Here is a 60,948-nt window from a genome sequence, read left to right on the forward strand (position 1 = left end):
ATATGTGTCATATAATAATACATAGATACACAGTGTATAATTTATAAATATATACAAAGATCATAATGATATAATAACAATAAGGGCAGCAGGGAGAGCCAGCATTTTCTGAGTGTCTACTTTCTCTTGGGAGCTCTCCCTGCAGTATCCCACAAGACCTCTTTAGAGGCCCATTTATGTCCCTTACATTGTAGATAAAGGCGTTGTAGAGAAATTGAATAATCTACTAGGCCAAGATCACACAGCAAAACCCAGTGATGTGGTTGAGATTCAATGGAGCTATCTTAGAAATGGACGCATTTAAATGCTACATTTTCCTAGCATTCTAAGGTCTTCAGGCTGTCTTTGTAGACTAGCTAGGAATAGAGCTATATCCTATCTCAATAAAGCCTTTGACTTAATGCACGTAAGGCTTCGGTAGAGGGCTCAGTGGTAGCTCATCACTAGGGTGTATACATAGCATGCACAAAACCCTGGGTTTAGTCCTCAGCACCCCAAAACAAAAACAAAAATAGCACACTTTAAAATATAAGAACTTGGGCTGGAGAGATGGCTCAGCAGTTAAGAACACCGGTTGTTCTTCCAGAAAACGAGGTTTAAGTCTCATCAAGCCTCATGTTGACTCAGAACTATCTGTAACTCCAGTCTCAGGGGATCTGACACCCCCTTCTAGATTCTGGCTTCTGTGGGTACCAGACTCTGATACCCCCTTCTAGATTCTGGCTTCTATGGCTACCAGACATATATATATATATATATATATATATATATATATATATATATATTGCCCAGGCATACTTGAAATTTAAATAATTAAACTGTAGATACTATGTAAGCTGACAGTGGTGTCACATGCCAGTGATTCCAGCCATTGGGAATGGAGACAAGAAGATCGTACATTCAAGGCCATGCTCAGCTATGGCTGTCAAAACTTTGCTTTGCCTTTTAGTTGTTGTTGTTGTTGTTGTTGTTATTCTCATGGGGCTGTGATTCCAACCCAGGGCCTGACACGTGCTAGGTAAGCACTCTCCCACTAATCTTCACCCTCACAGCCCTGTCAAACCTTTACTGTGAAATGTATTCCCCAGGGCTCATGCACTCAGCAGTGTGCTTTCCTTGCAAGCATGAGGACCTGAGTTCCGTTCTCACAGTCCATCTGAAACACCAGGTATGGCGGAACTTAAATGTACTCTCAGAACTGGGGAGGTGGAGACAGGCAGATCATGGGGATGCACTGGCTAGCCAGCATATCCTACTTCACGAGTTCCAGGCCAGTAAGAGACCCTGCTCAAAAAAAAAAAAAAATCAAGATAAACATCAATCAAACAAAAATAATAAGGTAGGCAGGGCAGCCAAAAGTTATCCTTTGCACACCCACAGATGCATGGACCTGCATACATACACATACACACACACACACACACACACACACACAAGAAATATAATTCCTGTATTACTAGCAGAAGGTGGTTAATGGCTTTATGATGAAGAAACCAAGTGCAGGCCTTAGACAGCTGCTTCAGATTTGAAGGGAATGCTGACGAAGGAAGGCATTAGCTTCAGGGCTGGGTTTCCAGGTCTGTGGCCTGTGTGTTAGACTGGGCTCTGCAATCATCATGACCTCATGCATAGTGCTATACTGCCTCCATCTTGACATTCTTCATGACCTTCCACAGAGGTCCCACATGTTCCTTCTTCACAGAGTCTCCTACATTATGAAGCCAATTCTACTCTTTCAGATTACAGATTCCTATGTGTCTCCAGTGCCGCTGCCTTGCCCTGTATCTAGAATGGGCCCATGTGCTCCTTTGACCCTTTTTTTTGCCTCTAGTGACCTGGCCACAGCCTCCAGTGTTGAGCAGCTGCAGAAACATCCTGTTCTTGCTGGTTCTGTTAAACAAGTAGTGGTGATTTGCAAAAGGATGACTTAGGAAAGGCAAAGAAATCACATTTGAAAGCACAAGAGAAAAAATGGGCTTCTTAAACACAGTGAAGAGCAACACACACTGAATTGGTCGCCACAGCTTTAGAGGTTACATGGTGTTGATGTCCTTACTCAACGTCCAGTCTACTTGGGAGGAGTGTGGGACTGAAGCTCTTTAGAGCTGGTGGCACCAATGCCACCACTGGGGGAATTCTTCGTCCTTTTCACCTTTTGATTTTCCTCTCCTATTGAAGAACAGCTTTGCTCGCCTAGGGCTGAACCACACTTGTGCATCACATACAGCACACGTGCAGGCACATGTACAAACACACACACACAAAAACGTACATGAATGCTCTCTCTCTCTCTCTCTCTCTCTCTCTCTCTCTCTCTCTCCCCCCCCCCCCATACACACACACACACACACACACACACACACACACACACAGCCCACTCTGGAAAATCCTGGTCTTTTGATGTCTATGAGAAAGGAACTTCTCTATATGACTTCCAGGGGTTCTTCTGGGAGGTCCTTGGGCTGCCTCACCATGCTCTGCAATTCAGATCGTTAGCTTCCGAAGGTTCCTGGGACACCGCACCTTTCACCCATTCTCTGATATTGATTGTAACAGGCAGGCTGTGCGCACAAGATGGCTCAGCCTTTCGCCTCTAGTCAAACCTTCAGTCTAGCGTCATTACCCTTGAAGCTAGAGGCGTAAGGCAGTCCTTACTTGTCCCCAGGGTTTGTAAAGTGCGCACATAAAGCTCCCTTCCTTTCTGCTGTGTTATACTTTTCCTGTCTAAGGGTGACGTGCAATTCTCAGCTTCCCTGTGCATGGACATTGACTGCCTTGTATGGCTAATGAGAGAGGAAACCTTTTCTAGCATCTGGATCCCCATCTCTGATTCTCTCTGATATCGGCTCTTCCTTCCCATGGGAGGTAATGGTACCTTACAGTAATTCATGGTGGCATTTGACTTTGCATCTAAAGTAGAGAGTATAAACCTGAATCTTACCCACTATAAGGGAAACCACCAGGAAAATACCACTTGAGTGTCTGTACCATAATGTACAAATGCGAGCCTGGTCTATATAATCTGTGAAATCAACAGAAATAATAATCCCCAGATTTCACCCTAATAGGTTCAACTAAAGGTTTAAGATGAATCTTCGTCTTCAAATGTTAAACACTGAATTGCCATATGACGCCAGGATTGCTGGCATATACCTATGATCCCAGTAGTCAGAAGGCAATGATAGGAGTGTGAAGGCATCCTTAATTACATACGGATTTCAAAGGGCCAGTGTGAGTTGCATAGTGAAACTCTGTCTCAATAAATGAAGAGCTGGTGATACAGCTCTTTATAGTAGCAAGGCCCTGGGTTCTATTTTCATTGTCACAAAAAAGGATTCAGTATTAAACCACACTACAGCATAGAAGAACCTTGACGATATTGTACAATGTGAAAAGTTAGTTACAAAGACCCCATATTGTATGGTTCTATTTAAATTAAACACTCAGAGTAGACAAGGCCAGAGACAATATGTGTGACAGTGGTTGCCAGGAGCTAAGGGTTGAGAAGGATGGGGAATGACCTTGTAGTAGATACAGGGCTCACTTTGGGAGCAATAAAAATGGTTTAGAACTAGGCAGAGGTAGGGATTATCCAGCATTGAAAGTCTACTTAGCAACAGCTGTGCATTTCAAAATGGTTTCCTGTTACATAATGCCACATATAAAAAGGCTATGTACAAAAACTTTACATAGAGTTTTCCAAAGTAACAACAAGAGTACCAAAAAGCTGGCAACCCAAAAGGACCTTTAGGATAAAGGTTTCTTTGGCCGCCACTTCCACACAGAGAAACGACCACTGGGTATGGAGTTGGTAAAGATCATTATGCTGCACCCACTGGGCACTGGATGGGAATCAGTTGGATGGAAGAGACTTAGACTGTGTAGTGAGGGGGAAATTGAAGAAAACACACTGGACTCTCACTCTTGTGCACAAAACACAGAAACTGCCAGAAAAACGAGAGCTAGCCCATGGAAATGGCTAGGAAGCACTTTGTGTCCAGAGAGAACCGATGCTTGGGTGTGTGCACACAAGCACACCAGCACATCTGTGGAGAATCAGCTATCTCCTTCTATCACTTGGCTCTCAGGCTTGGTGGCCATCTTGCTTGCCCCTCTATCCCTTGGTATTTTTCACCTTCAGTGTCTGTGGGTTTTTTTTAGTCTGGCTTTTGTTGGTTTGTTGTTTGTTTGCAACATAAACCATGATTGGAATTAACAGACTAGGTGCAAAATCATCTGGAATAATTTCAAGCAGCTTCAAAAATAATTAATGACTACACATTCTTCGCCCAGGACCTCCAATTTTAATATTTTACTGCTTGGCTTTACCGTTCATTTTATCTACTACCTGCCTGTGGATGTTTAAAAAGCCATTTGCGAGTAAGCTGTGACTATGAAACTTTTTGTCACCCCACCTCCCACCCTTAGATGTGTGTTTACTAACAATAAAAGGACTACACAACATAGCCATTGGTACAATGCTGTGATCTAATCTATAGACATATTCAAATTTTGTCTGATTTTGTCCTTCTAACAATTTTTGTCTGGTCCAGATTCCAATCCAGGATCCTGCATAACATTTAATTGCCATATCCTGTTGGCATCGTTTTATTTAGAACTTCCTTGGTCTTATTGGTTTTCTATGATACTAATATTTTTGATAATAGGGCAGCTGCTTTGCAGAATTCCTTTTGAGTTAGATTTAATAGTTGTTTCTTCATGATTAAATTTGTGTGCTTTCTTTTGGGGACAGGAATACTGTATGAGGAATGTTGTGACCTTCTTAGTGTCTAGTATCAGGAGCAGAGTGATGTTGGTTTATGTAGTTACTTGGAATGCTAAAAAAAACATTGATCACTTGATGAAGGTGTTTGTTATATGCCAAATTCCTCACCAGAAAGCTAAATGATAAATAATTTGAGATATGCTTTTTTAATTTTATTTTTGTAAAGATTTATCTATTTTTATTTTATGAATTTGGGTGTTTTGCCTATTTTATGTATTGTATCCCATGGGTGCCTGGTGCCTGAAGAGGTCCAAAAAGGGCATCTGATTCCCTGAAACTGGAGGTAAAGATGATAGTGAGCCACCATTTACTGGGAACTGACTCTGGCATGATGGAGGAGGGTCATCTGTTTATGTGTTACTTTCATTGGTTAATAAAGAAACTTCCTTGGCCCTTTGATTAGGACAGAACAGGATGCTGGGTAGAAGACAGTGAGGCAGTCGCCATGCCTCTCCTCTCTGAGACAGATGCAGGTTAGGATCTTTCCCGGTAAGCCACCACCTTGTGGTGCTACACAGATTACTAAATATGGGTTAAAGAAAGATGTGAGAATTAGCCAATAAGAGGCTGAAACAAATGGGCCAGGCAGTGTTTAAATGAATACAGTTTGTGTGTTGTTATTTCGTGTATAAAGCTAGCAGTGCGGGAGCTGGGCAGGAAGGCAGCCCGCCCACAGCTCCTTCTACACTGGCCCCCTGCAAGAGCAACAAATGGATCATTTTAACCCATGATTCATCTCTCCAGCCCCAAGATGTGCACTCTTTTTCCCATATGATGCTTTTCACTTCCAGCAGGATTCGTTATAACCTTCACAATGGTGATGTATTCTCCCCCACCAAGCACCAATATCAGCAAGATGGTTTGTGGGAGCAAAGGCACCTCCATGATAGCACCTTATGAGGGGACTCAGCTACAGTCTGACAGCACACCAGTATTCCCAGCGAGGGAAAAATCTTCAAAGGTGAAATGTGGCACAATTCACTCTGAAAATCTTAGTTTACAAAGTATACCCATGGTAACCACCCTCATGAGCCTTTTGTTTCTAAGGAAACACTAGAGTAAATAGGGCTGTTGAAGAACTTTTCAGAAGACACTAAAAGCAACAGCTGGATCAACAACCTGTTTGCTGGGCAAAAAGGATCTCATTTATCTTAAAAGTAGACCATAAGGTCTGTGGATACAGCTCAGTAGTAGAGGGCTTCTCAGCATAGCATGCCACAAGGCCCTAGGCTCTTTCCAGTTACAATGCAACTATATGAAGGAGGAGGAGGGAGAGGAGAAGGAGGAAGAGAAGGGGGAGGAAGAAGGACAGAAAGAGGAGGAGGAAGAAGAGGAGGGAGTCACAGGAAGAGGAGGAGGGACAGGAAGAGGAGGAAGAGGTTGGAAGATGCTCTTCCTTTGTTTTGTTCCCACCTTCAGTGTTTATATATTTAAAGGGTTTTCCAGTAACCTCGCATCTAATTGGTCTTCAGAAACATCAGTTTTAGCTGGGGAGACACCACTTGAAATTTTCCCTCTCTTCTTCTAGGGAAAGTAGACACAATAGTTTGGGAAATCTTGGCTGAAAAGAACTAGGACCATTTAGAAAAACTGGTGGGAGCCAGGCCTTTTGAATTTACCCTATGACTACTTGAGGGTAGGTGATGGGGTGGAGACAGGAAGCTTCCTGGAATCAGTCTAGTCAGTAAGGCAGCTCCAGGTTCAGAGAGAGACCAGCCTGGAGGATTAAAGTAGAGAGGAATTGAGGACGTGACCCTCAACCATCAACCTCTGGCTTCCATGTGCTCATGCATCCCATGCCCTCAACCCCCACAAGGATACAGGTGTGTGTGTCTCAAGCACATGCACCACCTGTGGAGGCTCAAGGACAAATTACTTGTAGGAGTCGGTTCTCCCCTTCCATGATGTTAGTTCTGGGGTTCCAAACTCAGGTGGTCAGGCTTTGGCACCAACCACTTTTGCTCACTGAGTTCCCTCACTGGCTCTGGACAAGAGACGCTCAAGAACTATTAACAACTTGCTTCTGGGCAAAGGGAGTCGAGGTTCCATTTATAAAGCAACATTTGTACCAGTAACATATAGTATTACTTTTATGCTGATTTAAAAATATTAGTTTTACATATTACCTTTCAGGCATTTAAGAAATATTACTTTTTTTTTCCTAATCAAGAAACTTTCCACAAAACCCACCCAAAAGTAGTTGATAGGCCCTGTGAAAGCAACAGAATGTGACCCTGGTTCTTGGGGTGTAATAAGAAAACACCTTTGGAAGGAAGTGAAAGGCACCGCCCAGAGGCTCAACCCAAGGAGGGGGACTTCCTGCTTTTTTTTTTTTTTTTTTTTTTTTTTTTTTTTTTTTTTGCAAGTAAAGGAACTTGTGTTCTTAAAGGAAAGGAAGACAGCTCTTGTCATATCTGTGTCTCTGAACAATCCTAAAGTAAATGAACCCTTGGGCCACTGCGCATCTGACTCCATTCTAGAACATACCTTTGGTACCCACGATTTAAGCCATCTAGACCCCAATAACAACATCCTGATTTCAGCAGTTACTCCTCTGATGGCTTCCTATAAAATGGAGCCGAGTGCTATGTTTGCTGAACTGCTTCCTATTTTCAATGAGGTGGGAAAACTGTTCCTGGGGTCCCCTAGTGTGTGTGTGTGTGTGTGTGTGTGTGTGTGTGTCCAAATACTCTGTGAAGGCTTTCTTGAAGTGGAGGTCCCAGCTACCAGGCTGCACTATTGCACAAGGTCACACTCATCGAAGTGTTTGGTTTTGTTCATTTTTCATTAGTGTGTTTCTGTTAACTCATCCGTGCCCCGTGGCCCAGAAAGCCATGGAAGGGTGTCACTAGACAGCCAGCATCTTACCTGTAAGGGAGGAAATGTGGCACATGGTAAGTGATTTGTACGAGGACTTTAGGCAAACAGTGAGGCAAGAAATAGGTCCCAAGCTCAGCAGAAGGGTTCTGGGTTGGTGGCCCCCGCAGGCGAGGGGCTGCGGTTTCCATGGTTTCGTCACCTCTCAGCCAGCCCTCTCAGCTAGCCGTTTATGTAGAAGGAAGTTTCCACAGACTTCTTCTACGCCTGCCCCAAGTGAATGCCAGTGAGGTGCTGAAGAAGGGTGCTGTAAGGGAGGGACTCACGTGGAAGGGGGGGGGGCTGCACAAACAAGTGAAGCCCCAGGGAAGGGGTGCTGTTTCCCCTCCCTTCCTCTGACCCAAGCCTTCCTGCTTCCCCGCCTTGTACAGCTGGATGGAATGGAGGATGAGAGGAAGCCCATGGGTTCCAAGCGTGAAGCACAATCATAGCCTCGCCCGCCTTCGGAACTCCTCGTGGTCTCATTCAGCAAAGCATTCCCAAGAGCCCTCTCTGGACCAGGCAATGTGCTAACAGGCCAACTTGCGGAACTCTGCTAGTAAATTGGACTGAGGTTAAATAACATAAAACAAAACCATCCTTCTGTACGTGTTCAATGAGCATTGAAAACCCTGGGGCAGTCCTCACACTCCATCTAACACCTTGGAAAGTCTTCTGTGGTGATAGCTGTCCGTTCTTGTGGCCATGTGCTGTTGATTAGCTCATCCTCTCCCTGTTGGGCCAGGTTTCCTAAGCGGTAGGCTAAGTCTTAACACTGGTTGGTGTCTCTAGGCAACAGCAACATCCACCCACCATCAATGATGCTTGTTGACAATGAAGCACTAACTGAACTGAGACTGCAGGGCTTGAACCCTAAAATGGGAAGGGTAGACTTGATAGTTTAGAGAGATCATTTTAAACAAGGTGTAGACATGGGTCTGCTGCTCTTTTTGAGTGGCCTCGGGCTTCCCACATTCTGCCAGAGATCTTCTTGGTGCTATCGGCAGAGACATGGAAGGCCTGTGAGCCCTTCTTTCTAGGCTTCTAGGGAAGTCATGATGCTTGGACCCAAACTGACATTTATGGTGTCTTCCATCCACCTTGGAAAGAGATAAATATGATAATAATGGGATAGTTGTATACTGAAGGTCAATGTAGTAAACCCAGAGAACAGGATAATGGCTGATGTTTGCAGTATGCTTACTGTCCTCTGGAGGCTAGTTAAAGCATCCTTGTCTCACCTCCAGAAGCAGATCGCATGATGATTGCCCATGCTTTATGAAGGAAACTTTACTACCTACATGCCCCAAATCCTGGACATGTTAGTAACCAGGAGCTGGGACTTGGAACCTGGCTGCTGGGTTTGTGATATTCTGCACCCTTGTCTCCTATCTAGCTTGAGAAAAGAGTCTTGGAGCTATTTGCAAAGTTAATTTGCTTTCTGATTTTGTTTTGCTTAATTGCACTGTTTGTTTCTGTCAGCATTTCCCATTGTTATTGTTATTATGTGATATAATTATATGCAAGGAACAGAGGCAGAGAACTGATTATGCCTCTGAAAATCAAAAGGGGATATTTGGGGGAAAAACCAAATTGAGAAATGTCTGAGTTTATGGCTACTAACATCTGTTCTTTTAAGGAACTTCAATTGGTATTGTATGTGTGTGTGCGGGGGTGGTGGTGGGGGGAGTTGGTGTTTTTTTTTCATTGTTTTTTCCTTTTTTTCTTTTGTGTTTGTTTTCTTTCCAAAGACTTTTTATTTCCAGAAGATTGTGACTGCCATTGCCATGTGAAAGACATAGCCTGTATGTCATGGATGATACCCCTAGACAGGTTTTATCTTCTCCCAGACAAAGATGCAAGCCAGCAGTGTGTATGATAATATTCCTTCCTCCCCCATCCACTATATCCAGAGCAGAGGTCAAACTCATTTTCACTGGCTCCAGTGTGTGCCCATGTGTCCGTTTTCCCATCTCTTTTCCACCAGCTTTCTTCATCCACCCCTGGGAAGCTCTCCTAACAACTGATTCCAAGGGGCCCTTGCTATAACCAGCTCTGATCCACACTGCCCCCTAGGGCTTCCTCCCTGACTTGTGTCTAGGCCACACCTTGCTTCTGAATTTAGCAGCACTTCTTGCCCCAAGAAGCAGGACAAAGAAGGACTTCTGGGGACACTGGTTGCAGGCAGTACTATGTGATGATAGCACTTCTACTTCCTCTAAGTAAGCAACACTTTTAGCCAGGAGGGGTTAGAGACTCCATTTCCACAGTGCTCTCTAGTCTAGGGCTGCATTACCCCACTTTCAACTTCCCCAACGTTTACCAAGCAGCCAAAGGGTATTCCTATAAAAGTCTGGAGCCAGACTGCTAAAATACATACGCTCATTCTGCCCAGGAGTGGCTTCCTAAGTGTGTCACATGGTGACTTAGCGCCCAAGCTTAGGAGGGCCCTGGGCTTGGTAAAATATTAAACTGCCACTATTCTGATATTCTTTTTTTTTAAAATGATAGTATGTATTATTTGTACTATTTTCAGGAAATCCAAGGTATATAGATATTCATAAACTAGATCCATATCCTATACTATATATAAAAACAATAAACTCAAGCAGTGAACATCAAGGAAGAGGCAGCAGACAGACTGTACGAGGTAAGAAGATGGGGAGGAGCGCGGTGACACACAGTCCTCTGGACTTGACGACCGTGTGGTCATGAACTTGCACAGCTGTGGTTACCTTCACGGTCCTGCCACAGGTGGGGCAGACAACCTCCAGGCTCCACTTCGTACTATTGACAGTAGATAGTTGTTAGGGGACGAAGACTCATTCCTTTTTAGGATGTGGCTACAAGCAGATTTCCACCGCTCTAGTGGATTCCCCGCACTCATACAGATGGGCAGCACTGACTGCACTTGGTAAATTATTTTTTTAAAAAAGATATGTAGCTGGTAGGGGAGCAATTGAGGAGGATACGGGGGAGTTTGGAGGGGGAAATGGGCCTAAATGAGATATTTCATTGTATATGCATATAACATTCTTAAGAATAAAGACAATTTACAAGCGAATACATTGCACACATAAACACAACATCACAAAACTTGTAGAAGTAAACCTAACAGAATCTTTTCGACTACACACTAGACTAATAGTTCTGTCTTTGTTTGGGTGTGGAGTAGTATCGTTTATTTGTTTTTGACATAGGGTTACTCTCTGTCGCCTAAGTTACCCTGGAATTTGTGATCTCCCTGCCCCAGCCTCCCCCCTCTCCCCCAAAAAACTGAGACTATAGGAATATACCATCACATGCAGCTAGCAAATTGTAACTGAAGTCACATCCCATAAAAGAAAACATTTAAAAGTTCAGTTTCAAAATCAAATACTTCTGCTCCTGAAAAAGGCGTTGGTGAAAAAATATAAAAGTATGGAATAAGGAATATTTTAAATGTATATCTGATATAGAATTTACCTAAAATGTGATCAAAATGACAGTGTCTAGCCATCACTAGACAAGGTGGTGCGTGGCTATAATTTTAGCACTTGTGAGGCCGGGACAGGAAGGAATATTATGGGATAACTACCTAAGGAGATACTCTAAGGAAAAATAATGTAGGTCCAGTAATACAAACAAATAAATTTTTGAGAAGGTAATTCACAAAAAAATAATTCAAAAGAGGTATGCACACAAGCACAGCAAAGATGCTCGGCGCCGTCCAATGCAAATCAAGCTGCTTCTGCCATCTTGAAGTCCCGGGGTTTTGGGGGAAAGAACGCTGCTAGAACACTGGAGATGGTTACTAAATAAAACCTCTTATCACCCCCCTTTCTGCTGTTTTCTTTTATTTGACAGGGTCTTGGTTTATAGTTCAGGCAGGCTTCGGCCCTCCAGTTGGTGGAATTTATAGGTAGGAGCCACCACCTGGCTCCAGGAAGCTGCCGCTCAGTGAGTTGATGGTGTCCCACAGCTGTCACATGACAGAAACAGCGACGTGCTTCACTTTCACTTCCCATGAGAATGTGAACTTTCCCAGTGGCCCTGCCCCTTCGTAGCACGTGGGCACATCTGCTGGCCATGTATTATGTGGCAGGACTCAAAAAAGCCTGCTCACACACCTATTGTTCCTTCCCCCAAAGGTCTTAGTAGTAAGCCGAGCGCAAGGCTTCTCACACTTGATAAATGAGAAGAGTAAGCAAGCAACTGGTCTAAGGGTCCAAATCCAGTTAGGAGCTTGACTGAAACCAGGATGCCTGCAGCAGTCTGTGCTTCCTAGGACTCAACACATCACCTGTTTCCTTACCAAAGAAAATGCTAACAGAGGCACAGCTGGTCTCTGAGGGGAGGGCTGCTTCTGCCAGCCAGACGTGGTTTCCGCTTCAGATCCCAGGATGCCTTGCTCTTGGGGCTGGGTAGCCCCTACGCTACCAAAAGAAAAAAAAAGCTGCTTTACATTGCTCTGCGGCGTTAAGGGGTTGGCACCTCATTCCTGGTGGCGAGGCACTGCCTTACTGTTGCTAAGGGCAGCTTCCAATCACACCTTCATTTATTCTCACAGGCATACATTCCAAATCTAGTAATTTTGCTGTGATCTCGAGAAGAAGGAAGTACGGGGGTGGAGAGAGATAAAAAAAAAAAAAAAAGTGACCGAGGTATTCATTTTATCCTTAGGGATTAGGGGAAAGGCGGAAAGCTTTTCAGAGAGTCACAATCATAGGGGAAGTGCTAAGAGCCAGGTGTGGGAGCCAAGGAAGAGAGCAAAAGCCTGGATAGGGCAAGAAAGAGACTGGCCCTCCAGGAGAGGGCAAGGGAAACTGGCAAGAGCTACCAAACAGGGCTTCTCCTCACCCCACCATTTCTCCGCAGGTTTAGCCCTCCATTAGGAAAAACCATCCGGGAATGTTTTATTTTCCTCGATAGATAGCAGAGGCGAGCAAAGAAGCTCACCCCGCTCAAAAGCGGGTGACCACCCGGTGTGGTCTGCTCTGTGTACCCTCAACTAGCTTTGGGCTTTCTACCACACCCTCACAACCATTCCCTCCTCTTGGAACGCTGACTACCTCTGAAGGCTCTAGCTAGTTTAACTACCCAGGGAGACCCTGGGACGCAGCAGCGAATTCAACTGCAGCCGCTACACTATCCCAGGTGGAGGGGAAATGGCACTATCAGTGCGGCCCGGGGAAATGGCACTTCACCAGGCTCGCCTGGGGCACTGCTGACCGGTTCGAAAAGCAAGTGTGAAGCGCCAGCTGCGCGTGAAACCTCTGAATTCTTCCCCCTCAGCTGTGGAGGTTTAAAGGGATTAAGCGTAAACAATGGCCAGGTCCTACAAAAGTTAAAAAAAAAAAAAAAAAAAAAAAGAGCCACAGAACTTCCTCTTAAACGACCTGCAGGTCTTTGAAGACAATCAGACACAAATGCTTCTTTCAGAAAGGGACAAAGCAAATATCAAGCTGACCTTTTGGGAACAATGTAAATCGTGGCAGTTTGGGGCAGCGGTGGAGGTGGCCTGGAGACAAAACGACTTTGCTTGCCGCTGTGCAGCAATCAGGCTTCTATTCTTCTCGCCCTTGCCCAAGGCTCCCTTGTTAAGGTTTGCAGTTTATTTTAAGCGTGCCCGAGGTGTAAGGAATCTAAAATGGTTAGTGGGTGAGGGGGATTTAATGAACCCAGGAGTCAAGACAGAATGCCTGGAACCTCTCGGGTTTCTCAGAACCAGCCCAGGACCTGGCCACCAGAACCTGCGGGGGCAGAACCGGTATCAAGAGAGTGGCTTAAAGCTACCTCGGGGTTGAGTCCCAAGAAGCCAAGGTGGAGACCCTTTACTGGACAGTGAATTTTTCCTAACCCTGCTTTGCACTCACATTTCATAGGCCTTCTGGGTGTGCTGGGACAAAGCAGTGTACTGTGTTTGGTTACCGTGGAGGCCCTGGCTTCCCAGAGAGGCCCCGGGGTCCAGGTGGGTGTTGCAGAGAACAAAGGTTCCCCACACCTAGAAAACCAGTTCTCCCAGCCTTCCAGCCACAGCAAGTGACATCACCAGGAGCCAATCGAAAATTCGCACTTGAGTTTACTTGTTAAGGTCTGACTTGATGCCACGTAGAGTGCATATCTGACCCTGTAGAGCCAGGTTCCCAAACAGCGCTCTGTTTGGGAGCTTGCTGATTCCCGGGGAATTTGGCTTTTACGCAGATTTCTTAGGCAGGTGAGGGGCCAGGTTTCAGATTCAACACTGAAGATACCACACCCTGAGCTCCGGGCTAGCCCGAAGCCGGAGCGCCAGACGGACCTGTACTGCCATCTTCTGGTAGTGCTTGGTATTGATTAGTGAGAGTGGCAAGGTCTCTCTGGGAAACAAAGCCTGAATATCCCTAGGTTGTTGCTCCATTTTACCAAAGTCTCCGTAGGCAAAAGGACCCCTTCCAATATATCAAATAAGGTAGCCACGAGAGGGAGACACTCTGATCTGATGGTAGTGTACCTTGATTTTCGTCCATATTTATCTGAATCTGTTCGTTTGGAGACTAGTGTTTCATATAGTTCAGGATGGCCTCTACCTCACTCTGAAGATGACCTTGAGCTTCCTACCCTCCTGCTTCCACCTCCCAAGTGCTAGGATGACTGGCCTGTGCCAGCATATCTAGTCTACGTGATACTGGGGATGGAACGTTTGTGCATAGCCTTTGTGCATTTTAGGAAGGCCTTTACTGACTGAGCTATGACCCCAACCCCCTATCAGTTTTGTAAAGCCCTATCTATTGTCCATGGGAAGAGGCCGGTATGTGATGAACTTGAGGATGCCCTTGACGGAGTCCTGAGTCTGAGAGGTTTATTGTCCCACACTTTTCACTGTAGATGTGATCTTTACAAAGGCCTTCATGATGTTTTAGAGAGTTTTCAGTTTATGTATAGTAACCTGTGCGTACAAACAGGCTTCCCTGTTTGCCTGGATGTGAAAACAGCAGCTCACTAGGTCGAGCCAGACTAGTAGAAATTGCATCTGCAGAAGCGTCCACAGGGCATCTCCAGTGACTTTCTCCTTCTCTCTTCTAGTGAATGTAGCTAGTGAATGCATAGCCCCCTCTTGTAGTTTCGACATGTTTTAAGGCAAAAGGAGGCAACTCTCATAACATATAGCCATCAGATACAGACGTCCATGCTAAGCATTTAGTATTTGTTTTTCTTCTATATATTACACACAAGGGAGGGGCCTACTGGCCATGCAGCAGCAAGGTTCAAATGCCGTGGAACACCTTAAAATGCATAGGACAGTTCTTTCCAATCCCCAACAAAGAAAAATGGCATCCAAGAGGTCAACAGTGCCATGGTAACAAAGTTACCCTAAAATAGCTCACCAACACCTCAAAGCCAACATGTCAATGCTTATGACTCTGGACTTGTCGACTTCTACAACTGACGATGTCCTCTGGCTCCCACATTCATATGCACACACTCGTGAACATTCAAGTGCACACACAACCAAAACATTTGTGTAGAAATAGACTATTGCTACCCCATACTCTTATTTCATTTTTTACATTTATTTTTACTACTATTATTTAGTTTTATGCATATAGGTTTTGCCTGCATGTATGTCTGTGCACACCTTTTGTGCCTGGTGCCCACAGAGACCAGAAAAGGGCATCAGATCCACTGGAACTGGAATTACAGATATCTGAAAGCTGCCGTATGCATACTGGTAATTGAACCCTTGGCCTCTTCAAGAGCAGCAAGTACTCTTAACCAGTGAGCCATCTCTCCAGCTTCTTGTATTTAATTCTTTTAAATATTATTCCTTCCGTTTATACTTACCAGGCAGTTAACGATGGCCATCTTCATCTACAGGTGGACACTTGTCCATATGAATAGTTGCTACATTCATATACATGTTTCATGTTATTTTTCCAATATAAATAGCATCTCCAGAACGTCCAACTTTAGTTGGATCCGATTTACTGTTTCAAAGGGGGAAATTCTTTCAAGATCAGAAACAAATTGCTTCAGCTATTCCCACAGAATTCAACGACTTTGAAAGTACAATATTCCCCAGTAAGTCACCTGATACCTTCTTCAGTTCCAGCAAAGGTTAGCTAGCCCGTGGAAGGGAGTATTAGGATTTTCTTTCAGTCTATGTTAAGTGTTGGATTTATCCAGTCTATGACTAATGGTGTTAATGTTATTTGATATGAATGCTAGCCTCTTCACCCTATACCAAAAAATAATCTGTCATGGTTAATCTTTTATTATTCTTGATTTCTGAAGTATGGCCCACCTTACTGTCATCTGCCTCTTTGGAATCATGGTCCCCCTGGAAAGCTAGTATGTTCGGATCAAGTAACATATCAATGGAATATAAACACCTCGAGGAATATGGCCTAAGGTCGTCCCCCTGTTTTAAAAACACAAGCATGCATGGTTTAATAGTGACCATCTCCATATGCCTGGGACCATTTTCAAGAACTTACCAGGCTAAGGGGCTCTCCATCGGGTCTTTAAATGAACATTTTGGAAGAGAACCCCTTGGTTTCAGTACATACCTTGTAAGCCTGCCCCCCATTTTTTTTTTTAATCCGCAGACAAATGTTTAGGAAAGCTGTGTAATTTCCTTTTCTGCTGTGGGAGCTCCTTTAGCCAATAGCCTTTAAGAGACCAGCCCACTTGGGCGTGGTCTCTTAAAGGCTATCTTAAAGGCTATTGGCCAAAGGGGTTCCCGCAGCAGTTCTCTTTGGGGGTTCACAGTGCAAACTAGAACCATGTGATAACCAAGTGCTTCCCAAGCCTATTGCCCTGAAGAAGAGTTTTCTTTATCACACTCATTCCACGTACGAACGAGACTACGGAAACTTGCCATCTTCTGCCCTGTTATTCTTGACTCTCTCTTTAGATCCCCTTCTTTCTCCACACATTTCCTCTTTCTCCTTTATACATAATATACAACCCAGTAAATATGCACACATTCCATAAGTAAGAGAAAATACAGTATATTTGCCTTTCTGAGTTTCGCTTACTTTTCTTAACCTGGTTTCACTTCATTTTCTTTCTTTTCTCTCCATTCATTTTTTCTCATAAATGAAATCACTTCATTTTTGTTTATGACTGGATAACTCTATTGGGTATATGTACCTCCTTTTTCTCATTCATTTCTATGTGGATGGACATATTGGCTGATTCCACATTTTGGCTGTTGTGGCAGTGTACCAATAAACATGAATGTTTGAGTATTTTTTGTGTTATGCTCACATAAAGTCCTTTGATTATATACTCTGGGGTGGTTTATGTGGATTGTATAGTAGTTCTAATTTTAAGATTTTTTTTAAGGATCATTTTACATTTACCGTATTTGTAGCATGCTGTGGAATTAACTTGGGGGCAATGATGCTTTGAATAATGTCGTAAGACCTGAGAACTACATGAGGAAGCCGATACTAGCCTTCCACAACTCTGAATCCAGACTCACTGGCATTCTACATATTTGTTCATGAGTCATCAGGTAGTCTCCACTGCACAGTAATCGAGGTATCAGCTTCCATTTCGTGACACATTCTCTCTAACTTCTCTTGGTCTGTACTGCGCATGCTTTGAACCACAGCCCAATAGTCAGATAAGAATACAAGTGATTCTTACCCAGACACTTGTGGAATCAACATGATAGCACCCAAGACTGTTGATGCTCTGTATTGCCCTAGACATGATCAACCTACTGGTCACAGAGAATAAGGAGGGAGACAATGGATTGCTAAATAAGTTTGGAGGGTTTTTCAATCCCCCCCTTCCTTTATCTCAATGCCAGAAACGAAGAGAGTTGTTTGTGACTTTCCTTGGTACTCATTGAAATAGTGGTGTTATAGCTTTAAGTTCAAGAATACTGACACTGAAGACCTGTAAAGTCAAGAGTTCTCAGAGCGTCCTAATTATGTGTGTTGGAACCTTGATTTCTAAACAAGGCAGCATTGGGAGGTGGAGTCACATGGGGCAGTTTAGGTTATAGAAGAGATGTCTTCTAGAATGTTTTCATGCAAGTGACTTCTCATTCTTGCAGGACTGGATTAGTTTTGTTGAAAACAGGTGTCCTGGTAGAAGCAGAGGTCAATGTATTTATCATCATCCCAAAATAGAAAAGTGGTTTTTTGTTGTTTTTTTGAGACAGGGTTTTTCTGTGTAACAGCCCTAGTTTTCCAGGAACTAGCTCCATAGAACAGGCTGGCCTTGAACTCACAGACATCTGTCTGTCTCTGCATCCCAAGTGCTGGAATTAAAGGCATGCACCACCACCTTGCTGTCAGGGACCAGCCACGACAAAAATACCTCTTGCCAGGGTAGAGGTGTGGGGATTTAGAAATATAGTAAAGATTATGAAGACACAAATGAAAATAATAAAACAGAAAAATATATAGGATAGGACTGGGAGGGAATTACAGTGAGTATTGAAGTTCACTCGCAATTAATTTCCAATTGCTTAAAATACTACAATCCCAAAAGGTAGGAGTGAGACAAAGGACTGTATTAACATGATACAAGGAAATGAACAGACCAGTTGAAGGTCATGGACTACATTTATAGTTAAACATTCTGTTGCTAGAACAAAACAAGTCATGCTCACACCCTAGACCAAAACATTCTGTAGGTAAACCACTCCCTGGGTGGAATCCAAAGTTATCTCCTGAAGGGAACGGGAACTTAATTGGATCCTTAGACTTCTCTTTGAGGTAGGAACAGATCTACTTCTCTATTCCTGGAGCACAAAGGCTGGCTATTAGCCACACCTGTTGAAAATAACCTTGAGCGAGCAGAACTCTCTGAGCTACATCTAGGTGGGACCTTGGTTTGAGGTAGAAACATCATAATCTTGAAGGAACTAGAGGTAAGTTCCACCTCTCTGACCTTTGGTGGAAATAACGTGGAAATAAGCTCACATTTTTGGGCCTCCACACCATGCCCAGCTAGAAAAATTTTAATAAAGAATTAGAGAAACACAGCAGCTGAATTCTTAGTGTGATCATGCTATAACAGTTAAAGAGAAGTTACCTAGCCTTGCTTTCTGTACCATTTGTGTGAGGGCATATTTAAATAGATAAGAATTGGGTAACTCACTATCTTGCTAGGTAGTAAATTTCATAACACCTATTATCCTTCCTGAGACTGGGTATTTGGGGGGAGGTGCTAGGAGTCTTTAGGAGTTAAGACTTTAATAGTTTATGTAGTTTAATAGTTTACAGTCAGCTCTGTACGGTTCAGGTTCAACTGCTAGAGAGTGGGAGATATACATTTTACTCTTAGCCCCTTTATTTTTTGGCATTTTGTCTCTACAACTGTCCTCCATATTTTGCCTCTTGTATACACTCCTATCTGCCCTTCTGCTTAGTCCTCTGAGTGGAGGTGACATAAAGCTCTCACTAATTCTGGTCACTGATCTTAGACTTTCCAGCCTCTGAAACAATGAACTCACAAGTTTCTTTTATTATTATGAATTCCCTAGTCTCAAATATTCTGTTGTACTAAGAGAAATCAAACTGAGACACACAATTGATACCAGGATTCAGGCATTGCTATCAATATGTAGGTATTTATATACTGTAGATATATAGATGTGGCTTTGGAAGCAGCTCACGGTAAGAAGTGTGGAATTTGGAGAAGCCTAAGCAAATGCTAGAAGGCCCTAAACACAGCATTAATAGCAGTTGTGATGAGGGTTCCCAGGTCAGGAGGATTAAGTGATTTAAGGATCATCTTAGAAGTTAATCAAGTGGTTATTGTAGCCTATGCTATTCTGCTGTTTGAACCTGAGTCCCTTAGAATCTGTGTACTCCCCTGGGAAGAATGCCTTGCTTGGTCTACCCAATAACTGCTACAGGCAAGCTGTTTCCTCTCCTTCCTCAGCAATCCAGCTTATCTCACTCAAGGGCATTAACAAACAGCCCCCATTTGGCTATGTGACCTTCTGCATCCTCAGCACATCTGGTGGCAGTGATGAGAAACACTCTGTATGTTTAGCATTGTTTCTCTGTCCCTGCTTTGATCCCTGAGCTATCTTGGGACAAAATCTTGAGAGATGCCCAGCAAAGGGTTCTTAAGCAGCATTGTCTTGAGTTCCCTGATTCTGTTGAATCTCAGATTCACTTAGATTCTTTGACACTGGTCACTGAAGGGGCTGAAATAGGTTATGACCAGAATGCTGATAGAAACGTGGACTAATAAACTCCATTCGGATGAGATGTTAGGTGGGAGACAGGAAGTCTTATTTCGAACTAGAATAATTTTATTGCACAGTTGCAAATAATTTGGTTGCATTGTGTCCAGGCTTCTGGTTTTGTTTTTTGGGTTTTTTTTTTTAGCAGGGTTCTATGCTGCCCTGGCTGAACTAGAGCTCACTATGCAGAGATGTATCTTAAGAAGGATGACTAGGATATACAAGGGGCAGAAATATCTAAGCAGGAAAAGGCCGAGGCAGCTGCGCTGTACCTTTAACCACTGCGACCGTTAATGCTCATACTCAACTTGACAGGATGTAGGAGACACCTAGGAGACAAACTTCTGGGCTTCTCTGTGTGGGAGTTTCTAGACTGGCTTCACTGAGGAGGGAAGACCCAGCCAACTATGAGGGGCACCATTTCTCCAGCTGGAATCCTGAACTGAATCAAAAGGAGAGACAGAGCTGAATGCTACACCATTCTCTCTCTCTCTCTCTCTCTCTCTCTCTCTCTCTCTCTCTCTCTCTCTCTCTCTCTCTCTCTCTCCCTCCCCCCCCCCCCCCCTTCTGACTTCAGATGCAATGTTCCCAGCCTCATCAAGCTTCTGCTGGCTGTCAAGCCTGCCATTCTAACGGAGACAAATCCACCTGGAAGTGCAGGGAAATCCTTCCTCCCCTGAGCTGGTTCTTGTTGGGTGTTTAGTCACAGAGCAAGAGAAAAGTAACTAATGCAACCACTTACAGCAAGATGAGTGTGGGATGGACTGACCTAAGACAGAATTAAAATGGCAACCAAAAGATCAGCAGAGTATTGAAAATGGAAAATTTGCAGCCTGTATATAAAACAAACAAGAAACAAACAGACCCCGAGATGTTCTGTTAGAGTATTGACAAGCAACCAGTTAGTAGAGTGACCAGCAGGGCTAGAAGAGAGCCAGGCGCCATGCATCAGAACAAAGGCCTTTCAGAGGATTTTAAGGTTGTCCCTCCCATCCCAGTGGCATTAGAGCCTTTAAGGGCAGAATAGGCTCCCTGCCCAGGGCCACCTTGGACTCTGCTCCCTGCTTTCCAGCTGTGGTACAGGTGTGTTCATGTGCAATTCAACCATCACTCGAGAGTGCACAGGCAATAAGCCTTGGCAAGGTGCACATTCTGCAGGTGTACAGAATCCAAGCGTCATGGAGGCGTGGCAGCCCCCTCTTAGATTACAAAGGATCTAGTGGACTGCTTGTCAGACAAGGCAGACACCTGATGCAGGGCTGGAACTACCACAGGGAACCTCCACTAGAACAGTGCCTAGGAGAGCCATGGGATACTATCTCATACTGAGAAAGCTGCAGACAGCAGGGTGCAGCTCTGACCGAAGACGGCAACTATATGAACTGAGCCTCACAAATAAATCCACAGTGGCAGGGTTCTTTGTAGCCGGAGGAATCTACCTCTTTGCTCCAATGTATTCAGAGAGTGGTACCTGGAATTAAAGTTTATCTTCATTTTCAGAGATGATGTCAACCTTTCTGGCTGTAGACTCGCTTGGGGTCTGCCCCTTACTCCCTCCTCTTGCTTGCATTCTTCCTTCAGAAAAGGGGATGTCTTCTCTCTCTCTCTCGCCCACTATTGCCTATCAGAAGTGAATCACTTATTCTTGTTTGGTAGGTTTGACGCTGGAAGGAAATTGCATCAAGTCTCAGATTAGAGTTGGGACTTTCGAGCCAATGCTGGAATCATTTAAGACTGGAACTATTGATACGGAATGAACGCAATTTGCATTCATTCAAATCATGCTTAAATCCTAATTCCTCAGTTTAGCAATGTTGGGAGGCTAGGCCTTGTGGGGGGAAGTGTATGGGGTGTGTGAGAAGAGCTCTTAGGAACAGACACTTGGTTTTCATGGCTTTCTCTCATGAGTGAGTTCTCACTTTTGTTATGAAGCTACTTCTTGTGTTTTCTCTCCTGTACTTGTTTGTGCTTGCCCCTTTCACAACCAACCAGGAGCCAAGGCACCATGAAGCTCTTGCCACCTGCTCCAGGACTTCCCAATATCCAGAACCATAAAGCTGTAAACTGAAAAGAGTTCCCAGAAAATAGAAAAATCACACCTGTGTTAAAGAGTCTGCAAGACCAAGTGACTGCACATCCCAGTTATGGAATGCTAAAATGTGCAGACCTTGGGTATTTTTAGTCCCTTTGAAAAATTACTCATTTCTCACCCCTATGTTGGACATCTTTGTGATCAAAGACCTTTAAAATGTATTCTTAGCAGACCACGAGCTCCCACCAATCCAAAATCGTAGAATGGTTCTGGATAACATCATACACGTGTAGCGGAGTTTTCCCTGCTTTCCTGCAACCCACCTTCCTCTGGTACCCACCAATGTATTTGCTAAATGCCTTGGTGTATGACTTTCTTTGCCTCGAAACTAATAAAATCTAATCTAGCTTTCCATATTGGAACATATCTTTCAGGGCAACTGGAGCCTGTGTTCCTGGACCATGGTTACTCAGATTTGGTTCAAGAATAGTTATTTATTAGCTTTGCGGTGAAAATTTTGCTTCTCTGTCAACAAACTACCAAGAACCTCTCTTCTTTTGAAACCATCGTATCTTCCGTATTCAATTATAGCAGCAGAAAATGGACTAGGGCACATATCTGCCTATGATAGAGAATACGATTTAGAAAAACTTTCCCACCTGCCGGACAATCACTGATCGTGGATGTCATGACCACATTGATTTGATATCAACTCACAATTTCTGTATTTAGCTCATCACAAACCGGGAATATTCAGTTCGCTGATCTTCAGTTGACTTTTTAAGTGTCATTGCTCTGAAATTATTTTACTTTCAACGTGTGTATGTAAACACAAAGACATAAGTCTTATGTGACTATTTCCAATGGCAAAATATTGGATGCAATCCAAATGGTCAGCAGTAAATGAATGGGAAAATACATTGTGGTATATTTATTAAAGGAAATGTTACATACTTGCTGAAAAGTATGCACTTTGAGGGATAAGAGAGATGGCTCGGTGGTTCCAAGCCTGGGTTGCTCTTGCAGTCTCAGGTTCAATACCCAGCACCCACACGGTACACATACACAATGCTGGCAAAACACTGAAATGCACGAAATAAAAACAAATAATAAATAAAAGCTTTTGAAAAGTATACACTTTGAGAAATATTGCAAGCAAATCCAGACCAAGCCAAAAAGGAGACGTGTCCTTGTTTTTTCTTTTATGGTTGGAGATAAAGGCTTGGATGTGTACTGAAAACTAGAAGTTGTGGCAGAAACTCTTAGGAGTATACTAAATCTGTCTTTCTTTTTTTCCATCATTATAACTTTGCTTAGTGTATTTCCTAGCAGACTTAGTAGTTAAGTACAGTCAATTAGGCCTTCACCGATGGACAAAGACAACATGTCATGGGTGAGACTAGATATTATGACTATGCCATTGTAGTTTGTCTTGATTTTTGAGCCCTTGTCACAATGTGTGAGACATTTTGAATTGAATCTAGTTGTGGTGGTAAGTTAGTACAGGCCATGCAGATGATGCTGATTTTCTAGGGCACAGCAGTATAGCAAGAGCAAGGGAACTTGGACATCCATGCAGAATAGAGTCTTGATATTAACTTCAACTGTCTTTATTGGGTCAATCAATGCTGGGTATGATGGTTAATGTTGATCATCTACTTGACAGAATCTAGAATTGTCAAGGAGTCAGACCTTATGGGATGCCTGTAAGAGAGTGTCTGAATTAGGGTAGCTACTGGTTATGCCTATGGGGGATTATCTAGACTAGGTAAATAGAGGTGAGAAGGCCCACTTTAACTGATTGAGCCATACCTTGGCCTGAGATTCTGGACTGAATAAAACGGAGAATGAGCTGAATATCAGCATTGATTTCCCTATGCTTCCTGACTGCAGACACAATCTAAAAACTGCTTCAAGCTCCTGCCACCATGCCTTCCTAGCCACAATAGACTATACTCTCAAACTGTCAGTCAAAATGAACTCTTCCTTCTTCAATTTGTTTTCGTTGGGCATTGTGTCAGAGCAACAAGAAAAGTAATATATTGGTACAGAGAAAGAATTTATTGAATCTCTGTGCTATAACAACCTAACCTTTACGATTTCTTATAATAACAGAGAGATTTCTTGGGAAGGAAAAAGTGGGATGTGTAAAGATTTATGATTCATTGTGTATCTTCCATTTTAACATTTGAACATCTGAAACCTATTTGTAAGCACTACATATATGCTTTTTAAGTTAATAATAAAAATAAGAGCAATGGTAATTTTTTCATCAACAAATGTCAAGTCTGAATTTCTCATACCAGAAACTTGAATGATGAATTCACTTTCTTCCCTTTTGAAGTACACTGGCTAAGGAGAAAGTAAAACTGTTTGTCCCTTTCCTTACCTCTTGATTCTGTCAACAGATTGCTCCCAAAGAACATATGTTTCATATAGATCCTGCCCGACTTCCTGCATTGGTTTCATTTCTCATCTCTGTGAGGAAAAGCCCACAAAGGAGGAACTTGTCATAAGTCACATGTTGGGGTGGCTTCTGTTGCCATCCAGCCATGGCAGGTTTGTACATTCCAGGGTAAGGGTGTGTGTATTAGAAACAGTAGGTAGAAAGAAAAGAGATAGGAAAGTAATACAGAGACACAGGATACTGTATACATAATATATACTGAATACTGAATCCGCATGCATTTATTTTCTGTACACTTTTATACCCCAATACAGAAGTGGGGGAAGAAGGCAAAAGAGAGCTTTAACATGACACAAAGGAGAACCAGAACAGTTCTTGCTTCAACACTTGAGACATCAAGCCATTGTTTCCTGGTTAAAGCATTTGATGTTTTGGGCAGGATGTGCAATGGATAAACTCCAGACCAAGAATCCTGTAGGCAGCCACTCTGTATGTCAAACCTCCTATTTTAAAATGAAGGAACAGGAATAGGCTTGAATTCTCTACCCTTTGGTCAGGGTGGAGCGGATTCACCCCTATGGGCCATCTTCATGTCCAAAACACCAAGTAACTACACCTTAATCCAGAATTTGTAGCCACACCCGTTGTCGACAACTTTGAGAGAGCTGAAAGAAGCTCAAACTCTCTGACCTCAAGTCAAGGCAGAACAGGCTCACATCTGTGGGTCCCCACAGTTATTTAAGGGAAGAAGGACTTACCGTGGTACATAGTTTGAGGCAATAACTGTCTTGATGGGAGAAGACATTGCAGTGGGAGGGATCTCAGCTGGGGCATGAGACAGCTAGTCACCCCATGTTAGTAGTCAGGAAACCTACTAGTAGTTAGAGAACCTGAACTGGAACTGTGTCAGACTGTAAGCCATAATCCCCACCCACATAATTCGATGTTTATTATTTAGGCCTCATGTCCAGAAGGTTCCACAACACCACCAGCTGAGGACCAACAGTTTGAACACATGGGTCTGTGGGGGACATTTCCCATTCACACATACCAGTAACACCACTGAAACAATGTCTAGTTAATTTTTTATCAAAACTATTAGGGACTACAAGAAAAGCCTTTTATCCGTCATGAAGTTAAAGCCGTGAAAACAGGGCTACTATAGACTGACTTGCTTGTGCAAACTTAACTTCACCTCGTGAAAGCCTAACCCCATGAGTATGGTTGCTAGGAAGGAAAGCCTTCGGAAAGTTATTAGGCAGTGAAGCCCTTGGGCTACTATGTAACGCGCCCCCAGTGAGCACTCTCACTGTGATTACCACGTGAAGAAGCAGTCAGCAACGCAGAAGAGAATCCTAACTACAACCCAGTCGTGCAGGGGCCCGCATCTCACATTTGAGATCTGCACAATCGCTGGAAACCAGTTCCAATCATCTGTAAGCCAGGCAATCTGGGTTGCTTTGTACCACAAGACCACAGACCAAAGCGACCAAGACAAAAGACAATCTCTGACTGCCCTCCACACTCTTTGGTGGGTGTCAGTTTGGTAGAATAATCTTGTTCTTTTAGATATTTGTCCCTATGCCTCACTGGTTTCTACAAATGTGTCACAGTCACAAAATAGGTCCAATGTTAAATTGTCTTTGGCCAACTTGTTCTAATTTCTTTTTGCCCATATCCAATAATGTTTTGACATACTATTTTGGTGAAGTTCTTAGAAATGCATATTTTAGAATATTCTATCCTGCAAGGTTAAGGTTAACCAAAGCTGTATTTAACAAGGTTAATATAAACTGTACTGAAGGAAAGATGGTGCTTTGAAGATTCTTCTTCTTTACATTTAAAGGGATTCTTTCTCTCTGTCTCTTTCTCCCCTTACCCCACCAGAGTGTAGCTGCATGTGTTAATGTATGTGGAGATAACTTTGGTGTTGTTCTCCTGGGAAATCATCTACCTTGACATTTTGAGGTGGGGTCACTCACTGAGACCTAGAGCTCCCCTGATTGTGATACGCTGGTTGGCCATCAAGCCCTCTTTCTACTCCCTCAGCCCTGAGATTATAAGCACATTCTTATCTGTGGTTTTTTTTCTAGTGTTGTGAGGACTCCTCATGAAGAAAGCAGTTTACCAAGGGAGCTATCTTCTCAGGCCCTATGTTCTTATATTTGCATAATCTCCAGTTGTTCTCATATAAATTTCATGACATGTTTCATGTTGATAAAGGACAGAGGATGCGATAAACTGGCCAAAAGAAGCAAGACAATTTTAGATGCAGTGAGAAGTGTCAAACTTGTTCTGTTCGGGAGAATTAATAAAAGATACCAATAGATATTTGGATTTTTTTCCTCTGATACTGAAATAAGAATTAATTCCTCTATAATAATCTTCATATGAAAGTTGCATGCCTTTTGATTTTCCAGGAGATTTTTCAAAAACCAAATCTCAAAAATAATCAATGCAGATGATAACTTTTATATTACAATACAATTACAATTTCCTACTATGGATTTAGCACACATTTGTCATGTAAAATGAAGAAATATTAATCATTCCTTTTAAGATGCACACCAAATTGGAATTAACAAACACTCCAAAAGCTTTTCATTTAAATGGATACCTTTAAAATTGTTAAAAAAAATAAATAAAAGGAATTTAAAAACTATCAATTTCAGGTTTTAAATTTCATTAAAACCTTAAAAGTAAATATCATAGACCACATTTGTAAAAGTTGGAGGCAATGTGTGAGAGGAGAAAGGAGGAGGAAATGTTGTAATTATATTATAATCTCAAAATTATTTTAAAAAGTCATTGTAAAAGAAAGATTAATGCAATCATAATGTAACATAACTCTATAGCCATGTCTATGGCATCAATTTCACCAGCATCTCAATGTCAAATGTTCTTAGGAATTGAAAAGTAGGTAAAATCGGCTGCCTGCTGATTGCCCGTGTGATCAAACCCGCTGACACTGATGATCTGTGACAAGGATGGCAGTCTGTCCCTGAATTTCAAGTTCAAGTTCAAGGTTAATGACTGACTCAGACAATCGCTCATCTTTGGTCAGACTATTTTCTCTTAGCTGAGGTATTCCTAGCTCTGTTATCCTGGTCTTCAGTAGCTTTCCCCAGACCCGAGGTACGTGGTGCCTGCAGCTGGTAGTATCTGTGGTTGACTTCGATCAAATAGAATACAGCTGCAGTGGTAGGCTATCAATGACCTGATTGACTTCCAAAAGACTGACTCCTGGAGACCTCTGTGTCCCCTCTTGTGGACTTTGATGAAGCCAGCTGCCTTGGGAGAGAAGTCCACAGAGCAGGCAGCTGAGAGCAGTCTTTGCCTAACACACGGGAGAAACTGAATCTTGAGGACACTTGCGTGGGTGTGAACTTGGGGGTGGATCCCACGGGGAAGTCTCTGAAGGAGACCCATGCATTATAGTTACTCTCATGTGCACCTTTTCCTCTCACCCTCCCACTGTGGCCAACCCACCCTCCTCCCTACAAGGGTTTTTCTCACATTCAGTACTTCTGTGCAGACCCCTGCAGGCAACCATAGTTGCTATGAGATCATGATTGCAGTGGCTGTGTCATGCCCAGAAGAGAGTATCCTCAGTCCTTCTCCACGTCTTCCAGCTCATACATTCTTTTGAAGGCCTCTTCCACAAAGTTACCTGAGCCTTAGAGGGGCTGATGCAAGCATCCTGTTTAGGGACGAGCAGCACCTTGAGCAGCCCTGAGTTTCTGCACTCACCGCAGTCCTTTGCAAAGAGAAGCTGTGTGTTTTTAGGATGGCGGTGAGTCATGACTTCCCAGTATCAATATTGCTTAATGGATTCAGTGTAGAAATTGTCATACCGTGAATCGTTTTCAGTCAAGACCACGTTTTTCAGACTTTGCCAAAACAAGTTTTCTGCTTTGGGGTTGTCAGGCCATTGGAGGATGGAACTCTTACAGATTCTCCGCCGCAGCCTCAGGTACTGGGAATGCTGTAACACGGGTTCCAGGAGGATAAAGATAATTACATCCATGTCCTCATCCATTAGCCTCTGCAAGGCCAAGTAAAAAGCTGTCTTAAAGTTCCAGCTCTTGGCATATTTTTTGGTTAAAACAAAGATTGTTTTCTTGCTCTGGTTTATGCTCTGCACGAGGTTATCGATGATGGCTAATCCTGGATCCCAATCCCTTTCCTCTAAGCAGAGGAGGACATTTTTGCCTTCGCTCTCTTCAAGGTGGTAGCGCAGATCATTGATGACCCAGTCGGTAACAGACACATCTTTGGTGTCATAAGAAATGTAAGCATCGTAGAAAGTTCGGGTTGTGGCCAAAGACCTGTAGCCTCTTAACTTAGCTGAACACATGTGATAGAGAAACCAAATATCCCAGTAAAACAGATGGTGACCCAGGGTGGCCAACATAACCATGGAGGTGATGAGGAATGTGAGGGAAAACAGGATCACTGCAGTGGTATCTGAAAGACAAGTCATGAGCTCTAGACTCATGATGCTCTTCCCCTTTTGATCCCCAGGACTGGTACAAATAACATCTACTAATCTAGGAATTGTGATGTTCATGTTTTCATCTATCCAGCTTCGAAAATCACTTGTGTCGCATGTGCAGTCAAAATGGTTCCCACTTAGTTCCAGAACAGACAAACCTGTGTTAGCCTTGGTTTGCAGGGAGGATTTATTGATCATCCTTATCATGTTGAAACTTAGATCCAGGTGGACCAGACTACTGGCTTCAGAGAGGAAGCCAGGAGGCAGGTGAGAGAATTTATTATGGCCCAGCAGCAATGTCTTCAGGGAATATGTAAACTTAGATAGGCAATTGGTTAGAAAATACAGCTTGTTTCTCCGTAAGTCCAGTAAATGGAGCCGAGGAAAATGCTGGAGTGATGTCCAATTAAAAAAACGCAACCTGTTCCCATTGATACGCAGCTCCTCGAGGCTCTGGGGCAAGCTGAGGAATGCTTCAGTGGGGATTTGTTGAAGGTTATTGTAAGATAAGTCTAGGCGTCTCAGATTCCAGAGACTTCTGAAAATGGTCCAGTAGCCGACATCATCTGTACTCCACAATAGGTCAAGGCGGTTTCCGCTGAAAACCAATTCTTTCAGAGACATGCTTTTCAGCTCTTTGTCCTCTGTGAGTGTGTAAATGCCATTGTAGCTCAGGTTTAACACACTGAGGTTCATTAAGTTCTGGATAAATCCTAGGCGGTGTGTTACCCCTGCTATACTGAAATAGTGTTCATTGTGACTCAGGTCGAGCACTTCCAGGTTGCGAAGTTCATTGAAAGCATTGTTGTCATCAAAGTCTAGTCTGTTGTGAGATAAATCCAAATATTGGAGCTGGGGCATGGCTGAGAATTCTGTGCCACTCAACACTTGATTGTTAGCATTGAAGGACAGATTTAAGCAGGCAATGTCCTGAAAAGGTTCAAACTGATTTTTCTCAATAAGGAAAATATTGTTTAAACTTAAATCCAAAGCTTTGCCATAAGTAGCACACTCTGGCTTTATCAAAGGTCCGGTGCTGTGATAAAAATTCGCGTGGGGATCGAACTTGGTGACCGTGGAGCCAGATTTAAGGAGATGATACGGCAAAGAGGAGTTGCTTGTGTGATCTACTGTGGGTGTTATACGGTTTTCAGACAAGGAAATAACTGTCAGATTGGGAAAATCTTGGAAAATTTTAAAATCAATTTTCGTAATAAAGTTAATGCCCAAGTCGATAGTTGTTAAGTTTCGAAGACTCTGAAGGGGTGCAAAATTTTTCTGTTCAAGTTTGTAAAATACATAGCCCTTTAAGTGCAATTTCTTGAGAGAATGAAGCTTAGAGAAGTTCGAGGAAATATTAATAGAGGGTAAATATTTGCTTTGTTGAAAGTTGAAAGATAGATCAAGGATTTGTAAATTGGGTAGTTTTGTTAAAAATTCCCCTGAAGCAATTTCATGTAGTAAATAGTTGAATTCAAGATGGAGTTCCTTCAGATTTGTCAGATCGTCAAACCAGGTGGGGGTAATGGACCGGAGGGAAGTGCTGGAGAGGTTTAGATATTGAAGTTTGGTGAGACCTTGAAAAGCGAGGTGATGTATGGTGAGGGATAAGTTTTTCTCACAAGGCGTGCATTGAAATGGGGCATTGTAACACCTCGGACAGTTTCCACTCAGATCTAGTAATGTTAAATGTTCCAGTCCCTTGAAGTCTTCCTGTGTGATAGTCATAATCTTGGCATTGCTCAGAAAAAGTTTTGTTAGGGAGCTTGGTAGTTTGGGAGGCACACGGAAAAGCCTATTGAACGATAATGAGAGCACCTTCAAGTGTATAAGGTTTTGAAATGCCCCATCTTCCACGCTAAAGTTTTGATTACAATAAAAATAGCAGTTCCAGCCCAAATAGAGTCCCTCCATGTTCCGAAGCCCCAAAGTGTTGTTTTTAGTTATCGTAATTATATTGTTTTGAATTAGGCTAAGTTCTCTCAAAGACTCGGGCAAGCCAGTAGGCATAGCAGATAACTGGTTATCTTCAAGCAGCAACACCTTCAGATTTTTTAGGTTGAGGAATGCTCCATCTGTAATATTCATACCATTTTCACTTGGGTGTGCTTGATTGGCATTGTGGTTCAGATTTATTTTAGTGAGGTTTCGCAGCTCTCGAAAGGACTCGTTTGTCACATGCATGATGGAGTTGTCAGACAAGTTTATTTCTGTCACATATTTGCCTACCGTTTGGGGAACTTCTTGTAGTCGGCGATCATTGCATTCGGCAATCACAAGGGCATTTTTCCTTTTCTCATCACAGGGATAGCTTCTGGAATAATTTGCTCTGAAGAAGAACTCACCAGTTCCAGAGGAGAGCAGGCAAAAGCAAGTCAGAATCCATGACTGAAGGGCCATGTTTCCCTATGGAAAAACCAAAGGTGGAAGCACAGTATTAGAGCAGCAATATCAACTGGGTGTTTCTTGTCAGAACTAAGAGTGTTTCATCAAACTTATATGATCCTTGAGATGTAAAATGCTTTTAATAGTTTAATACATTGCATTGAACGAGTTTCAGAATATTTATATGTCTGTAGCTTCCAGGGGGGCTAAAAGTTCAAGCTGAAACTCTCTGAGATATAATGTCAGAAAGTTTTTGAAGAGGCATTAATCAAGATGCCCCCCTCCACATCGAGTCTGAGATGAAGCCTGGTTGTGGGTAGCACAAAGTCTATAGCATGGCATGGCATGTATTTTTTAGCAACAAACTATTTGTATAACCACTCTTTTGCATGTGTGTGTGGAAGCCAGACGTTGAAACAAGTTTCTTCCTCAGTCACTGTCTATTTTATTTACCGAGGTAAGAACTCCCATGAAAACACAGGGCTTACCAAATTGACTAGTCTAGATAGCCAGCTTGCCCCAGAGATCCAGCGTGTTTGTCTCTCAAGACCTGGGATTACACGTAGGCCACCACACTTGACCAGTTCATATGTGGCTTCTAGGGGCTCAGAACTTGGGTCCTCGCATGACACAGCGAGTGTGTTAGCCACTGAGTTGTTTTCCCAGCCCTTCTTGGCGTAAGTCTTGATAAAACTTTGTCCAGTCCCTAAGAAGAACTCAAGGCTGACATCCATTTTAGGATCCCCTAAAACACTTAAGTCAAAGGCATCACCTGCTTTTGTAGTTCTCAGTTATTTTCTCTGCTTCTTTTGCTCCTCTGTGGTGATGATGCATATCATTTTCTCATAGTTCTTTACATTGCTAGAAACAACAATCGCTATCAATGGTTTTTCCTAACATTTTCCCTGTTAAATTTATGATTTCATTTTCTCACGTCAAAATATCTCACCCCACTAGAACTATTTTGGCATAAAGTGTGAGAGGTAAACTCTTATTCTTTTTTGTTTTGTTTTTCAAAGCGAGGCTTTTTCTGTGTAGCCCTGACTGTCCTGGAACTCACTCTATAGGCCAGGGTGACAGAGACCCATCTGCCTCTGCTTCCCAAGTGCCAGGATTAAAGGTATGCACCACCGCTTGGTAAGGTATTCTTTTCTAAATGGAGACCCACTTGTCTCAGAATCACTTACAGAATCACTTACTGAATCACCCGATCGATCCCTGCTTTGTTATGCTCACTGTTCCACGTACAACTTTCTTGTACATTTGGATCCATTTTTAGACTCTCTGATCTGTTTCATCTATCCATTTATATTTAATATCCTCTTATCATATAGAATCTTCTTATGAACACAACTCAATAGAAAAAATGGACCAAAATATATTAACATTAAAAACTAAAATATGAGTAGATGTTTATGTGTATCGATGTTTTGTCTGCATGTATGTCTGTGTACCTTGTGTGCCTGGTACCCTTGAGGCCAGAAGAGGGCACAGTCCCTTGGAACTGGAGCTACTGATGGTTGTGAGCACCATATAGGTGTGGGGAATTGAATCTGGGTGCTCTGGAAGAGTTCGGTCAACCACTTAGCTATCTCTTCCACCCCTGGGAATACTTGTTAAGCACAGAAAAACATATTCAGCCTTACTCATTAAGTTACACCGATTCCAGTTTGAAACCAAATGTGTTGTGCAGCTGGACATGTGGAGCAGGAACTCTCATATTTTGCTGGTAGAAATAGAAGATAATGCCCCGTCTAAGGTGTACAGCAGTTTTCTACACCTTTAAAAAACTAGAAATGTAGACTTGGAATCAGAACTATCAATTCTAGAAGTAGATCCTGGGGCCATAGCTACTACACATGCCAGTGTCTACATAGAAGGATGTTCTAAGCAAAACTTTTAGCAAGAGCGAAAGTTTGGAAACAATCTAAATGTCTATAGATAGCGGTCTGCTTGTAGTGCTATCACAGAAGCCTGTGTAGCAATGGAAAATACATAAGACAATTTTTATACTCGTCCATTCAACAAATTATTTATTGGCTGTCTATTTCATTTCAGGAACTGTTTTCAAACTCAACACTGGAAAAGAATAAATGAAAATACCTGCCTATCTGCTGTTTATACTGAAAGGTAGAAAGGTAGATAGAACGTTAGGTAGGAAGACAATAAAGATGAGAAGGGAGATGTTATGTAGAAGGTCCTTCAGTTGGACTTACATGACATTTTCCTTATGATTCAGCGGGGGTTATACATTTAGGAAGAAAGAATTGCTTCCGTACTTCATAGAAGTACAGTGTGTCCTTCTAGTGAGACCAAGCTATCAGCATGGTTTTCCCAGTTGATGCAGACCTTGATCATGTCCCTGAGAGAACGTTGGTACGGTTTCTATTACAAGCTTTAATTACAGAATAAAAAAAAAACGCATTAATTTGTAAAGGGGACTATGGGGAACACGTGCCATGGGTAAAATCGTAGCCCAGACATTTTCCTTTGCAAATGAATAGAGCTACTGAGAGATAAGACGTCCTTAGTGAATCAAGAGAACGGGCTCCATCTACTGTTGCTCGCACTTCCGCAAATTTAGATTTTCAGAGCAATTGAACATGAGAGGCTCTACAAACCATTTGTCACTAACAGAGGAGGAGAGTTGCTCGATGTTCCTTCAGGATGAAAGCAGTCTCCCACACACTTTAAAGGAACTGACTTTGAATTATGGGTCATGGAAATGAATAGAACTGACGGACTAGCCTGAAGTTTCTGACACTAGCCTTCCAAAATGCCACCGAGACGAAAGAGTAAGTGAAGAAGTTCCAAATAGCCGGTCTTTGAAAAGTGCAGCAAAAGATGAGCAGTGGCCAGCAGGGAAGTTGAGGAGAAATGGCTGATTGACCAAGGCTCAAGCCTTGCTAGCCTACACAGGGCCTCTCAGTGTTTCTGTTCATTACTGTCTTAGCTGCTGCCTATTGCTGTGAACAGAAACCATGGCCAAGGCACCTTATACAACCAAAGGCATTTAGCTGGAAGCTTGCTTACACTTTCAGAGGGTTGGCCCATGATTACCATAGTGGGGAACGTGGCGGCAGGTAGGCCAGCATGATCCTGGAGCAGTATAGTAGCTGAGAGATCACATCGGATACAAAGTTGGAGGCAGAAATAGGGCAAGACTGGGCCTGGTGTGGGCTGTTGAAACCGCAAAGTCCAATCCTAGTGACACACCTCCTCTACGAAGTCCACATCTCCTAATCCTTCAGACAGTCTATCAACTTGGAACCAAACTCCAATTTATGAGGCTGTGGGGGCTATTCTCATTCAAACTGCCACAATTGCCAATGCTTATTTCCCAAGGCACTCAGCTGAAGTCCAGGGAACATCATCAAACACTCCCTGGCAGGGCATACTACATGCATTTGTATTTTAGAGCAGCCGAGAGTGCAGACACCAAAATCCTACGACAGGCTGCATTTAGTCAGTAAAGTATTACTATAGCGGTAACAGATAGAAGCCGAATCACAGATGAACTAAGGCAGACTTCATTTTCCTCTCTCTCCTTTCTTCCCTCTCCTCTCCTGTCCTCTTTCTCTCCTCCTTCCATCCTTCTCTTCTTCCTAGACTCTTTGATGCATTTCATCTGTCTATTGATACATAATATGTAGCGTCCTCTTATGAACACAGCCCAGCAACATATGGAGCAAAATATATTTGCTTTTTCCTATTCCTCTTCTTTCTGTCTCCCTTCCCCAATTCTCCCCTCCCCTCCTTCCCTCCTTCCATTCTCTTCTCTCTCCTCTTCTTCCTCCTCCTTCCTCTCTTCTCTCCTTTCCTCCTCTTTCTTGATCTTTTCTTGTCTCCTCTTCTCCTCACCCCCACTCCCTTTCCCCTATTGACATGTTGGAGATGGAGTGCAGGGCCTTGGGTGTGCGGGGACAGGTGCTCTCCCACAAATTCATGTTTTCTAGAGTATAATCAGTGAAATACATATGAAATGATAACTATGAGAATAAAATAGAGAAGCAGCAATTTTTGAGTAAAATACCCAAATGCAATATTGAAAACAAAATATATACAGACACATACAGAGATGGGGGAATTCCATGGAGCAGTTTGCACCATAGAATCCTGGGAAGGTTTGGGAGCTAGGAAGCAAAGGCATCTCAGGGGAGGCAGGGCTGTGGATTGGTTGAGAGTCTGAATAAGAAGTTAAACTGGCTGGGCGGTGGTGGCTCGCACATTTAATCCCAGCACTTGGGAGGCAGAGGGCAGGCTCTAAAGCTACAGAGAAACCCTGTCTCAAAAAAACAGAAGAAGGAGGAGGAGGAGGAGGAGGAGGAGGAGGAGGAGGAGGAGGAGGAGGAGGAAGAGGAAGAGGAAGAAGAAGAAGAAGAAGAAGAAGAAGAAGAAGAAGAAGAAGAAGAAGAAGAAGAAGAAGAAGAAGAAGAAGAAGAAGAAGATTGTTAAACTGGGTTCTGGAGAGAGGGCCCAGTAGTTAAGACTGCTCTTCCAGAGGACCAGGGTTAATACCCAACACCCACATGGCAGCTTATAACTGTTTCTAACTCCAGTTCCAGGGAATCCAACACCCTCCTCTGGCTTCCATAGACGCTGAAAGGAAGCGATGGACAGACATACAAGCAGGCAACACCCGCCCCCAACACACACACACACACAACTTTATGTATATTAGATTGTCCTTGTTCCACCCCTTACCAAGACTCAAAGTCTGGACTGGTGAAATCTAGGAACCTTAGACTACGTCAAGGCCAGCATGAGCTACCAGAGAGAGAAGACGAAAGATAAGAGGGTTAAAGAATGCTCTGCCAGTAGAGCACAGGACACCACACTCATCCCAGGCTTAGCTCTGGGAACCCTGGCACCTGTCTCACTAGTGAACATCCTCATCAGCATCCCAGGCAGGAAGCTGCACGGACTTGCTTTGGGCGAGTAGGGCGTGGATCAAGGTGAGGCTAGGGAGACACACGCCATAGCTGTAAAATGATAGGGTACTTGAAAAGGAAACTTGACCAATGAAAATCCATGGTGGAGAAAAAAAAATCTTTACTAAGAGCAAGGCCTCATTTGCTCCCTGAAGGGGAAGCCCAGCCAATCACCTTGTCTGTGGGTTGTCTCCCCCCCCCGGGGGGGGGGGCACACATAGTCTATAAAACATCCGTGTGCGTTTGTTTCTCCTCTTTGGTTTCCTGCACTCCTGGCGTTCGCGGGATCTTTGGTCTGTAAGTTTTCCCTCAATTATTAAAATCTTTTGAATAGAGCTGGTCTGGTTATTTATTAATTGACCTCGCCCTCTACAGCTCCCCTCAGTCTGGCTCCAGTTCCAAGACAACTTTCTGCACAAAACAGGTATGGATTGAGGGCTGAGGCTTGCTAGGATTTTTAGTTTCTTTTGGTTTTGAGATATCTTTTTACTCTGTAGCTCAGACTGGCTTTGAACTCATGATCCTCCTTAGTTTCCTGAATGCCAGGATTACGCTTGCACGCCGTCACACCTGGCCGGATTTGGAGTTTCAGTTTTTAAGATCTGTTTTAAGTTATGTACATTTGTGTGTTGTCGGTGGACGGTACGTGCACGCGAGGGTAGATGCCCCTGGAGGCTGGGACAGAACATCTGCTCTTCTAGACCTAGAGTTACAAGTGGCTTTGAGAGACCCCACGTGGGCGCTGGGAACTGAACGCTAGATCCTCTACAAGAGCAATGCGTGCTTTTAACTGCTGAGCAGTTTCACCAGTCCTTGTTTTGTTTTTAATGCTAGAACAAAGAGATTGTTTGTTTTGAATACCGAGCTTCCTGGTGCCCTGTCCTTTCTTAGGGTTCTCTTCAGAGCCCCCACAAAGGATTGAAGTCTGCCTAGCATGAGGATTTGGAAAGCGTGTATTTCTGCTGTTTGAACGCTCATGTTCGCGACAGTTGGTTATACACGAAAGCGGGAGCGCTAAAATTCCGCGATTCAGTGGACCCCATCACCAGGATAATCGATCCAAAAAGCTCTCTGTACAGTCATACCCTTGAGCTGCCAGCCTAAAATCCCTGAGGAGGAGAACGGAACTGCAGGGCTCATGGGTGTTGCCTTGGTCAACAGGAGAAAACCGAAACTCATTAATTTAAGAAAGCCCATGAATCATAAACACCAACCAAAAAAGTAACAACAGAAAGAAAACAGCTTAACTTCCCCTCTGGCTACCAAAAAGCAGCTGCCACTGTTCTGGAAGTGATTTCATAGCTTCTTTTTTTTTCTATCTTCTGTGCACGGAGCTGTACACTGGTTGATTCCATGGTACACAGCCTTCAGTTCTCTCGAAGGCATCAAGCAACCCAAGGAACTCTGCCTCAGTCACCTCGCACAGATCTTCCTTTTCATGCTGTGTCCGGATGGATACCTACTGAGCCCTTTGGAAACACTGCTATAATGAAAAGAGCAGTTCAAAAAGTACCCCGTACCAATCATGGGCAGGCTGGGAGCCGCCCTGTACCCGCTGGCCCAGTGGTCTTTAGACAGGAAAACTAGGTGCACGGGCGAGCCAGCCACAGCACCTCTAGATGAGACCCAAGTGAAGACCACACAACCCACAATGCAGGCCCGGCAGCAGGGTGTAGAGTTTGTTACACCCTTTTTGCATTCATTTTGCACAGATAACTCCTTCCTTTACACTCTCGGAGGATTCCTTCATGACAAGTTGGACTCAGAGGTAAGGGAATCATGAGGTCAAGATCAACCCGAGTTACCTAGTAAGATCCTGTCTCAAAATATAAAAAATTAAAACCAAACCACACCGATGAACAAAAACACAAGAAGGATTTGATAGTGTAGCTTAGCAGATGAGTGCTCACCTAACATGCCACTGGCCCTGAATTCTCCCCCTTAGCCGTACAAGAAAAACAAGTTTGATTTAACATGCTGTAATTTGCCTCAGACCAGATGTACCCCTTTCTGGAAATGGTCCTGCTTAGGCCTGATAGCTCCAAAGGGCCCCAAAATCCTATTCGTCATTGTATACAACAAATTGACTCACTTAACTATTCTGGCACCACGTGGGTGGGATTCAAGAAGAGCTGAAAATTTGCTAGCCTGAAGTTCTGCCTTACTTTGAATGGTTTCAGATTAGTGCTTACTTGATAATGTTGATCGCTGATTAGTTATGCCACTAACTAATTAAGGAATACATACTCAGGGGCTTAAGAGATTGTTCAGGAGTTAAGGGCACCTACTGCTCTTGCAGAGAACCCTGATTTGGTACCCATATTGTGACCCAGAACAACCTCCTATAACTTCAGTTCCAGGGGATGGATATGACACCGTATTTGAGGGCACCTGTCATGCATGCAGTGAGCTTGCATACATGCAGGCAAGCACTTATATACATACAATAAAAATAAATATTTTAAAAGGAAACAGATACTCAAATATGATTTATCATCTTAGTTGAAATCAGTAGTAGATTCTTTATTTTGTCTGGTGGATTCATGCATTGCTTTGGAGAACAAGAGAAAACATGGTGCCAATCAAAGGCACTTGATGCTGAAGAAATGGATCCTGGGGTCAACACACTTAAGGGTATGCTCAAAGTATGCCTTTAGTATTGTGGAGGGGTTTGCCATAAGAGGAGTACAGTGCATGTATCTGTTTATTTTATCCTCATAAAAAACAAGTCTGTTTTCCAGACTTGGAACCTAATGCTTTGAGAGGTTAATTTAGCTAAGGTTGCTCCAATAGTAGGCAGCCAAACTGAAACAGAGCATAGATAGGCTCAGATGGTTTCATGAGTTAGGGCTGGAACCTAAGGAACAAATTGACAATGACCTGGCTACAGTGATGAGCAAAACCATCTTAGCTAGGGGCTGGAGAGACGGCTCAGTGGTTAAGAGGCTTATTGCTTTTGCAGATGACCTGGTTCTGTTCCCGGCACATATTTCTTTAGTTATTTTGCATACCTATTGGCGCCAGGCATACACTTGGTACCATACTCCCATGCAAGCAAAACACTCAAATAAAAATTAACAACTCTCAAAACTAATAAACTATCATATATTTCACAGCTCTAAGATACAAACACTTGGGGCAGATATTCTACTTTGCCTTTCTGTGCTGATTCGGCCACCACAGAGAACATGCCTGACATTCTGGATCTTTTGAATTTCAATAAGATGGCACTAAAGCTACTGAGATTAGACATAAGTACCAATGAGAAGCTCTCTTGTCACCCCAAATGGATGCACGACTTGCATTTGCTAAGGCCCACACAGAACCACAGGCTTTGTGTTAACATACTCTCTTTCCTTATTTCTCCGAATAATTGTACGTTTGAGTCCATAGTTTAAAAACAGTTAAATCTGTAAATAGTAAAAAAAAAATAGAATAGTAAAAATTTGGCTGGGTATATAGCTCTACTGATAAAAATGTTGCTTTGAAAGCACAAAGAACTGAGTTTGATCTCCAGAACCACATTAAAAAGAGAGGGGGTGAGGGAGGAAAGAAGAAAGGAAGGAAAAGAAAAGAATAAAAAAAGAAATGAAAATCTAGGTATAGTGGCTGGAAATCAGAGATAAGTATATCAATGGGACTCACTGATCACCTGACATAGCCTATTTGGCAAGTTTCAGCCAAGCAAGGAACCCTGTTTCAAACATTACAATGGACAGAGTCTAAGGATTACACATATACACATTTGTTTCTGAGCACACAGGAGCATCTACACACACATACACACAAACATATGAAAATATCAAAATTTTCAACTGTATTTAATATCCCAGTTGAATTTAGAAAGGCATTCCTTCATAATGGTGATGTCCAGAATAGACCCGGTGGGTATCCTAAAGATGTTCCTGGAGATATTATCTAACTATCTATGGTTAACGACTTCCTCTGCCTTGACATTCTCTCTGAGTCTGGGCTTCCCACAAGCCTGCCTTCTCTCCCATCAATTCTGCTGGTTTTAGGATTATCACGCGGAAAGATAAGAAAGCCGTGATTGAAAGAAAAGGAACTCCATGTTGGTCAACATAACTATATCATAAGAAAGTAGCATACAGAAAGAACAGTGAGAGAATCAAAGTAAGCTTGTAAAACCGCCCACCTTCTTCCCTTTCATGACAGGTGGGAGTCAAGGACCTCTTGGTGTGAATGAGAATCATGGAGAAAATTTTGGGAGTCAGTGCTCTCGGGCTGAGCTCCAGATACAATATTGGTATCTTGGGTTATGTCTAGGCACTCAGCTGCCATCACATTAATCTATGACCTCTGTTTGTCAGAGAAGGAAGTAGCCCTTAAGTCATGATGGCTAGTAAACAAGTTTCTGGGCCTTCTCGACTCTTCCCTCCCACTCCCAAGAAAATACTGTGTTCATTAACCAAGAGACCAAACCCTTCGTGTGTCATCGAGAACGTGGTGTTTAACTATGGCTGCATGTTGGAGACACAAAGAGATTTCCAAAGCTACCAATGCCTAGTTAGAAATAACCCCCCTTTTCCCCTTAAGGTTCTCTCCATGATTCTAATTTATACCAAAAGTTCTTGGCTCCCACCTGTCACCGATGGGAATGAGGTGGGTAGTTTCGCAAGCTTACTTGGATTCTGTTACCTTCTTATGTTACAGCCATGTTGACCATCATAGCAATTTACCGAATAAAAACTGGACACCTTGAATTGCAATATCACATGTGCTGTTGATCTATTGGGACCAATCCCACAAATCCCCTGCAGTCATTTTTACGCATGCTAAGATTTTGATGCAGAATAAGCTGATATTCAAGATCCATAATAGACCTTGAGTGAGCATAAAAATGAACTTCCAATAAGTTAAATAGACATTAAATTATTTTTAAAAGGTACACACACCAAGGACTTAAGTAAGCACTAAATGGCTGGGGAAAAACATATATGGTCAAATTTGGATGAAATTATTTTCCAGTCAGACATCCCAATTGCTCTTCAAACTTCTCTGAAATTTCTATAAAATGCATCATTCAGAAAAGACTTGTAGTTTCTTTGATTTTCAATCTGATACTTTTTGACAGTGATAAAAACAGATCACGTACTGTATCTAGACAATGGAGAGCAACAGCAGAGGAGGTAGTGAGATGTGTGTGTTAAGGCTGCAAATAGGAAAAGCAACTGTTGCTACTGAAACTCAACCTTTTAGTAATTAAGTTCAGTCATCACTAGGCTGCAGAACCTGGTCCTGTCTGTAAAGCAGGAGTTATCACTCTATGGGTCGCGACCCTTTTGGGGTCACCTAAGACCATGGGAAAACACAGATATCTACATTACGATTCTTCTTAACAGCAGCAAAATTACAGTTAAGAAGCAGCAACAAAAATAATTTATGGTTTTGGGGGGGGGTCACCACAACATGAGGAACTGTATTAAATGGTCAAAGCACTTGGAAGTTTGAGACCATCACTATAAAGGGAAGGAACTTACCATGTTCTACAGCCAAAAGAAGATAAGAACGTTTGTCTCCTCCACCATCATCTCCAACCTTCTTGTTCCAGAGGAAAATATGCTCTTCAGCAGGGCTAGAAAATAACAGACCAGCTCAAATCCTATCATGGAAGGGTCTTGCTTTCCTGTTTAAATTGATATGATTATCATCGCATTCGACTTTCAAAGTTTACTCTCTAATTAGTTTATACTAACATCCATGCCAGCTCATCAGACTGGTGATCCTCCAAGCATACAATTTGTGCTGCTAGATTCCTTTGACCTGCTATCGCTTTGCTCAGTTAGCTTTGTTCACATCAGTGGCCACCAACCTAGACTTCTGGATGAGCAAACATGTTTTGCTTGAGATCATTGAGCCAAGATCAGGCCCAGCTTACCTCTTTCCGGCTGAGATTCCTTCCAGGTATTCTTCCAAGAGCTGGCAGTAGCAGTGCAGTGGGGTTCCCTGTGTACAGTAGGTGTGCCGAGAGAAGACACTGGCTAACTTCTGAATTTTGTTCTCTTTAGCATCAGCAGAACCTAGCATGAGATTTGCAGAAGTTCATATGGGAAGACAGGAACTTGTGATTTCTTAACTGTTACCAAATCACTTATTGGCTGCACTTCAAAATTTCGAAACTTAAATCAGAGGAAAAGCCATTTATAAGATTATTTTCGTATAACCCACACAGCATATTTTTATGTATTGATATCTACTTATGTCTATGTCTATCTTAGGGCTTTGTTGATCAGGATTAGGGGAAACGAGTTATAAAACATAGAGAAATTACCATTTTAATGGAAAAAAGATGTAGTAAATTCTTTAAAAGCGAACACCTTTACTATAAATGTGTATCGACTTTGGAATATCTGAAACACATAATGCTTCTGCTTTCTTCCACGCATTTCTAAGGCTGCCACACTGTATAGGTGGCCAGGGGAATGCCCACTAAACCATGCCTGGGATCCTTCTACTTCATGTAGCACCTGGCTTGCACTGTACGCTCAGTAAAAGTTCATTCAAAACATAAAGTTAGTGTTCAATTAAGTGAATGAACCGGTGAGTAGACAATGAGCATTCTAGAGGCTGGGAATTTTTCCTTCTCCGATTTGACTGGATAAAATTAGACTTGTAGCTTCCAGAGCCAGGGCTTCCTCAGATTTCCCCTAGAAAGGTATGCACAAGTCCACAATCAAGAAGGCTGGAGCCAAATCCAACCCAGAAGTAAAAATGAAATTTTGCCCAGAAACATTGGGCAATTTCTAATTGTAAAAATATTATCACCCTCAGAAAGTGATTCTATTTTTTTCATCACTAAACAGATAGTTTAGTGCCTTCAGCTGTTATTCAGTTTTGAATTTTATGAAAGAAATAATCGTGAGAGATTGTTTTCCTCTCACTATATGAGGACATACATGATATCAGAAATTTGCCTCCTGTCCTGTAAAGCTGACTCTTTACAGAAAGAGCTTGCTGGCCTCTGGAGAAAAAAGTAAGTCTGAGTGAGATGTTTTGTCCTACAGTGTCCTCTCTCACCAAATAAAAGAAAACCACACTGGAGTAACATTCATTTACGTGGACCACAGAAGGCCTGGTTATGAAGGAAAGCCTTGCAAAAATTACAGAATGACTTGGGTGACCATTCCTAGATTGACTGACCTCTGAGGATCAGTCCCTGAGGAATTAAAGATCTGGCCATAGCTGGGGAGAGCTTTCTAGGACCCAGGACAATAGGGAACATAGACAGCTCAGGCATTTGTGACATGACCAGACATTTTCTTTTTAAAGAGTGTAAATGTTTATTTTAGCTCACAGCCTAAGAAATTATATAGTCCATCACCACAGGGAAGGCATGGACTTAGGACCAGTAAAACCTCAGAAATCGAAGACTTCATTTGGATACCTCTCTCTTTCTTAATTTCGCCTGACACATTGCTCAGAGGTTCCAGCAAAGTATGATGGTGCACACTTGTAATCTGAGCACTTGGAAAGTAGAGGCAGGAGATCAGCACACATTTGAAAACAGTTTGATCTCTGTAGTGGGTTCCAGGTCAGCGAAGCCCTCACACTGAGATCCTATTTCCAAAAAACCAACACTCTAAACAATAGCAGCATCAACAGAAAAACAGTAAGGTGGCTGAGCAGGCCATCTTGGATTAGACAGAAGATGTGCCTCTTGTGGTCTGTGTTCAAAGTTTCAAAATACCAATTAATTATAAAACAATTAATTGGATTCTTATAAAACATGATTATGCGTGGGCACGTATACACACACACACACACACACACACACACACACACACACACACACACACAGGCTTTATCTGCCAGGAAAATGAATAAAGTCTTCTGTTATTGCTCCCAACCAAAGATGAAAAGAAAAAGAGAATCAACATGAGGGCAGGTAGGACCCTAAAAAGAACTTCCATCTAACACACAGAGTGGTCACCTGACCCTGCCCTCTGGTCGAGCCCAAGAGTGAGCATTGGTAACTGCTGGGAATTCTCTGCATTCCCTGCCTGCCCTGGCCTGGCCTGCAAGATATAAAGCTATTGGGGACCTTGTAAACACACCTTTTCCTTTTCTCTACCAAGCCACTTAAGCCTTGACTCATCCCTCACTTCAACTCTTAGCTCACAGCATTCATCTATACAACTTCTCAGTGCTCATTAGGAACTGATGGGCTCTCTGGAAAACCAAGGTAGCCAAAGGCACTCTTCTATGTGAGGTGATGGAGTTCCAAAGCAGAGAACAGAGCTAGGTAAGCGGAAGGCTGGCTAAATGACAGGCGTACTTGACCATAGGGATGAGAAGTAGAAGAACCTTTGTAAGGACGTACAACAGTGCATTTGACTGTGATGGAGGGGCCTGTCGCCTTCCAATTAGTATAACTGCACAGAAACAGAGAAGGCGAGATGCCCACGATCCTCTATAAGGTTTTTTTGAGTCTTAGAGTTAAAAACTCATTCTCTGAAAAGGCTGGTCGGTCTTCCTCCCAGTTCCCATTATTTTCTTTATTTCCTTAAGTCAGACTCTTCCAAATACTGACCTGTGATCCCACAAGTAACCACAGCGTTGAAGAGCTAAAACGGGGTTCTCAAAACTTCGGAGTAGAGGAACTGAAACTAAAGGACAAGGGTTTAATAGTGGGAAAGTAGGTATTAGGACTCTCACCACTCACGCTCTGCTCTGGTGTGTTTCAAAGTCTCTCTTCATGAATGCCCTAAATGAAAAGGTGGCTGGCATCAAGTGTTCTGCCACTGTTTTGACGACAGGCTGTTTATGAGTTTTCCATGTCTTCCAACCAGTGTCCTGTCCTTACTTCCTAGCTCTTTTATAAATGGCTCGTCATAATCACCCAGTTTCTCTGCGTTCATATACAAATACTTTACGATTTTACATTTAACATATTAGTGTGTGTGGGTATGCACACACCATGGCTTACATGCCAAAGTCAGAGGATAGCTTTTATAGGTTGTTTGTTTCCTTCTACAGTGTGGATTCCAGGGTTCAAACTCCTGTCGTTAGGCCTGGCAGCAAGCACCTTTACTCACGGACATCTTGATGGCCCTATAGATGGATACTTTAATATTTTTTACTTTTGTCCGTACAATGTATATGTGTGCTTGCATGTTTGTGTGTGTCTGAATGAGATAATATTCACACCACAGCTCATATATGGTCCGCATTTTCCACTTTGTCTGGTACAGAATTTCTTTGACTTTAGCTAGCCCATGAGCTTCTGGAGATTTTCCTATCTCCACCTTTTATCTCCTTGCAAGATGTCTGCGATTAAAGATACTTATGCCACTGTGTCATGTTTTTACATAGGTTCTGGTGGTTTCAACTCAGGTTCTCATGTTACCGTGGCAAGTGCTTTTACCCACTGAACGGTATCTCCAGCCCTCATTACAACCATCCAGTTTCTTTCTCTAGTGATGGGCTAGATATTTTTCTGGTTATCATTTATGCTCTTCCAGGTCCAGTAAAGAAAACGGAGGCATGTAGAAGTATTCCCAACCTAAATGTATCTGCCAGTCAGAGAAGCATTAGAGGGTGTCTATGCACGACAATACAACCCTCCCTCCAAGTATGCCCTCCACCATGACATCTACAGTACCACAAATAGATTGTCAGGCAGTTATTCTGTGAGTAAGGTGGGAAACTCAGTAGATTCAAAGAAGAGGAAGCAGTTTCTAAATGTAGAAGCTATATGGAAACTATACAGAAAGGAATAGTGGATCATTCCATAGACAGGATGAATTGGGTCTGCTCAGGAGCAAGTGGACTGCAAAGAGAAATAAAACAGAGAAAGATGCTGTTGTGTGTCTCAACAAAGGGGAGGGCCAATGATTAAGAAGTTGAGGATCAGAGTGTACTTAGAAGCCCTGGTACGTTGTGAGACTCACAGTAAGAGGAAATGGTTACTTGACAGCCCATTTGAGTCTGAGAAATGGTAGTCGCTGGAATTTTCCTCACCACCACAGAGTGGAAGCAGAGAAGGCCCAAGATTTCTCCTCTGGTTTGTTTTAAGCCCCAGAATATCATGGCGCGGGCAGACGGCAGAGAAAGAGTAAAAGGTTTCTGGAAGATTCAATTTCAGATCAAGTCAGGTCAGGGGACCTGTGGATGGCAGCAAGGGCTGAGGGTCACAGCAAACAGGTGGGTGGCCAAAGCAGGACTATTCTGTAGCTTGTTGCTGTGTCTGAAGTCATTTGGAAACGCTTTCTAGCTTTTTATGTTTTAATCACCAGGCTTCACTATCAATGAGTAAAGGCAGGAGGAGATACTGTCTTTCTAGAGTTGAGAGGCAACAACGGCAAGTGGAGCCCAAGGAGCTCAGTGGCCACAGGCCAGTGCCAGGGCTCCAGCAACAGGAGGCCATGTGGCTTGCAGTTCTCAGGGACCTTTTGCCTGTACTTGATCCTATCAGCCAGACTGTTTCCCTGGGACTCTACTCATGTTAGGTGCCTCTAGGCCATGCCTTCTCTTCCTCTCACTGCCCCCCCCCCCATGGAGGCATTGCTTTTGGTTATATGGCCCTGACTCCTCACAGTAATTTCCCATACCAAAGGCACAAAACATTTCACATGGGATTTTTGATGTGCCGCTAAGCTCTAGATGACATGGACAAGAGGTGTTGAGTAAGGACTTCCCTGGGAACCAAGATGTGTGACTTTTGCCTTTTGCCTTCTCCATCAGAAGATACATTTGGGGGTCAACATGAAGGACTGTTTGCAGAAGGTTGCTTACAGATGGGAAGTGCTGGCTTCAGGGACAGGAACACATTCATGAACACGTGCATATGAAACTGAGCACTGGGCGGAAGAGTCTTCACCAGAGAAAAGAAGCCCTTCTGGTCAGCTGACTCCTGCCGGCTGTTCCTTCGGGTTATGATACTGTTGAAGTTCTTCTGGGTACACTCACAGACACACCTGCCACAACAAATCAGAAAAGAAGGGATGGGGAGAAAGGGATACTTGCAGCTTGGCTCATGGGAAGGTCTGGGTCATAAGAACTCGTTATTTTTCAGCATCTTCTAATGATTAGCCTTGCTAGTACTGGGAGATGGTTGAGACTTTTGTTTTGCAAGTCTATTTTATTTATTTTTTTTAGTGAAAAATCCACTACCCAAAAGAAAGAAAGAAAGAAAGAAAGAAAGAAAGAAAGAAAGAAAGAAAGAAAGAAAGAAAAAAAATGAAAAGAAAAGAAGAAGAAAATGTCCTAACCAGAATAAAATCCCAATGACTAGGACTGGGGAAATACTCTAAAATATATGGGATTACAGCCCCAAATATGAAACAAACAGTAGCAACACAGTTTACCCAGACCAACATGGCCCTGGTGGTGGCATAGCCCATGGATACCACAATGGCCACAGGTGGTGGTCCACACCTCGAGTATCCCTGTGGCCTTGCTGGCAACATGGATCATGGACATCAATATAGACTCTGGCTTTTGTTGACCCAGATATGGCTATTGTCATGGGCTCTGACATGTAAAAATAACTCCATGAAAAGGAACTTTTCATTTATTTTCATATATTTATCTTATTTTTTATGTGTTTGAATGTTTTGACTACACTACGTGTATGTACCACATGTGTGCCTGGTGCCCTCAGAGGTCAGATCCCCTGGAACTGGAGTTGTAAATGGCTTTGAAATACTATGTGGATTCTGGAAACTAAATCTAGGGCCTCTGCAAGAGCAACAAGTGCTCTTTACCACAGAACCATTTATTCAGCCCAAAAATGAGGGCCTGGCCCTTACTAGGCAGGTGCTCTATGACTGAGATAAATCCTCAACCCCACAAAATGAACTTTTAAAAATTCAGTGTCTCAGGTAGACCCATATAGCTTCCAACTCACTGTGTGGCTAAGGATGTCCTCTTGACCTTCTGATTCTCTTGTTTTTTTTTCTCCCAAGTACAGGGATATAGGTATGGACCTCCACTCCTGGCTTATGTGGTGCTGGAGATCAAACCCAACACTTTTATGTATGATAAGTGTTCTACCAACTGAGCTACAGTTCCAGCCCTGAAAATTTATTGATAAATCAAAGTTATGGGAGCAGAACTGCCAAAACAGTCAGCCAGAGAAACCCAGGGAAGAAGACAAACCAGGACTGAGCACTGTGATGTGGCTGTGTTTTGTGACTGCTTCATGGTGCTACAACTTGTTTGGACCTGCCTTACTCCTGGCTTAATAAAGCCTCCTGTTTTAGAGTCTCAAAGGTCTAGTCATCCTCTACTTTCTCCTTTCAGACTCTTAGCACTCACTGATCAAACAGTAAAAATCACTCGATTTCTCCATGAAGGCAAGTGCTGTCCATTGGATGCTGATGTAGGTGGGTCTTCTGTCTATGTGTTAATTTCATTGGTTAATAAAGAAACTGCCTTGTCCTTTTAATAGGGCAGAAAATTAGGTGGGCGGAGTAGACAGAACAGAATGCTGGGAAGAAGGCAATGAGGCAGACACCATAGCTCTCCTCTCCAAGATGGACACAGGTTAGAATCTTACCAGTAAGCCACCACCTCGTGGTGCTACACACATTAATAGAAATGGGTTAATCAAGATATGAGAGTTAGCCAAGAAGAGGCTAGATATAATGGGCCAGGCAGTGTTTAAATGAATATAATTTGTGTGTTGTTATTTTGGGTGTAAAGCTAGCCCTGCAGGACCCTGGTGGAACAAAAAGCGGTCCTGCTCGCCTCTTCATTACTACAGTATGCAGCCCTGCTGGCTCAGTAGATGCTTCTAGAATAGAGAGGGAAGAAAAGAGAAATTAAAAAGGAGAAGCTGTTATGGATAGCTATGGCTATTTCCATTTCTTACAGGAAGAAACTTCTAAAGAAAAGTTGGGTTACACTGTCTCCTGAGTTTGTGCTTTTAACCATCATATAATAACGCAATAATGCCAAGGAGTACAAGAAACTGTAGAAGTCATTTAATTAACAAAGAGAATTTCACCCATGACAGCCAAGAGAGCAGTCTTGACAGTATGAAGGTAGAATCAATTATGGTTGTAGGTTAAACAAGAGCATAACATGACAGATGATATGGGATGTCCTTCTGTATGTGTTGCTTTTATTGGATAATAAATAAAGCTGTTTCAGACAATGGCTCAGCAGAGTGAAGTCAGGCAAAAAATCCAAACAGAGATATAAAGAGGGAGTAGGAAGAGTCAGGGAGATGCCATGTAGCTGCTGAAGGAGAAAGACGCCACTGGAACCTTTCAGGTAAGCCACATTACACAGATTAACAGAAGGGTTAATTTAAGATATAAGAGCTATGTAAGAATACACCTAAACTATTGACTGAAACAGCTTTATTCATTATCCAATCAAAGCAACACATACAATAGGACATCCCACATCAGACAGCAGATGTGGTAGCTCTTTCTAGTCACCACCAAACTATGTGGTACCTTCTAAGGTGCTGCCCAGATTACTATTGTTGCAACTCACACACTGCCAAATGAATAGACTTGTGAGCTGGTAGTCAACTTTCTTTGCCATGGAGAGCTAATGTCTTCCCAACCATTCCTCATGGTACTCCAGAATCTCAGTTCTTGTGGCCACCCATGCTCCATGCTACTCTAAGTCTTTTTTAAAAAATACTTATTTATTTATTATGTATACAATATTCCATCTGTGTGTATGTCTGCAGGCCAGAAGAGGGCACCAGAACTCATTACAGATGGTTGTCAGCCACCATGTGGTTGCTGGGAATTGAACTCAGGACCTTTGGAAGACCAGACAATGCTCTTAACCATTGAGCCATCTCTCCAGCTCCGCTCCTCTAAATCTTGGCCTTATCTTTATTTCTTATGCTGGAGGCTTCCACTTGACCCTAACTTTGTAAATCACAAGGACTCACATTCTTGATCCCATGAGTATCTCGGGCCATGAGTATTTAGGACACAGTCTATCAGAGTGCTGTCCATGTCACTGTCTTTTTCTAGTGAATATGGACTCTTTGAATTCTATCTCCAAGTGCCTATTGGTCCCAGGTTCATGGTGTCCACTGTGCCAGGTACCCACCCACCTGTGACTCTTCCCTTTCACAGCTCACATGCTTCTTTTCTTGTTCTTAGAATCTCATTTTCAGAACGAGACAAGCAGGCTTGATGAGAATCAGTAATTTGCCTATGCTTAGCTGCTAAGCTGGGACTTGAACTGAAAGCTCTCTTGGACTTCTCATTGCCTGCTCTAGTTCACTTTTGTTGTTCCACCTGATATTCTGGAGCATATCGTAAAACATCTTGGAGAGCTGGGGAGATGATGGCTCAAAAAAGTAAGTGTAACCACAAAGACCTGAGATTGACCCCTGGAGCCCATTTAAATAACTGGGCATGGTAGTATGAACCTGTAATATCCTGGATCCCTGGGACTCGCTGGCCAACCATCCTAACTTAATCAGCGAGCTCCAGGCCAATGAGAGACCCTGTCTCCAATTACATAGTGGTTGGCTCTGAGAAACAAAGTCTGAGGCTGACTTCTAGCATCCACTTACATACACACAAATATGCACAGTTACAGGGGTGTGTGTGTGTGTGTGTGTGTGTGTGTGTGCGCGCGCGCACGCACATGTTTGCACAAACACACACATCTACTTTATTTTATTTTGAGATAAGGGCTCTTTGCAGGCCAGGCTGGCTTCAAATTCACTCTATAGTCCTGACTAGCCTTAAATTTTCAACCCTCATTCCTCAGCTTCCTGAGTGCTGGGATCATAGGCATATGTGTACCACCATGTCCAGCAAGACTATAAAACTTTTGAGACCAAAGAATATTGCATGTATCCAAGTCAGTCTTACACAATCGTCAGTTAGGAAAATGAAATGGAGATACAGAGGATGGCATTGGTGGAATTTATATTATATGTATGATTATATTGCTATCTAATATAATAATAATATAATCATATACATATAATTATATTATTATACATATGTTATAATATCATTCCCATGTGGTGCCAAGCATTAAAACACAAGAATGGATGTTTGTTCTTCAGGGTTTTTCCTATGTGTATATTGTCATATAACTGCATACAAAATTCTTATGGGAAAATGGATCACAGGGGTCAGAGATGTGGCTTAGTAGGTAAAGGCACTTGCCACCAAGCCTAACAGCTTGAGTTAGATCCTCAGAATGCACACTACAAAAGAAGAGAACTGTCTGCCTCTCCACACACAGCAAAAATAAAGAAGTGTTTTAAAATGCGCTATTTTCTAACATTTTTGTATGTTTAACAGTTCTGTTTTGGATAAAGATTTGTTTTTTATTTTTAAATTTAATTAATTTAGTTGGGAGTTTTTTTTTTTGGGAGGGTTGTTTTGTTTTGAAACAAGATCTCTGTCTAGAGCCTAGGCTGGCTTCAGACTCATAATCCTCCTGCCTTAACCTCTTGAGTGCTGGGATAATAATCTGATTTTAAAAAATAATTAAGAATGATACACTGATATGGGTGTAGCATTTTTTCGCTTCTTGACCAACGTCAGTGTGTCATCTCCATTTTGAAATTGCACACCACATTAGAAGGAAGCTAATTGGGAAACAAGGATGTTCCTCCGAAGAGGGGAAGGCAACACTGAGGAAAAGACTGATTCCCCAACAGATGAAGGAAAGGCAGAGAGTCCGTTTCCAAGTGAGGAGATCAGAATGACCCGTGTGGTATGAACGCGGGAAAGGCTGCCTCTTCTCAAGGGTTGGGAAGGAAGCCAGCCAGGAGGGTGGGACGGAAGTGGGGAGGGGTTGGAGAGGGTGGAAACCTCTGGTTTCTGTCAGACGCTGGGGAAGATGGTGACAGAAGACATTTTGCTGTAGGGTGGGGGTGGGGGATATTTGAGGAAGTGTTTGTGTACTCTGGGAAAGTCTGCCTGGCTGGACCAGAAGCTGAAGAGGCATGGGAAGATCCTGGGGCCGGTGAATGATTTCAAACACACCGAGAGAGTCTGGAAAGTGCAAGAGCAGGTTAGAGACCCCGGCCATGGTGTGGACATGGTATGAAGACAGCTATTTGTGAAGGGGACGTTTCTCTCAGTTTTTATTCTCTTCAAGCTTTTCCTTTGTTTAAGGCCTCACACGTTCTAGGACCCCCATTCCCCTTCTTTCGACATGTTTTTCTTGCCTCTTTCAGTCTAGTTCTTTTCAAGTTAATAATTCTTTTCACGTTTATAATTCCAGAAGTGCTGCAATGTACCCTGGTCAGAAATGACTGGAAAACCCTGCCAACTGAGAAAGCACTAATAATCATTCTGCCACGAGATGGCGCTCCCCACCCAATATTTGGGACATCTTAACCAGCTGCGGCTTCTCTGGTCTTCTGTGTCTTCTCTGGTCGCTTGGATCAAGATCATCTGGGTAGAGCTTTTTTTTTTTCTTAAAAATATTATTTAAAATATAGACAATAAAAGTCACATTCAGAGATATTAGTCCATGGACACGACAGCAGGACCTAGGAATGTGCCCAGGGAGGATTTCTCCACCAGGGAACTCTGAGAACCACTAGACAAAGTAAACTGTGGTACTAAAAGCATCCTCTGGCCAGCGGCTCTCAACCTTCCTAGTGCTGTGACCCTTTAGTCCAGTTCCTCACGCTGTGGTGACCCCCAACCATAAAATTGTTTTCATTGCTACTTCATAACTGTAATTTTGCTACTGCTACAAATCATAATATAAATAAATGTGCGTTTTCCGATGGTTTTAGGTGACCCCTGTGAAAGGTCATTCAGTCCTCCATGGGTCGCCGCCCACGGGTTGAGAACCATTGGTCTAGCCCCAGTTCATTAGAGGTGCCAACACCTGGGTTCCATCTCTAGATTCCTTCCACCGCAACCAGAAATCTGAATTGTAACAGGTGATGTTTTTATTCTAGCGTGGAGGGTCAAAACCAGGGCCTTGAGCTTTTCCATTGAGTGCCGTCCTCAGGCCTCCCGGGTGATTCTGATGACTGTTTACGTTTGAAACCTTCTGCAAAAAGACTGATGGATCGGAAACTGGTTCTTCTTTCTCCTCTTTGCTTGCTGATAGGAGTCCACCTCACACTTTGAAATACAAAGCAGAAAGTCGTTTGAACCAACTAAATGAGAGCTCGCATAGTGCAGGGGATGCAGACGTGCTTTGTTTCTTTTTTTAGCTGTCTGGGTAATTTTAAGGTGCAGACAAATTTAAGAATTACTGTAAACCGGGTGGTGGCGCACACCTTTAATCCCAGCATTCCGGGAGACAGAGGCAGGTGGATCTCTGTGAGTTCCAGGCTAGCCTGGTCTATAGAGTACGTTCCAGGACAGTCAGGGCTATACAGAGAAAGGCTCTCTTGAAAATAAAAAAAAAAAAAGAAAAATTAATTACTGCCAAAAGAAAAAAATGGGAGAATTATGTCTTAGGTTTACTGGGATTCTCACAACAAAGAAATACCCCTTGCTTGAATGTTACAGCTTTATCTACATCCTAAAACTCCCTGTGGCTGTAACTTTTGTTATTGGTGGGACAAAGTTCTCTGCCACTTGTGTGCTTACCTGGGTTTAAAAAAGATTGAAAAGCACAAATGGAGATCAACACGGGTTAGCTGCATTCCCACTGTTGTATGGAACAGTAGATGAAATAATGAATTCAGGCTGGCTGTACCAGAAACTGGGGCGATGGTGCACATACATACATACAAGCCAAACACCCATACACTTAAAATAAAATACACATTTAGAATGCACAATATGCTATAATGACCACCCGCCTACTCTTCTCCCCTTCCCTCTATGAAACAGGATTTTGCTTGGTATGGAACTTGTGAGCCTCTAGCCTTTGTTTGCCAACTACTAGAATTGCAAGGCTTTGTGGCACTATGTCAGGCTCAGTATTCTACTTTCATGAATGCCAAACAGTTGTTAGTGGCTAGGTAAGGGAGGAATCCTTATAGGGGCAAACTCATATATTATTGTACTTTCAGGGTGTGTGTGTCCATTTGTTTTCTCCTAAAATCTTTTTTTTTTGTTTTTGGCAGGAGGAAGGATGGTGAACATGCTCAGTGGTATTTCTGTCTACCGTCTTTATAATGCAACTAATCATGCCCCAAAGTGTTCCTGTCTTCCATCTTTTAACTTTTGAATGGGTACTCTATGGTTTTATTTCTCCGTATTTTTTACAACTTTTTAAAAAAAAATTTTTATTGAGCTCTACATTTTTCTCCGCTCCCCTCCCTTCCTCTCACCCCACTTCTACCCTTCCTCAAGGTCCCCATGCTCCCAATTTACCCAGGAGATCTTGTCTTTTTCTACTTTCCATGTAGATTAGATCCATGTATGTCTCTCTCTTAGGGTCATTGTTTTCTAAGTTCTCTGGGATTGTGAATTGTAGGCTGTTTTTCTTTGCTTTATGTCTAAAAGCCACTTATGAGTGAGTACTTATGATATTTGTCTTTCTGGGTCTGGGTTATGTCACTCAGTATGATGTTTTCTAGATCCATCCATTTGCCTGCAAATTTTAAGATGTCATTTTTTTCTGCTGTGTAGTACTCCATTGTGTAAATGTACCAGATTTTCCTTATCCATTCTTTGGTAGAGGAGCATTTAGATTGCTTTCAGGTTCTGGCTATGACAAACAAAGCTGCTATGAACATAGTTGAGCACATGTCCTTGTGGCACAATTGAGCGTCCTTTGGATATATACCCAAAAGTGGTATTGCTATGTCTTGAGGAAGGTTGTTTCCTAATTTTCTAAGAAATCGCCACACTGACATCCAAAGGGGTTGTACCAGCTTGCATTCTCACCAGCAATGTAGAAGTGTTCCTTTTACCCCACATCCTCTCCAGCATAAGTTGTTATCAGTGTTTTTGATCTTGGCCGTTCTTACAGGTGTAAGATGGAATCTCAGAGTTGTTTTGATTTTCATTTCTCTCATGACTAAGAATGTTGAACATTTCCTTAAGTGTCTTTCAGTCATTTTAGATTCCTCTGTTGAGAGTTCTCTTTTTAGGTCTGTACCCCATTTTTATTGGATTATTTGTCCTTTTGATAACCAATTTTTTGAGTTCTTTGTATATTTTGGAGATCAGACCTCTGTCTGATGTGGGGTTGGTGAAGATCTTTTCCCATTCTGTAGGCTGTCATTTAGTCTTGTTGACAGTGTCCTTTGCTTTACAGATGCTTTTCAGTTTCAGGAGGCCCCGTTTATTAATTGTTTCTCTCAGTGTGTGTGCTGCTGGAATTATATTTAGATAGTGGTTTCCTGTGCCAGTGCTTTGAAGTGTACTTCCCACTTTCTCTTCTATGTATTTCTTCATATCTTAAGCCAAGCAACCCAGTAATACACCTACCGTCATTCCTTCTTCAACCATGACCTTAAATTGAGCATGCTTAGCAATGCACATCTTAAACTGAGCATGCCCAGGAATGTGCTGCCCCCGTGTGCTTTCTTATATGAATATTATATGCTCCTTGAATAAAATCCTGGTGCTTCCATTATCAGGGAATGATGCCAGTACTCTCTTTCCCTCTCTTCCCCTTTCTCCATTCTTTTATCTTCTGCTTGTGCTTATTGACTTTACACTCACCAGGAGGAGACGCCACTGTGGTGGTCATAATTTCAAATGTGTTTGCATTTTTTGTAGACATTTATTGTTGGAATAAAAGTATCAACTAATGAGTATCTTTGAGACTTTAATAAAATTATAAAAAATACATCTAGCCAGCATCTCAAAAATAGAAATGCAATCCGAGTTCTGATGTCTGAGTTTGTAAATCACACATTTTCCTTTTTACAGAGCCAACATGTTCAGCCGTATGTGAGCCTTTTAAATCTGCGGAGAGTAGTACATTTAAGGCACTCACACATAGCAAACCCATTGGATAAGGGCAGCTTCTTCCCCCCTCTCCAAACTAAACAGATTTTCAAAATTGCCCATTAGTTGAGTTTTCCAACATTTAATGTGTTTCGGAATCACCTAGGAACTTCAGGCTCGTGTGAAACTTGAGGCAGACTGTGACTTTAGGTTTGGGAATCTGTTTCTAAATTCTAATGCTGTTCTCCGAGGACTATATTAAATCCCAAGGAACCCACTAACATCCAGTCTCAGTTTCCACGCCTCCTATTCATTCTCCAGCTGGACTTTAATTTCCCCTTTCTGTGAAGAGACCTTATTTTGGGTCAGCAGTAGCTTCCATTCCTCTAGATAAAATGAGCATGCTACAGCCCACATCTTCACTGTCAGCGTCTGCCTGTGTGTATCCCTTACTCTCTTAGCTTCCGTTCTCCTGGGATTCCTCCAGCCTCCAATTCCTTCTCTTTAGCCTCCTTTCTAGGCTCATCCACAAAGCATGGAAGATGAGAACAATTCAGAGCTCAGCCTTTCTCATTCCCTCCTCTTCTTCTCTACCCTGGGCCTATCCAGTTGTTGGCAGATGTCAGAAGTTTTGGTGTATTCCCAAGGTGACGTTTGATATTGTATAGGTTGTCAAAATTTGGGGAGGGAGGGATACTGCTAGATATCATGGAATGCACAAAAATGTCTTATCCCACCACAGCAACTTGGTTGTAAATGTATTTTTGAATTGGAAAGGTGATTCAGAGGGAGTTTTCTCTTTATTTCTACACCAATGCCCATGAGGAGGGATGGGTACTTCTCCCTGATTGTCCCCCCCCCCACTTATTATGCTTCTCATAAGAGGTGGAGTGTCTTGTTCGGTGGGTGACAATAGGGAAATGGTCCTCTCAATGTTTCCTCTACAATCCCCTGGCTTCAACTCTCCTGGGGCAGCCTTCCCAGAAGGAGAGTGCCTTGTCTCTGCTGCTGCTGCCCTAAATAAGCGCCAGGATCTGGAGCCTTCGCTCTGCATGAAAGGCTTGCATTTCTCCTCTTCCACGCATGACTGAGTGGGTCCTCTCAATTGAGTGGACAGACTGGAGATTCGCAAGATGATATTTCCAAGTGGTCTTTCAAATTTAAAGAATACTAACTTTTTTTTTCTGGTCAAGGCAAAACTTCACTCTTCTTTTAAAATTGATTTTTATTGTGTTCTGCATTTTTCTCTGCTCCCTTCCCTGCCTCTCCCCTCCCCTTCAACCCTCTCCCAAGATCCCCATGCTCCCAATTTACTCAGGAGATCTTGTCTTTTTCTACTACCCATGTAGATTAGATCCATTGTCTCTCTTAGGGTCCTCTTTGTCGTCTAGGTTCTCTGGGATTGTGATTTGTGGGCTGTGAGCAGGAACACTTGGTTTTACTTTAACTCGGGGGAGGGGGGGGTGAGATCTGGCTTTTCCTCATTGGCGTCTGACCTCACAGTCCTATTGGATAGGAAAGTCTGGGGAGAATTGATGCACAGAAAATGTAGGAGGGAGGGGAAAGGGGTCACTGCTCCAGGAATCTAGGAATCCTGGAATGCAGCAAGCTGCCTTTGCGTAAACAAAAGTTTTACTGGCACAGTGGGGGCGGGGTGGGATTAAAAATTTGCATTAGAGTCATACAAGGTGAGGAAGATAAATGCATTGTCCTAAAGACAAGTTTTGTAGTATTTGATAGAAAGGACTCATATTTAATTTCTTACAAGTCCTTCCTCTTATTTTCTCTTCAAACCGATTAAGAAGTCAGACCTCCTTTTTGTCTTGTCTTGGAGCAAGAAAATTCAATAGGGAGAACATATCTTTTGAGTCAGGCTTCTACTCCAAATAATTAATTATTCTATCGCGTTGGCATAGTTTTAGGTGAACACAGATTCTAGGGGTGGTTTCTCGGACAGGAGATTGATTGACCTGGACTCATTGGAATGTCAGCTCTGCACCCAGACTAGAGCTCCTATTTTCGTGATCAAGAAGAGCTTTCAAAGAATACTGACTCTTTACCTGCCTTGCCCCCACCATGAAGTGTTCATCTAGAGGGAGGTGCGGGTAAGCAGCTCCCTCAATGTGGAAAACCTCAATCTGCTAAGCACAATTCTAAAGTCCCAAATAAGCTTCATTGAGATTAAACTTGGCACAAGCATGAATGCCAGCACCACCTCAAAGGATGCAAAGTGTTCTTATCACCTTCTTGGGCGAAATTGCTTCATATTTTTGTGCATGCAAACCTTGACATGATGCCCCACAACATTGCATTTTAGATGAAGCTAAGAGATAAGGCTACATCTGGAAGAACATAAGCACACATATGACAGTGAAGAAGACTACTTATATCCAGAATCAGAGAAAAATATTAGGAAGTGGGAAAGCAAAAGAAGAATAAGACAGTCATTTCTCATTTTTTAAGTAAATGTTTCTTGCTTAAAATTTCATTTCTCATTCTTAAGAGTAAGGAATCTTCAATGTGTTTTTGCAAACCAACATTTGGCCCTACTTCACACTTTTATTTCTTCCTCCTCCTCCTCTTCCTCCTTCCACTCCTCTTCCTCCTCCTCTCCCCTCCCCCTTAGTTTTTGTCACAGGAACCAGGAGAACTAGAGACATCTGGGACCTTGGATCAAAAAAAAGGGACTTTTCTTAGATAAGTCTTCAGCAGGAAGCGGTTGGTTTTATGGTAGGTGGAAGGTTACAGAAAATGAAAAAAAAAATGTATTTAAGAAAAAAAGTTTGCAGAGATAATAATCTCTGTCTATCTAGCAGAACTAAAAGCAAGACTGAACAAACCATGCTTAAGAATATATTTTGAGAACTGGGCGGTCGTGGTGCATGCTTTTAATCCTAGCACTCTGGAGGCAGAAGCAGGCAGATCTCCGAATTTGAGGCCAATCTGGTCTACAGAGTGAGTTCCAGGACAGCCAGGGCTATACGAAGAAACCATGTCTTAAAAATCTAAAAACCAAAAGCAAAGCAAAGCAAAGGAAAATAATATATGTATTGAGCCAAGCATGGTGGCACACACTTTTAAACCCAGTACTTGGGAGGCAAAGGAAAGCAGATACCTGAGTTCAAGGACAGCCTGATCTACATATTTCCAGGCTAGTCAGGGCTATACAGTGAGAGTGTGTCTTAAAAACAAAACAACAACAGCAGAAAACAATATATATCAGATAGAAGAGCCAAGTGATTGTTGTCTTTTAAATTTAGAATTTAGGGACTGGAGAGATGACTCAGCAATTAAAAATAATAATTTCTGCTCTTGCAAAGGACCTGGGTTTTGATACTGTAACTCTAGTTTCAGGGAATCTGATGTCATCTGTATACATACAAGCAAAACACCCATACACATAAAATAAAAACAAAATCTTAAAAATAAATAAATTTAGAGTTTATATAATGTATCAATATACTATATAGCATTTTGTATACAGTACAAATTGTTAGCAAAAACCTTCCCAGGTACAGTTTTCTGAAAGAAAACAAACTTTAAAAATTCACCATATGAAGAATATGGAATTTACCTCTGAGGTGACTAATTTGATCATAAACCCAAAACAAAAGAATAAAATTAATCATTAATACTTAGCAAAGCATTTGGTAGATAATCAAACCCTGTACTAAATATTAGGCTATCTTATTTTGCCCCACAGCTAACACATGTACAAGGTGGGTTGACCTTATCAGTATTTATAATATCTGAGCAGTAGGCATATATATACAAGCATACATGAGCAGATACATATGCAGAAGTACATTGTGTGTATTGTGTCCGTGTATGTGTTAGCAAGTGTGCATAGTATCATCTTTGACTCGATTACCTTTCTGGAAAGTTATCAGCCTATACAGCATTATTTTTTTTTTTATGAACTGACAGTCAAGCAAGGGGAATGATGGCTAATTCTCAAACTATGAAATCAAAGCAAGTTTGAAATGCACCTTTTGTAGATGGTGGATAACTAGCTGTGGGAGAAGAAGGATATTGGTTAGATCAGAAAGATGAGAGATACAAAGTGGATGAAGAGAGAGATGTTAGAAATACTTCCTAACGCGAGCTCTCTGCCAATGGAAAAATCCCAATCAAGCCAAATCACAAGCAGCTGAATTAAAGGAGGTCCAGGTTTAATGGTATTTCTCGGTTCTCAGGTGGCCCCTGAGGGGAACCAGGAAGCTGCCAACGTGACCACCTGGGGGAAAAGAGGGAAGACCAGGAAGACTAGGGGTGTGGTCAAGGTTTGGCAGGCTGCCTTGTCCCTCCTCCAGGGTAGGGATCAAGGTTTTGGCAGGCTGCCTTGTCCCTCCTCAGGGGGAGGGGCCAAGGCTTGGCCAGCCTCCCTGACACTCCTCCAGGGAGGGGTCAGGTTTGGTGGGCACAGGGGTGGGGCCTCCAAGGATGGAGGCCAAAGACTGGGACTTATGTTTAAGACTGTTTGTATAAGGGGTGACAGGAACCTGAGGTGATACTGTGACTAACATTTAGGCTCTCTTTAGAAAGACTCAATTCTGGCTACTTCCTGCAGGCATGAGATGACGTGGGGAAGGGGAGAGCTGTTGGTGGGTTCACACTCAGCAAGAGGTGTGGCTGGAAAGGCATCCTGTATACTGTCATCCTGGAGATGCCAGGCATCTGTTCCTTAGGGGAGGTGAGAAGGCAGATGTCATGTGAGGCCCTGTCCATTGAAGTTCAAGAGACCTAGAAGTTAGCTAAGAATATCTCGACCCAGTAAAGGTACTGGGAAAGCAGGTATCACTAAGAAAGAATGAGAGAAAACTTGTCCTGCAAGAATGTAGGAGAGTGGCAAAGTTTTAATTGGGGAGGAACAGGTCCCCTCTATCCCCATAACTGAAATTGGTGAGGGGAACGTAAGGCCCAAGTGAGATGTTAGAACACAATAGGTAGCTCCTGTGTCCAAAATAAAAGTAATGGACTTACTCACCACCTGCAGCTTTACCCTAGGGTTGGATAGGATTCCAGGATATACCAAGTATGGGCAGTGCCAATCCTCTGCAAGGCTGAGAAGTTCAAAGGCTGGTACAGTTTCAC

The 60,948-nt window shown here is 42.7% G+C and overlaps 1 protein-coding gene across 2 annotated transcripts; it reads right to left on the minus strand.

Moving 5' to 3' along the window:
• Positions 1-26,346: 26,346 nt before the first annotated feature.
• On the minus strand, positions 26,347-42,088 carry Tlr8 (toll like receptor 8). 2 transcript variants are annotated; one of them, XM_038317478.1, is made up of 3 exons: positions 41,970-42,088; positions 41,572-41,666; positions 26,347-31,160 (listed from the first exon to the last, which is right to left on the minus strand). In XM_038317478.1, the coding sequence occupies exons 2-3, from the start codon at positions 41,572-41,574 to the stop codon at positions 28,074-28,076; spliced, it is 3,090 nt and encodes a 1,029-aa protein (XP_038173406.1). In that variant the 5' UTR covers positions 41,575-41,666; positions 41,970-42,088; the 3' UTR covers positions 26,347-28,073. The 2 variants fall into 2 exon arrangements, with proteins under 2 accessions (XP_038173406.1, XP_038173407.1); XM_038317479.1 differs by lacking the exon at positions 41,572-41,666 and having other exon boundaries at positions 41,970-42,029.
• Between the last annotated feature and the right edge of the window lie 18,860 nt (positions 42,089-60,948).

The sequence above is a fragment of the Arvicola amphibius genome, chromosome X (genome assembly GCF_903992535.2).
Source record: "Arvicola amphibius chromosome X, mArvAmp1.2, whole genome shotgun sequence".
Taxonomy (NCBI): Eukaryota; Metazoa; Chordata; class Mammalia; order Rodentia; family Cricetidae; genus Arvicola; species Arvicola amphibius.